General features: G+C 43.3%; 1 protein-coding gene across 2 annotated transcripts; it reads left to right on the top strand.

Annotated features, from left to right (window-relative positions):
- Positions 1–16,445: 16,445 nt before the first annotated feature.
- LOC144685957 (glucosamine-6-phosphate deaminase 1-like) lies at positions 16,446–36,192 on the top strand. 2 transcript variants are annotated; one of them, XM_078551021.1, is made up of 7 exons: positions 16,446–16,858; positions 21,090–21,239; positions 23,080–23,181; positions 26,959–27,141; positions 31,925–32,109; positions 32,924–33,098; positions 34,771–36,192. In XM_078551021.1, exons 2-7 carry the CDS (start codon positions 21,116–21,118, stop codon positions 34,863–34,865), a joined length of 864 nt encoding a protein of 287 aa, XP_078407147.1. In that variant the 5' UTR covers positions 16,446–16,858; positions 21,090–21,115; the 3' UTR covers positions 34,866–36,192. The 2 variants fall into 2 exon arrangements, with proteins under 2 accessions (XP_078407147.1, XP_078407148.1); XM_078551022.1 differs by lacking the exon at positions 16,446–16,858 and adding an exon at positions 19,669–19,756.
- The last annotated feature ends 35,897 nt before the right edge of the window (positions 36,193–72,089 follow it).

The following is a 72,089-nucleotide window of genomic DNA, read 5'->3' as shown; positions in this document are numbered from 1 at the left end:
TCTCCAAAGCCTGCCACTCCCACCCTCTTCCCTAAGCCGTCCAAACCCTCCTGCCCAATACACCAGACTCGCCTCATTCTGGGATCCATTGGGGCTTCTTCTTGGGACAGGTCACAGTCCCGGCAGTGCCCACTAATGAGATCTTGGCACTGCCAGGACAGCTAGAGCTGCCAATCAGATTGACCAGCAGCTCTCAAAGGTGGGACTTCCTCCCCATGAGGGGCAGAAGTCCCACTCTCCACCAATTTAGGACACCCGCAATGTGTTATGGCTGTCGGGTGGGGCATGGAGTGAGCCAGCTTCCAACCAACTTTCCTTCTGAGGGTGGTGAGCCATCCACACCCCACCCCGCTTAAATGCAGCTCCCGATCTCAATGCTCATAATCACACAGCATTTGCAGGTGTTTTTAAATCTGTTTTTATAAATTTATTGGTAAACAGGACAGAAAGAAGTGTGTCCAAGTGTTTTTTTTAAATCATTGTGTGTGCATTACTTCCTTAATTACTGATTATTGGTTATCTGGGTGAAAATGCTGGACTTCATCATCATTGGAAACACCAGCAGCATTACGTGGAGAAGGAATATGTCATCGGGGTGAGCTCAATCATATAGCGGGCCTCAATAATAATGGGGCAGCTCCAAAAGGGTACACCATGTCAACAGACAAACAGCATCCAACCACATTTAGATGGAGAGCAGGGCCAGGCCTGGTGATTTTCATTACCAAGAACGTTGTCTCACACAATCACTCTGATGAAGTCAAAGTACTGCTCGCACCAGCTGGACAAAAACCTAGAAGCCACACTAAGATGTGCTGCTGTGTCTGATAAATTCATGCTAGAATTCCAAACTTAGATGAAAGAGAAAGATAGCTAAGTTTGTCAATGAATGGTGGTAACTGACTGTTAAGTAAATATGCGCACAATGTACATTTAACTGTCATTTTCTACTAAAATTACTGCATGTGGCTAAGTCAGTTTCACTTTGACCACACCTGTTGTTCGTCAGTGATTTATATTAGTTAACATTGGTTCAAGACTTTCTTATAGTTTGGTGGATTCTTGCAATGGCAATTGTTTTTAGTTAGTTTTGTTTGGAAACTTGTACCACTCACAGGGTCAAGCGTAGATCAAACCAAAAGAGTATACGATCTGAAAATAAATTTTAAATTAATTTAAAATAAATTTGGTTCCTCTGGAGTTCACCCTGCAGATTTGTGAGGCAACTGCAACAACTCAGGGAGCTAAACTTAGGCTGAGAAATATTACAAATACACAGATTAAAGTGCATTAAAATGTACAAACTAAATCGACCTGGAGTTCAACATTGAAGCATAAATTTAAAGGTAATTAAAATAAGCGAATATTAGCAATGTCAGAACAAACCTCGCAGTTATTAAATGAGTGAAAAAACCCACAACAAATCAGCTTTTAATTAGTAATGACTTCTAACCTTGTCAGGCTTGGCACAGCTACTATTAATTGGTGGAAAGGGGCACAGAATTACCAGTGGCCAATCAGATCACTAAAAAAGGAAATCATACCACTGACTCATCAATTTCCTAAAAGAGTTTTAGTACAGAATTTTGGAGCTTTCGCTAAAAGCTTCCGTTATTACAGAAAACATTCCTTTATGACCAGAGTGGAATGAGCCACAAAAAGATAAAGATGAGAAGAAAGATAAATTTAAAAATTCAACTAGATGAGTTCTTTCTCGCTCGCTTTGCTGAAAGGAAAATCAAAGATATTTGTTTCAAAATCCACCTGGTAAAAGATAATCACATTTTCACAGTTTAACCTCGTGCTAAACACTGATCCCATTGACCTTTGCTTTTTCATCTGGACTTCCTGCCAATTACAGAAATAGAGTGCCAGGGATAAAAGACAAAGGCCAGAAGTCCAAATATGAAAAAACACACCTTCCTGTAGCCTCCTTTCCTGCGGAATCATTTTTTGTGTGCCTATCCTTAATGAAACAGCCAAAATTATGAACTTGTCCAGTGGAGAATTGCAGACTTGAAGTAGCTGCTGTTTTGAACTGTTCTGGTTTACGCATACTATCTAATTAAATGAATAACATGAGAATGGTTTGGCCTCACCTCCTATTGCAGCATTTCCACGAACCTTTGGAACTTGTTCAAGTTTTATCTTCAGAAAAGTCAAAACCCATCTTTTCAATCTGCTGGAGGTTGCAATATGCATTTTATAGCTCGAGATTGCACCAAATACCTTTTTTGGACAAAACTCTGTTTCTTCGTTCAGCTACTGCTGCATGTAAAAGGCAAAGATACCATGTATTATGATGGGATTTATGCTATAGAGAACTATCACTTGGATCTTTATAATGAGGTGTAATGCCGGTGGTGTAACTGGTATTGTTATCAAGAGAGTGCGTATAATTAATTCATTAATAGTTGAAAGAGGGAGAGATAATGTGAAATGCAGCTTTACTTGAAAACTTAATCGTATGGACAATACAGAACCATTGATTCTTTAGTTGCTTCATAAAATATTTAATCAAAGTAATTATGAGATGTTCTAGGAACATAGGAAATACGAGGAGGAGTAGGTCATTCGGCCCCTCGAGCATGCTCCGCCATTCAACTAGATCATGGCTGATCTCAATGCTATTTTTCCGCATTGTACCCATATCCCTTAATATTGAGAAATTTATCGATCTTTGTCTTGGACTAAATGACTGAGCCTCCACAGCCCTCTATGGTGGAGAATTCTAAAGATTCACTAACCTCTGAGTGAAGAAGTTCCGCCTCATCTCAGTCTTAAATGACCTGCCCCTTATTCTGAGACTGCGTTCCCTGGTTCTAGACCTTCCAGCCAGGGAATTCGTGCATCTACCCTGTCAAGCCCTGTAAGAATTTTGTACGCTTCAATGAGATCACTTCTCACTCTTCTAAATTCTAGAGAATATAGGCCCAGTGTCGTCTCCTCATAGAACAATCCTGCCATCCCAGGAATCCGTCTGGTGAACCTTGGTCCCTCTATGGCAAGTACATCCTTCATTTGGTAAGGAGACCAAAACTGTACATAATACTCCAGGTGCGGGCTCACCAAGGCTCTATACAATTGCAGCATGACATCTTTACTCCTATACGCAAATCCTCTTGCAATAAAGGCAAACATACCATTTGCCTTCCTAACTGCTTGCTGAACCTGCATGTTAGTTTTCAATTACTGATGAACAAGGACACCCAGGTCCCTTTGGACATCAACACTTCTCTTGTCATTTCTGTTTTTCCCTCCAAAGTGGATAGCTTCACATTTTTGTGTTCTGGGTATATGTGGATCATTTCTATCAAGGCTAGTTATAATGTAGAGTTAAATGATATTTTGCATATTTGGCATTTAGTCCTAAGAGGCGAAAAATCATCATAAGGTTGGTTGACTACAGTCATTTTTATTATTACTAATTACTCTCGTGTGGTGTTGCTTACAGTGAGTTGGAAGATGTATTGTTTTAAAATAACATGAGCATTGTCACCCTTTGTGCGTATAGGTGTTTCCTAATTTCACTCCTGAAAGGCCTGGCTATGCCCCTAAGCTAAGACTCCGCAACCAACATAAATATTTTATCTCTATCTAGCTTATCTGTTCCCCTTAATATCTTGAAAACTTTGATTAAATCACCCCTTAACCTACTCAATTCCAGAGAATACAACCTTTGTTTGTATAATTTGTCCTTGTGATTTAACCCTGAGAGCCCAGAAATCATTCTGGTAAATTTACATGGAACTTCCAAAGGTGAATTGCTAAAACTGCTCACAGTACTCCACATGGTCTAACCAGGGCTTTGTATAACTATAGCGTAACTTCTACCTCCTTGTATTCTGGTCCTCTAGAAATAAAAAACAGCTTTTTTTGATTATTTTCTGCACCTGTTCATGATGTTTAATCTATGTACATGGATCCCTAAATCTCTTTTGACCACCTCTCTTTCTAGCTCTTCCCCATTTTGAAAGTACTTTGATCTATCCTTTTTAGGTTCAAGTGAATGATCTTATATTTGCCAACACTGAAATCCACTTGCCACAGATTTGTCCATTCACTTAATCTATGAATCTCTCTTTGTAATGTTATGCTTCCATCTACACTTTATGATGTAGCCTATCCTTGTGTCATCGGCAAACTTGGATATGTGGCTTTTGATCCCATTATCTAAATTGTTAAAAAAAATGGTGAATAATTGAGGCCCCAACACAGAATCTTGCAGGACATCAGTAGTCATACCCGCCAATTAGATTACCCGCACATTATCCCTACTCTCTGTCTGCTGTCACTCAGCCAATTTTTTAACCAGGTCAATAATTTGCTTCCAATTCTATGAGCTTCAACTTTAGATAACAATGTCTTATAAGGGACTTTATCAAATGCTTTCTCAAAATCCCTATGAATAATATCCATAGGCATTCCACTGTTCATTAATTTAGTTACTTCTTCAAAAAGATGAAACAGATTTGTCAGGCATGATCTATCTTTTACTAATCCATGATGGTTCTCTCTGACAAACTGAAAATTTTCAAGATGTTCAGTCACTCTTTAATTATAGATTATAGTAATTTCCCAACAACAGATATCATATTAACTGGTCTATAATTCCTTGGTTTCCCTCCCTGCTTTTCTTAAATAGTGGAGTGACATGCACATTTTTTTCTCCTAAGGTAATTGTAAACATTTTTTGTATTGATTTTGATATGCCTTGCAAGTTGCTTTCTTTACTCCCTTTTTGTAACTCTTACTATCTGTTTAGTCACCTTTTGTTGCTCTTTGTATTTCTTCCAATTGCCAGGGTATGGCTAGATTTTGCATTTTTGTTTGCTTTTCATTTTATCTTGTCTGTTATCTCTTAAATCATCCATGGCAGTGATTTTTTGGCAAGGATTGCTCTCAGTCCTGACTGATAATGTAAGTTTAGTTATTTGATTGGTTTTGTCTCCTTATTAATGGTGGCAGTTTTTTCCATCTTTCCAGTGACAGACAAATTTTTGAGTAAATCAGTTTATACGACAACTAATGGGGGTTCTTTAACAACAACAACCTGCATTTTTACAGCACCTTTAATGTAATAAAAAGTTCCCAGGTCCTTTACAAGTGTTATCAAAAAAAAAATTGACACCAGCTTGCATAAGGAGATATTAAATGGGGAGGGACTATTGACTTACTAAAGTGTGATGGATGATTCATGATGCTGAACAGTGGAGGCAAGGGATCAAATTTGGGAAGATGTGGTAAACCAGAGTAGAGATAAGGCAAGAGAGATAGGCATTAATATGGGAAATGATAAACAGACTGTGTCAGGAAGGGTCAGAGAGTACAATTCTAAGAGTAAATCAGCAGATAAGGCTAGGCGCTACAAAAATAATAAAAGGACAAGACTAAAGGCTCTGTATCTAGATACACGTAGCATTCAAAACAAAACAGGTGAACTGATAGTGCAAATAGAAATAAATAAGTACAACCTGATAGCCATTACAGAGACATGACTATGTGATGACATAGACTGGGACCTGAATATTGAAGGGTACGTGGCACATAGGAAGAACAGTACGTTAGGCAAAGTGGAGGGGTGGCTCTGTTAATTAATGATGGTATTATCACATTAGAGAGGGATGACCTAAGTTCAGGAAACCAAGATGTAGAAACGGTTTGGGTTGAGATGAGAAATGATAAAGGCAAGAAGTCACTTGTGGGAGTGGTGTGCAGGCCTCCTAATTGTTACTACACAGGAGTACAGAGTGTAAAAGAAGAGATAATGGGAGCTTGCCAGAAAGGCACAGCAATGATCACGGGGGATTTTAATCTACATATAGACTGGAAAAATCAGATGGGCAAAGGTAGCGTAGTTGAGGAGTTCATAGAATGTTTTTGGGATAGTTTCTTAGAACAGCATGTTCTGGAGCCAACCAGGGAGCAGGCTATACTAGACCTGGTATTGAGCAACGAGATAAGGTTAATTGATAATCTCCTTGTGAAGGCACCCCTAGGTAGCAGCAATCATAATATGATTGAATTTTACATTCATTTTGAGGGAGAAACAAGTGCGCCCAAGACTACTATTTTAAACTTAAATAAGGGCAATTATGAGGGCATGAAAGCAGAGCTAGCTAAAGTAAACTGGCAAATGAGGTTAAAGGATGTGTCAATAGAAGTTCAGTGGTAGGCATTTAAAGGGATATTTCAGAATACACGGAACATATACATCCCAATAAGAAAGAAAAATTTCAAGGGGAGGGCCACCATCCGTGGTTAACTAAAAAAGTTAAAGACAGTATCAAACTTAAAGACAAAGCATATAATTCCGCAAAGATGTGTGGCATATAATTCCGCAAAGAAGATTGGAAAGAATATAAGGAACAGCAAAGAATGACAAAAAGATTAATGAGGGAAAAATTAGAGTATGAGAGAAAGCTAGCTAGTAACATAAGGAAGGATAGTAAGAGTTTCTATAGATATTTAAATAAAAAAAGAGTTAACAAAGTGAGCATTGGTCCTATAGAGAGTGGGTCTGGGGAATTGATAATGGAAAGTAGGGAGATGGCGGATGAATTGAACAGGTAGATAAAGTCAAAATACTGCAGATGCTGGAAATCTGAAACAAAAACAGAAAATGCTGGAAAAACTCAGCAGGTCTAGCAGCATCTGTGGAGAGAGAAACAGAGTTAGCGTTTTGAGTCCATATGATCCTTATTCAGAGCTCTGAAGAAGGGTCATACGAATTAAACAGGTATTTTGCTTTGGTCTTCACAATAGAGGACACAAGTAACATCCCAGAAATAGCTGTAAATCAGAAAACGGGAGGGAGGGAGGAACCCAAGAAAATTATACTCACAAGGGAAGTGGTACTGAGCAAATTGTTGCGGCTATGGGCTGACAAATCACCAGGTCTGGATGGACTTCACCCTAAGGTCTTGAAAGAAGTGGCTAGTAAGACGGTTGATGCACTGGTTTTAATTTTCCATTAGATTGGAAAGTAGCAAATATAACTCCTTTATTCAAAAAGGGAGGGAGACAGAAAGCAGGAAACTACAGGTCAGTTAGCCTAACATCTGTCGTAGGGAAAATGTTAGAAGCTATTATTAAAGTTGTTATAGCAGGACACTTAGAAAAATTCAAGGTAATCAGGCAGAGTCAACATGGTTTTATAAAAAGGGAATCATGTTTAACTAATTTATTGGAGTTCTTTGAAGGAGCCACATGTGTTGTGGATAAAGGGGAACCATTGGATGTACTATACCTAGATTTCCAGAAGGCTAACAGGAAGCAAAGAGTTGGCATAAGTGGGTCTTTTTCTGGTTGGCAGGATGTGACGAGTGGTGTGCCACAGGGACCAGTGCTGGGGCCTCAACTTTTTACAATTTATATAAATGACTTGGATGAAGAGACCGAAGGAATGGTGGCTAAATTTGCTGACGACACAAAGATAGGTAGGAAATTAAATTGTGAAGAGGATGTATGGAGGGTACAAAGTGACATAGATAGGTTAAGTGAGTGGGCAAAGATCTGGCAAATGGAGTATAGTGTGGGCAAATGTGAAATCATTCATTTTAGCAGGAAGAATAAAAACAAAACTCATTATCTAAATGGTGAGAGATTACAGAGCTCTGAGATTCAGAGGAACATTTGTGTCCTAGTGCATGAATCACAAGAGGTTAGTATGCAGGTACAGCAGGTAATTTGGAAAGCTAATAGAATGTTATCATTTATTGTGAGGGGAATTGATTTAAAAAATAGGGAGGTTATGCTTCAGTTGTGCAGGGCATCAGTGAGACCACATCTGGAGTATTGTATACAGTACTGGTCTCCTTATTTAAAGAAAGCTGTAAATGCGTTAGAAGCAGTTGAGAGAAGATTTACCAGACTAATACAAGGAATGGGTAGGTTGTCTTATGAGGAAAGGCTGGACAGGTTAGGCTTGTATCCACTGGAATTTAGAAGAATAAGTGGCAACTTAATTGAAACCTTTAAGATCCTGAGGGGTCTTGACAGGGTGGATGTGGAGAGGATGTTTCCTCTTGTGGGAGAATCTAGAACTAGGGGTCACTGTTTAAAAATAAGGGGTCGCTCATTTAAGACATAGATGAGGAGAGATTTTTTCTCTCAGTGAGTTGTGAGTCTTTGGAACTCTCTTCCTTAAAAGGCGGTGGAAGCAGAGTCTTTGAATATTTTTAAGGCAGAGCTAGATAGATTCCTGATTAGCAAGGGGGTGAAAGGTTATTGGGGGTAGGCAGGAATGTGGGGTTGAGGTTACATTCAGATCAGCCATGATCTTATTGAATGGTGATGCAGGCTTGAGCTCGAGGGGCCGAGTGGCCTACTCCTGCTCCTAATTCATATGTTTTTATGATATGGACACTTGTCATATACATTATGGTTTGATGCACATATTTAAGTGATGCAAGAATCTTAATTATAAAGTTACATTTTGCTCCCCATTCTTCAGGCTACCATAAATTATTACATAATAATGAAGCCAGACCTGCCCCTAGCCTCTTGTGAAGATTGCACTTGTACTGTCTTCTAGATGATGCAAGAGGTTTTCTTGCTTCTGTTTCCTCTCTCTGGTGCAACAGATGGTATTGACTGTTGACCATGCGAGGATATGCAGGATCAAGCTCAAATTCTCCAGTTCAATTATGGCATGTGCCAGTGCATCAATGCCTTGAACCATCAGGACACTTAGCTTAAGACAGTGTCAGCAATATATGCGTTTCACTATGCTTTTGAAAGGTAGATATAGCAAGAAAAATAATCACAATGGAATAGTAGAATGTCACTGGCAGAAATGATGGAGCTATTGGAGAGGTTTTGGGGGTATCTTGGTTCCCACCAATTGTTTTAAGGTGGCTTTGAAGGGTTGTCTCCATTTTCCTCTCGGGATCCTCTGTCACCTATCTTTGTCCTGCAACTTTGCAGTTCCTAGCTCGGCATTCGGATGACATAAAGTAGCATTCCCCCGTTCCTAGCTCAATCCTCTTCTTACCATGTCAGCCATTTCTTGAATTTGATCCTTCCACTTGGCCAAACTTAACCCCTACAGAATGCTCTTGTTTATCTACAATGAGTCAACAGATGTGTAGCAGTTAGTTTAACCTTCGTACCCTTTAGAGATAAAACTAACCTGATGGATACCTATTCTAAAATGGGACAGGGAACAAATATGCCAGCTCCTCATTAAACTATTTTTGTTCATAAGGAGAGAAAATTAGGCCACCATTTAGAATATCTTAGAAAAATTAATAGTAAGCAACTGAGCCATGCAGATTAGAAAACATACGAACATACAAATTAGGAGCAGGAGTAAGCCACTCGGCCCCTCAAGCATGCTCTGCCATTCAATAAGATCATGGCTGATCTGATCTTAACCTCATATTCCTGCCTACCCCGAAAACCTTTCACCTCTTGATTATCAAGAATCTATCTATATCTGCCTTAAAGATTTTCAAGGGCGCTGCCTCAACCACCTTTTGAGGAAGAGAATTCTAAAGTCTCACAACCCGCTGAGAGAAAATTTTTTTCCTCATCTGTGACCTAAATGAGCGACTCCTTATTTTGAAACAGTGACCCTGAGTTCTAGATTCTTCCACAAGAGGAAATATCCTTTCGATATTCACCCTGTCAAGTCCCCTGAGAATCTTATGTGTTTCAGTAAAGTTGCCACTTAAGTCCTGGGTTCAAGTTCCAGTCAGTGGAAGGACATTGTCTGCTCCCAGCGGCTGCTTTCCTGCAGCGTCTGAGCGCTGACATGGAGGAGTGAAGCGAGTGACGGTCAGCTGGTTCAGATGGACCAGATGATAGAGTCCACTATCCGCTGCTGAGCTACCTGACCTTGACAAGGGTGGTATAATGACACTACAGTTGATCTCAATGTCCTCAGATTAGGGAAGGACAAAATTGTCTAATATTTCAGTCTTCATCTAAGCTAGTCCCTCCGGATGGAGGGTGACTTGCTTCCACTCCAATTCGATGGACTCTGGGACGGCATAGGAACATAGAAAATAAGAGCAGGAGTGGGCCATTCGGCCCTTCAAGCCTGCTCCGCCATTCATCATGATCATGGCTGATCATCCAACTCAATAGCCTGCTCCTGCTTTCTCCCCATATCCTTTGATCCCTTTTGCCCCAAGAGTTATATCTAACTCCTTCTTGAAAAACATACAATGTTTTGGCCTCAACTACTTTCTGTGGTAGTGAATTCCACAGGCTCACCACTCTCTGGGTGAAGAAATTTCTCCTCATCTCAGACCTAAATGGTCTACCCCGTATCCTCAGACTGTGACCCCTGGTTCTGGACTCCCCCACCATCGGGAACATCCTTCCTGCATCTACCCTGTCTAGACCTGTTAGAATTTGATAGGTTTCTATGAGATCCCCCCTCATTCTCCTGAACTCCAGCGAATATAATTCTAACCGACTCAATCTCTCCTCATATGTCAGTCCCGCCGTCCCAGGTATCAGTCTGGTAAACCTTCGCTGCACTGCCTCTATAGCAAGAACATTCTTCCCCAGATAAGGAGACCAAAACTGCACACAATATTCCAGGTGTGGTCTCACCAAGGCCCTATATAATTGCAGCAAGACATCCCTGCTCCTGTACTTGAATCATCTTGCTATGAAGACCAACATACCATTTGCCTTCTTTCCTGCCTGCTGCACCTGCATGCTTACCTTCAGCGACTGGTGTACGAGGACACCCAGGTCTCGTTGTCCATTTCTCTCTCTCAATTTATAGTCATTCAGATAATAATATGCCTTCCTGTTTTTGCTACCAAAGTGGATAACCTCACATTTATCCACATTATACTGCATCTGCCATGCATTTGCCCACTCACTCAGCTTGTCCAAATCACACTGAAACATCTCTGCATCCTCCTCACAGCTCACCCTCCCAACCAGTTTTGTGTCATCTGCAAATTTGGAGATATTACATTTAGTTCCATCATCTAAATCATTAATATATATTGTGAATAGCTGGGGTCCCAGCACCGATCCCTGCGGTACTCCACTTGTGACTGCCTGCCATTCAGAAAAATACCTGTTTATTCCTACTCTGTTTCCTGTCTGCCAACCAGTTTTCTATCCATCTCAATACACTACCCCCAATCCCATGCGCTTTAATTTTACACGCTAATCTCTTATGTGGGACTTTGTCGAAAGCCTTCTGAAAGTCCAAATAAACCACATCCACTGGCTCCCCCTCATCAACTCTACGAGTTACATCCTCAAAAAATTCCAGTAGATTTGTCAAGCATGATTTCCCTTTCGTAAATCCATGCTGACTCTGTCCGATTCTGCCACTGTTTTCCAAGTGCTCAGCTATTAAATCTTTTATAATGGACTCTAGAATTTTCCCTACTACCGACGTCAGGTTGACTGGTCCATAATTCCCTGTTTTCTCTCTACCTCTATTTTTAAATAGTGGGGTTACATTAGCTACCCTCCAATCTGTAGGAACTGTTCCAGAGTCTGTAGAATCTCGGAAGATGATCACCAATGCATCCACTATTTCTAGGGCCATTTCCTTCAGTACTCTGGGATGTAGATTATCAGGCCCTGGGGATTTCTTGGCCTTCAATCCCATCAATTTCCCCAACACCATTTCCCTACTAATACAGATTTCTTTCAGTTCCTCCCTCTCACTAAACCCTGTGTTCCCCAACATTTCTGGTATGTTATTTGTGTCCTCCTTTGTGAAGACAGAACAAAAGTATGTATTTAGTCAGTCAGCCATTTTTTTGTTCCCCATTATAAAATCCCCTGTTTCTGACTGTAAGGGACCTACATTTGTCTTCACCAATCTTTTTCTCTTCACATACCTATAGAAACTTTTACGGTCAATTTTTATGTTCCCTGCAAGCTTACTCTCATACTCTATTTTCCCCTTCTTAATCAATCCCTTGGTTCTCCTTTGCTGAATTCTAAACTGCTCCCAATCCTCACGTCTGTTGTTTTTCTGGCCAATTTGTATGCCTCTTCCTTGGATCTGACACTGTCTCTAATTTCCCTTGTAAGCCATGGTTTGGCCACCTTTCCTGAGTTACTTTTGCGCCAGACAGGAATAAACAATTGTTGCAGTTCACCCATGCGCTCTTTGAATGTTTGCCATTGCCTATCCACCGTCATCCCTTTAAGTAACCTTTCCCAATCCATCATAGCCAACTCGTGCCTCATGCCATTGTAGTTTCCTTTATTAAGATTCAAGACCCTAGTCTCAGAATCAACTATGTCACTCTCCAACTTGATGAAGAATTCTACCATATTATGGTCGCTCATCCCCAAGGGGCCTCACATAACTAGATTGCCAATTATTCCTTTCTCATTACACAACACCCAGTCTAGGATGGCCTGTTCTCTAGTTGGTTCCTCAATGTATTGGTCCAGAAAACCATCCCGTATACACTCCAGGAATTCCTCCTCTACGGTATTGTTAATAATTTGATTTGCCCAATCTCTATGCAGATTAAAGTCACCCATAATTACAGATGTTCCTTTATTGCATGCGTCTCTAATTTCCTGTTTAATTCCATTCCTAACATCACCACTAGTTTGGGGATCTATATACAACCCCCACTAATGTTTTTTTGTCCCTTAGTGTTACTCAGCTCTACCCATACAGATTCCACATCATCGGAGCTAATATCTTTCCTCACTATTGTGTTAATTTCCTCTTTAACCAACAAAGCAACTCCACCGCCTTTTCCTTTTTGTCTGTCCTTCCTAAATACTGAATACCCCTGGATGTTCAGTTCCCATTCCTGGTCACCCTGCAGCCATGTCTCCATAATCCCGACTATATCATACCTGTTTACATCTATTTGTGCAGTTAATTCATCCACTTTCTTGTGAACGCTCCTCGCGTTAAGACACAAAGCCTTAAGGCTTGTCTTTTTAACATTACTTGTCCCATTCCCACTATTTTTCACTGAGGCCCTGTTTGATTCTTGCCCTTGATTTCTCTGCCTATTGTTTTTCTTATTCCCTTTCTGTCTTTTGTTTTTGTCCTTGATTCCCCCTCCTCTGACTCCTTGCATAGGTTCCCATCCCTCTGCCATTTTAGTTTAAACCCTCCCCAACCACTCTAGCAAATATTCCCCCTAGGACATCACTCCCGGTCCTGTTAAGTCCAATGTGCAATCTGCAGGCTCTGTCACATGCGGAGCAGGTGGTGTTTGGAGGGTCGGAGAGATGATTTGTTTGAAGGATTGTGCTCTTTTTCCGATGTCTCTGCTTATTCCCGACGAAGTCTCTTGCTGTGTTCCGTGCCTTTCTGAATGAACCATCTCCATTTTGGTTGGTGACAAACCAGGAACTTTCCTGAGTCGACAAGGATGTTTGGCCTCTTCAGGAATACTATGAAGGTATCCCTAAAATGTTTCTGCCATCGTCCTGGCAGCCTCCTGCTGCAACCAAGTTCTGAATAGAGAATTGCCTCGGCAGTCTGGTGTCAGGAATATGAATGGCATGTCCTGCCCCATGGAGCTGGTTTTGAGCGAAGAGTGCCTCAATGCTAGGCATCTTGAACAGACAGGAAACTGTTCAACCTATGCTTTCTTCAATCCAAAACCAAAATCACTCCAACTTGATATCTCGTGGATTCACTCCACGTGATATCAAGAAATGGCTGAAGGCACTGGGCTGTAAAGTCTATGGGCTCTGACAATATTCTGGCAACAGTACTGAAGACTTGTGCTCCAGAGCTTGCAACACCCCTAGCCAGGCTGTTCCAGGACAGCTACAACAGTGGCATCTACCTGGCAATGTGGAAAATTGCCTAGATATGACCTGTGCACAAAAAGCAGGACAAATCCAACCCGGCCAATTACCGCCCCTGTCAGTCAACTCTCGATCATCGGTAAAGTAATGGAAGAGGTCATCAACAGTGCTGTCAAGTGCTTAGCAATAACCTGCTCACTGACGCTCAGTTTTGGTCCTGCCAGGTTTACTCAGTTACTGACGTCATTACAGCCTTGGTTCAAACATGGACAAAAGAGCTGAATTCCTGAGGTGAGGTGAGAGTGACTGCCCTTGATATCAAGGCAGCATTTGAGTGAGTGTGGCTTCAAGGAGCCCCAGCAATACTGGAGTCAATGGGAATCAGGGGGAAAACTCTCTGCTGGTTGGAGTCATACCTAGCACAAAGGAAGATGTTTGTGGTTGTTGGAGGTCAATCATCTCAGTTCCAGGACATCACTGCAGGAGTTCCTCAGGATAGTGTCCTAGGCCCAACCATCTTCAACTGCTTCATCAATGACCTTCCTTCCAGCATAAAGTCAGAAGTGGGATGTTCACTGATGATTGCACAATGTTCAGCATCATTTGCGACTCCTCAGATATTGAAGCAGTCCATGTCCAAATGCAGCAAGACCTGGACAATTTCAAGGCTTGGGCTGACAAATGGCAAGTAACATTCATGCCACACAAGTGCCAGGCAATGAACATCTCCAACAAGAGATAATCTAACCATCGCCCTTGATATTCAATGGAATTACCATTGCTGAATCTCCCTATCAACATCCTGGGGTATACCATTGACGAGAAACTAAACTGGACTAGCCACATAAATACTGTGGCTATAAGAACAGGTCAGAGGCTAGGAATCATGCGACAAGTAACTCACCTCCTGACTCCCCAAAGCCTGTCCACTATCTACAAAGTACAAGTCAGCAGTCTGATGGAATACTCTCCACTTGCCTGGATGAGTGCAGCTCCAACAACACTCAAGAAGCTTGACACCATCCAGGACAAAGTAGCCTACTTAATTGGCACCTCATCCAAAAACATTCACTCCCTCCACCACCAACACACAGTGGCAACAGTGTGTATGATCTACAATGCACAGCAGAAACTCATCAAAGCTCCTTAGTCAGCACCTTCCAAACCCATGACTGCTACCATCTAGAAGGACAAAGGCAACAGACACATGGGAACACTACAACCTGGAAGTCCCCCTCCAAGCCACTCACCATTCTGACTTGGAAATATAGAGTTATAGAGATCTACAGCACAGAAAAAGGCCCTTCGGCCCATCGAGTCTGCACCGGTCAAACAAGTACCTAACCATTCTAATCCCATTTTCCAGCACTAGGCCCATAGCTTTGTATGCCATGGCATTGCAAGTGCACATCCAAATACATCTTAAATGTTATGAGGGTTTCTACCTCTACCACCCTTTCAGGTAGTGAGTTCCAGATTTCCACCACCCTCTGGGTGAAAAAATTCTTCCTCACATCCCCTCTAAACCTCCTGTCCCTTATCTTAAATCTATGCCCCCTAGTTATTGATCCCTCCACCAAGGGGAAAAGTTCCTTCCTGTCTACCCTATCTATGCCCCTCATAATTTTATACACATATATCGCCATTTCTTCACTGTTGCTGGGTCAAAATCCTGGAACTCCCTCCGTAACAGCACTGTGGGTGTACCTACAACACAGGACTGCAGCGGTTCAAGAAGGCAGCTCACCATCACCTCCTCAAGGGCAATTACGGATGGACAATAAATGCTAGCCCAGCCAGCAAAGTCCACATCCCATGAACAAATAAAGCAAAACTTCAGTCATTGAGCTCCACTATGCAGATAATGCTTGTGTATGCACTCACTCAGAAACGGCGCTCCAGGTCATTATTGACTCCTTCTCTGAAGTCCATGAGAAATTGGTCTTTTCACTAAGTACCCGGAAAACTTAGATTCTCTTCTAACCAGCTCTCAATGCAATACACTGATTAAGATCAATGGCGAGATCCTGGAAAACGTGGATCATTTTCAATTACTTGCGAGCCTCCTTTCAACAAAGGTAGACATAGATGACAAAATCCATTATCGCCTTGGATGTGGCATCTCAGCATTCAGCTGACTGAAGAAGAGTACTTGTTGTTTCAAACTCGAGATTACGGTAATGAGTAAGGTGCCCTTACTTTTATCCTTCTAACAGCAGTGATCACTGTGCTCCTGTGCGCTTCGTAGACTTGTACAACTTAGAGCTGGCTATTCAAATCACTGAAGTACCATGAGCGGTGCCTTTGCAAGACTCTAAATCCCAGTGGCAAGAAAGCTGGTCCAACAGTAGCGTTGTCTCCCAAGTGATTCAGTGACCATGTGATGTAAAGATTGGCCTTGGCTATTAATGATGACTCTTTAGGAGACTGCCCGGAGAACAGTCTGTTGAAGAATAGCCACTTAGGTAAGGTATAGAGGGCTCAACAACTGTGCAGCTCTGCCTTGTGAGTCACCATATCAAGGAATGGAACTGAAAAAAAAATACCACAAATATCTCCTATTTCTAAGTCCATATTTGGCTACATGTATCATTATTGCACTGTTTAAAATTCGTTGCTTAAGTACATTACCATAGAACTTTCTGTTACCCATGCTGCAGCATTTTGCATAATGATTAACCTGAATTTGAGGTTAAAAACTTTATTGTGAGAGTTGAGTTGAATGAGGAGTTCAGATCACAGGGTCAATATCAGGGATTCTTGGGAGTCCTTTTTGAACAATGAGACGGATTGCAAACCTATCTTTTTAAAATCCGACTTATTTGGCAACGAGATAAAAAAAAAACACAAAGCTCAATAACTACCGTACGTTTTCGTGGCCTTTGATAGCACTCTGTGGCAGATTTGGAATATTCTGCGTTTATTCATTGTGTGGAGCTTTGCGTCAAACTTCGGGCAGAGTCGGTGCTTTTTTTCCTACGGTCGTATCGAAGCTTTGATTTCCCTCTTTTTTTTTTATTCTCTTCCGATCATCTGACCGGCAGCAAAAATCATATGACTGATCTCTCCGCGCTAGGATAAGAATAAGAAGCCGGAAACCCAGAGGATAAGGGAGCACCGTTTAATGAAGAAGGTAAGCATTTGCTGGTGGTGCTCTTTTAACATAAAATCTACGGACACGCTGCAAATATAAATGTGAGTCTAGGGTGATTTCCCTGCCCTGGGTGAGTAACAGTTTACAAGGTGACTGGAAGTCTTGGGGAGTCAGGAAGACGGTGGGTACACGACCTGCATCCCTTTGAGCTGTTAGAGTGGCTCCTGTTCTCAGCAAACTGTCGAATCATCCTCAGGTTGATATTTTGGCCAGGACCCTTGCTTGGGATTTGACTGGATTAATTTGGCTCGCCTGGCGCTCATGGTGAGAGAGCCGGCTTAGCTGCACCAGGGTTTATTTTCGGGGGGGCTACAGAAGTTTAATGAATTGTTCAGTTTGTGTTGTAAAGCGAGGTTGCACCACCCCAACCCCAACCCCAACCCCAACCCCAACCCCAAGCAATGCGACAACATTATCGTCCTGCTTCACCTCCCTGTCCTGCAAGAGCGAGAAATCCAAACGTTCTGCCACTTATCATTTTTAACGATACATTTGGGAAAATGTATCTGTTGAGAGGGTCGTGGCGATGGTTTATGTGGAGCATTTACTGTTGCTTTTCGCTTCGTCTTGACTGCCCCTCAGTATTCAGAGGATACTTTGCCACTTTTTAGACTCGGGTTCTTCGTGAGTCCTGCAATTTCCAGCCTTGAACCAGTGGGATATTTATTGCATTCCACATGCAAAGTGTGTCAACTCAGACTGAAACTGCAAACCCCGTGAAATGTCTCGTGTTGCAACACACCCGACCCCGCCCCGCCCCGCAGCGATGATTTGGAGGTATAAAGGTAGCTCCGGGAGTTAAAGTGTACTCACAGCATCCTCATTGTAACCAGGCGATTTTAGCGGATCTGGGACAAGCGGAGGTGGAGGGCACCCCGGCCTGGGGGCGGGGGGGGGTAGTAACTTCCAGGATCAGTACGGCCCGTCCAGGGCATCAATGAAACGTGGTGTTTGCGCACACCCTGCTACATTGTGTCTTTACTGTACGAAAGGCGGGAAGCACAGAAGGTGCAGAGCTGTTGAGCTCCAGTATTGGGAGGTGAGCTCACAGGGGATGCGGGGACTGGTGAGATGCCTCCCCGCACAGGCAAGAGGATACATTTTCAAGAGTGAAGACTTTTATTTGCACAGGTACAGGCTCGCCGGTCCCTGGACATCGCAGAGGCACAAAAGGCACCCTTGTAGCGATGTGCCCCCTCCAAGGCTGGAGTCAGGAGCTCCTCTCTGTGGCTGGTGGGAAGTAGTGACTGTGTTCAAAGCCCGAGTTCCCCTCTTAAGTTTTTGGAGTGTGAATGTCACCTGTGCCCCATCTTGCTTTGCATCCAAGCCTACTGCAGCATAACTGCCTGGTGTGAAAGGCGAGTTTAAAGAATTTCGAGATGTTTACTAGACCGTCCACTGCAGTAGTGCACAGGCTTTTTACCTCCTGGGTCACGTAGGTTTGTACCATCCAGCCTTAGGGGAGACATATAAAGATTAATCATTGTTCTCATTCATTTGCATATACCTCAAGTTGCTCATGTTAAGGTCTTGTGCTTTTGGATTAACCAGCCGACAGCACTAAGAACAGCCGAAGCAATATAAATAGACTAACAACAAAGAAGTGGAATTGCAAATGAGATTGAGTATCCTGGGCCCTGTAGCCTGGGTTGCCAACGTTTAGATTCCACCTCTGGGTAATGGGCTAAAGTTTAGACACCACTGGTTTACATTTTTGAAATTAATAAAGAGCAAATTCTTTGCTGCCACTAAGAATTCACATGCACTTCTGTATGTTTTTTTGAAGTATGGATATGCAGTGCTCTTTTGTTTCCTGTTTTGAGAGTGTACTTCACTGCTGCTAGGTCACACTGCTTTCAGATGATACTTGCAGAAAAGAACTTCTGAAGGAACAATCTCCTTTGTTGGCTTTTGTTTCGTTTTTGCTGTCTTCTGCTCTCCACGCCCCCATCCCCACACACAACCAAACTTGGTCATGGCATACTGTATACAGATGCTCTCTTGAACATCCTCTTTAGATCTATTGTGCCATTGCCAACAGCAATTCTTTGCTTAATCCCACAGAGGGAGCAATTTGGTTTATTCATCAATGGTTGATTTTTGTTTGTTTAAAAGCAGTGCTAAACATTTTTAAACACCTTTATGTAGTTTTTTTTTCAGGTTCAGAGCCCTATTAATCCATGATTCCTGTTACTCTTATGGATATTAATTTCCCTTGCACTTGTTTATGTAAACTTTACTTTCCAATGTTCTCACAGGAAAGAATCTTTCTGCTAATTTTCATCAGATTTTCTTGTTTTGCGTGCAACTTCCTACTCATTTGTTTTTTTTTTGGCACCATTTTCAACGGTAGGTTTCATAGGGAACCAAATTTCGGAATTTAAAAGAAAGGCTGCTAAATTCTGGCTAGCACCCACTTTTAAAAATGTGTGCCTGTAATCTCCTCCAGCCCCACATCTCTCTGAGATATCTGTGCTCCTCCAATTCTGGCCTCTTATGCATTCCCATTGGTGGCCGTGCCTTCAGTTGCCTAGGCCCCAAGCTTTGTAATTCCCTCTTTACGCCCCTAAACCTTTCTGCCTCGCTTTCTTCCTTTAAGAACATCCTTAAAACCTACCTCTTTGACCAAGCTTTCATTCATCTGACTTAAAATCTCCTTGTAATACTTTATTTTATAATGCCCCTGTGAAGTGCCTTGGGACATTTCAATACATTAAAATACTATATTAATATATGTTATTGCTTTTGTTATCCATTTAATTGTTTCCTGTCAACAGACGCTGATGATCCCTGTCTCTTGTCTTCCTTTACATGACTCCTTCAGCTAAACCCAATTCTAGGGTTAGTGTGAAGGTACAGTGTGCCAGTCCATATGATGTAAGGTATTTTTGAGTGGCAGAATTTCAATACTCGCATCTTTTTTATTCAGATACATGTATGTTCAGCTTGGTACACAAACATTCTTCAGCCCAGTGGCAAACAGAATTGTATGTGGTTTGTGATTATTCCTGACACTTAGGCAGAAGATGTATCGATGTAGCTACGTGCTGTGATGGCACATAGCCAGGATAAAGTCATGGATCACAAAGCTTCAACCTAAATCTTTGGGTGAATGCCATTCAAAATTACTCTTGCTAGTGTGACCCATTGAATGGTACTTCATTTCATTCTCAGGTTATGAGCGTTGCTGGCAAGGCCAGCATTTATTGCCCATCCCTAATTTTATTGTCTGTACAGTTGTAGCCTTCACTATTATTTGAAATAATTGTGTCCTCTGCAGTCATCATTGTTGATCCATTGAGCCAAGGGATCAGAACTTGGTATAAGTGGGTTGAGGTTGAATGGAAGCAGCAGGGCTGTTTGATGCGGTGATTGTATCCCCACTCACTCAATGCTGCCCCTATCAGGAAAGGGGAGCAGTATATTTCATGTTAACCAGTAGGAATAACATCAACTAAGTAGAATAAAATTCACTCCTTTCCTGCTAACTCATTTATTTTCTCTGTAAGTTTTTGAACTGTCATCATCTAAGACAGCCTATTATTTACTAATTGATTAAATAATTAATTTACAGAAAAACCTCATAGCGGAAGGGGAGGAAACCAAAATTGGAAGTTGATTTTTACCAATATTGTACAAATCAGTGATTTACAATAGTTAGTTAACCGTCCCTGTTGGTTCAGGATGAATATGGATGGCTTTCTTCTCTTAGAGAAAACACTTGTATTGGTGCCCATCCAGATGGAACCATGTAGACTTTGAAGGCTGTATGTGATTTGAAGAAACAACAGAACTGGCTAATAACCCTAAACCCTTGCAGTTGTGAATAAAATGATGGACACCGCAGAAATAATAAACTGCCTTTAAATTATGTTGAGTAAACATTCCATTGCATCTTAACTTTTAGGTGCATTTTACTGTTATTTAACAAAAATAATATTCTCCATCCACACAATCTGGGAATGACTTTTAGTTTATGAATGTCCATTTTTAAAGGGGGGGAAATATTCTCAGACACTTTGTCCAGCTAATGAGCTTAAAAAAAATGTCTCTGTCGTTTACATATTTTAAGGAATATGTTATACTGTGGCCAACAGAGCACTGGAGCCTTTGGACTTCCTGCAGGATCTAGGCCTAACTCAGATACCTCATTAAGGCAGCATTGCACGTTTAAAGATTTAGTGCAAAGTGCTTTGTTTTTCTTTTATAGTTTCCTTGAGTATATGAGAAACAGCCATGAAGTTGATTATATTGGAGGACCACATAAAAGTCAGTGAATGGGCTGCAAAATACATCAGGAATCGGATCGTTAAGTTCAACCCTGGTCCAGGCAGGTACTTCACCCTGGGTTTGCCAACTGGTATGTAACAAGAACAATGGAAGACATTTGATATGAACTGAGTCTGTACTGTTGATTATTTAGCCCGGTTAAAATTTTCAGGGTCAAATTTAGTGCCCAGGTAAATGTTTAGCAATGCCCATTAACTCAAAAAATTATGCCTTTTCTCTGTGGTACTGCCAAATTAGTGCTCGATTATGGGTGGTTTTGTGTTGTATTATTGATAATGTTTTTAAAAAAAACACTCATCATCCAGGTGTCTTGTTATTTCATCAATCTTATTTGGCTTTGAAGGCTGATTTCTGAGTTCAAATGTTTGTATTCTGATGTCCAGTTGCAGCAAGACAGCACAGAATAATACAAACAGATGTGCAATATTTCTCTCTCTTTTCTTCCCCCTATTACAAAAAAACAACAACCACAAGTGGTACTTTTGGCCAGAAGACTGCAAATAGTCCAGCACATTGCATCTTCATGTTCCATCCTGTGATACTTACTTGGGAACTTGCTTTCTGACTTCAGTCCTATCTTCTGCTGGTTTCATGTGCAGTTTTTAAACCACCTTGTCTCACAAGTCACTAGAGCAGTCACACTCCCAGGATGGGAATTTTCAAAGGGCCACAGGGTCAGCACTCAATGCAGGTGCACTTTGAAAATTGTGGTGTTGCAGGTCGTCTCGGGATCCCAATACCTCCAGGTCAGTCTTAAATTTTGGAAGAGTGAGTGAGAGAGACAGAGCAGCTCACTGCCAGTTAAGAGTCCTTAAGCTCCTGTTTGCAAATGCAGTTTTCATATATTTTTATGGTGACCCATCAGTACACAACTGTTGGGTTTGCCAAAGGGCTCAAATGTATTTCTTTGTAATTGTCTTTGAGACAAACCCATGGGGCCAAGTACTGATCCTACCTTGTCGTGCAAAGCCACTGTCTTCCTCGTTTCACCTCCATGGCCTTCCCACCTTCCCAGGAGCTGCCTGCTCTGATTGGTGAGGCAGCGGCAGCCACCAACATGGGATGCCCCTGTCTTTCCCACAGGTGCCAGGCAAGCCTCCTGGTGGCCTCCTGCCCAAATAGGCCATTTACATTTAAAAATCACGTTGCAAGAGTGACGCAGCTCGGAATTTACCCAGGCGTTGGGTTCCTGACCCCCGCATTGAAAATCCATATCCCTGTTGTCTCTAACCAGAGGTTCTAGTCTGTGTACCGGTGTTACTTTTTAAGTTCTAAAGTTCTGTAAATAAAGCTTAACGATAAAGGATGGTGTATATTTTACAAAATGTACACAAGTCTGCATCCATATCCATTGCCATTTGGGGGAGATGGTGGCATAGTGGTAATATCACTGGCCTAGTAATCCAGAGGCCCAGTCTAATGCTCTGCAGACATGGCAGCTAGTGGAATTTAAATTCAAGTAATAAAATCTGGAATTGAAAGCTAGCTTCAATAATGGTGACAATGAAACTATCATCGATTGCTGTAAAAACCCATCTGGTTCACAGATGTCCTTTAGGGAAGGAAATCTGTCATCCTTACCTGGTCAGGCCTACATGTGACTCCAGATGCATTGTAATGTGGTTGACTTTTAACTGTCCTCTGAAATGGCCCAGCAAGCCACTCAAGGGCAATTAGGGATGGGCAACAAATGCTGACCTTGACAGCGATACCTACATCCAATGAAAGAACAGAAAAAACATGAGTGCTTCTTTCAAAACTCATCTCTTGATTAAATAACTGATCTGTGTGAGTGTTCCGTAATATTGGGCGAGGAGACAATAAATGTGGGTGGTTGAATTTAGTTTGTTTTGTTGCTGTATAACCCTGCAGAATTCATGTGCAGTAGTTTTTTTAATATATTCCCGCAGGAGGCACTCCGTTGGGATGCTATAAAAAGCTAATCGAGTATTATAAGAATGGAGATCTGTCTTTCAAATATGTGAAGACATTCAACATGGATGAATATGTGGGTGAGTGTGGTGCAGTACAACTTTTAATTTATGTATTTAAAAAAAATTCTGGACAAACTGACTTTGGTCCTGAAACCAAAAGTTATTCCTTAACTGTATTTATTTAATGTAATATGTTGATAAAGCACCAGGACCGGATGAAATGCATCCAAGGATCCGATGGAAGTGCGAGTGGAAATTGCGGAGGCTGGCTATAATTTTCCAGCCTTTCTTAGACTCGGGGGTGGTGCCAGAGGACTGGAGAATTGCAAATGTTACTCCCTTGTTCCAGAAGTGGTGTTAATATAAGCCCACCAACTACAGGCCAGTCAGTTCAACTTAAATGATGGGGAAGCTTCCAGAAACAATAATTCAGGAAAAAAATGAATAGTTACTTAGGAAAATGGGGGTTAATTAAAGAAAGCCAGCATGGATTTGTCAGAATTTTTTGAAGAATTAAAAGAGAGGGTTGATGAAGATAATGCTTTTGATGTGGTGTACATGGACTTTCAAAAGACGTTTGATACAGTGCCACACAATAGACTTGTGAGCAAAGTTATAGCTTGTGGAATAAAAGGGGCAGTAGCAACATGGATACAAAATTGGCTGAGTGAGAGGAAACACAGTGTAGTGGTTAATGGATGTTTTTTGGACTGGAGGAAGGTTTGTAGTGGAGTACCCCAGGGGTTGGTGCTGGGACCCTTGCTCTTTCTAATCTTAATATTTAGACCTTGGTGCACAGGGCATCGTTTCAAAATTTGCAGATGATACGAAACTCAGAAGCATTGTGAACTGTGAGGAGGATAGTGTAGAACTTCAAAAGAAAGTAGATGTGTTGGTGGAATGGGTAGACAAATGGCAGATGAAATTCAATGCAGAGAAGTGCGAAGTGATTCATTTTGGTAGGAAGAACATGGAGATACAATACAAAATGAAGTGTACAATTCTAAAGTGGGTGCAGGAGTAAAGAGACCTGGGTGTATATGTATATAAGTCATTGAAGGTGGCAGGACAGATTGAGATAGCAGTTAATAAAGAATACAGTATCCTAGGCTTCATTAATAGGGGCATAGAATACAAACTATAAAGCACTGGTTCAGCCTCAACTGGAGTGTTGCATCCAGTTCTGGGTGCCACACTTTAGGAAAAATGTCAAGGCATTAGAGAGAGTGCAGAAAAGATTCACGAGAATGATTTTGGCGATGAAGAACTTGGATAAATTGGAGAAGTTGAGACTGTTTTGCTTGGAGAAGAGTGGACATTTGTTAGAGGTGTTCAAAATCATGTGGGGGCTGGACAAAGTAGATAGTGAGAAACTGTTCCCACTGGTAGAAGGTTTGAGAATGTAAGGGTGCAGATTTACTGTCATTGGCAAAAGAAGCAATGGAGACATGAGGAGAAATGTTTTCACGTAGTGAATGGTTAAGATTTGGAATGCACTGCCTGGGAGTGTAATGGAGGAGGGTCCAATCAAGACATTTAAAAGGGAATTGGATTATTATCTGCCAGTGCCACCAGATCCTGCTAAAAATAAGTCTTCACAGCAATTTTACATTTGGCTTTCAGTCAGCTGCAGAAGGTCCAATGTTCAGGAACTCAAAAGGTCTTGTGTAATAAATACTGTATTAATAATGCAGTATGCTGTAAACTGGATACATATCAATGTCAATGATAAAATGTCTGGCACCCTTTTGCAGTTTTGTTCATGCTGAATTTAGGGAATGATTTCCATGAATGTGATATGGAAAATTTGTAAATTCCAATCTGAAGGGTAACAAATCTTGTGGCAAACTAAGGTTCGGAATTCGTCTGTAGAAGGTCAACTTTACCTTTATTGTGTAAATTTTTTTACATATAGCAGGAAATGCTGAAGCATGTACAAACCTAATAAAACTGGTCACAGTGATAGCATGGCAGAGTTGTCAACATGCAGTGCCACAGACACTGGGATAAAGCTTGGTCCCATCTGTGTTACTCGCTTTGCTTTAGTGTGACTTCCAACCATCCCGGGTACTTTGGAAATGGTCTTTGTGGCTAGACAGATCCAGGAAAAATGTCGGGAGCAAAATCAAGAATTGCTCCTTGCCTTCATCAACCTGACCAAGGCGTTTGATTCTTTAAATCGTGAAGCTCTATGGATTGTCCTCCGACGCTTTGGCTGCCCGTTGAAGATTGTCACCATCCTGAGACTCCTGCATGACAACATGGTCGCCACCGTCCTGAGTGGAGGATCTGAAACTGACACCTTTCACATCCGGACCGGGGTTAAACAATGTTGTGTGATCGCCCCGACCTTGTTCACCATTTATCTGACTGTCATCGTCCACCTCATCCGAGTTGAGCTTCCACCAGGTGTCAGCATTCTGTATCACCTGGACAGGAAGCTCTTCAAACTTGGTCGCTTCCAGGCAAAAACAAACCTCACCACCATGGACATCCATGACCTTCAGTTTGCGGATGGCTGCTGTGTGATGGCTCACTCTGTACAGGGCATGCAAAGGACGCTAGACCTTTTCAAAACCTTGTATAAGAGGCTTGGCCTGTTCTTAAACATCGCCAAGATGAAGATTCTTCACCAACCTTCCCCGGGCCAGTGAGCATCTCCCGTGCCATCCCTAAAGATGGGGTGGCTCTGGAGTATGTGCAGTACTTCCCTTTATATTGGCAGCCACCTCTCCTGAGGGACTACCATCGATGAGGAAGTCCAACACTGAGTCAACTGTGCCAGTGCTGCCTTCTTCAAGCGACGCCAATGTGTCTTTGACACAGGGACCATTGCAAGTCAACAAAGATTCTGGTTTATAAGGCCGTTGTGTTGACCACCCTCTTTTACTGCAGCGAAACATGGGCTGTCTACCGAAACTACAATAAGATCCTTGAGAGCTTCCATCAGCGGTGCTTGTATTGAATCCTGGGATCAAATGGGAGGACCGCTGGACTAACGCAAGCGTCCTCCATGAAGCTGTGTCTACCAGCATTGAAGCCCTGCTCCTGCGGAATCAGCTCCGATGGATGGGCCATTGCGTCCAGATGCCCAAAAAACTGCCTCCCTCAGCAGGTTCTCTTCTCACAGCTCTCTGTTGGCCAACGCTCAAAGGGCGGCCAAAGGAAAAGGTATAAGGATATGCTCAAGGTCACCCTAAAGCGTGGAGGCATTAACGCCACTGATTGAGAGGAGAATGCTGCTGATCACTGGTCCATCAAGGCGCAAGCCACTTTGAGGCTCAGCAACTTGACAGCGAGGCGGAACAGCGACGGCAGAGGAAGGAGAAGGAAGCCAACCTGGGGCTGCAATTTCCATTCCCCTGTGCAGCAACATACCCGCACTGCAGAAGAACATGGGGATCCAGAATTGGGCTCCCAGTCATCTGAAGTCTCACCAAGCTCGATGGACGTCATCCTTGATTCTGAGGGACCGCTGACGACGATGTCTCAGCAGAGGCCAGGCACTTCTGAAAGGGGAGGGACGGAGATTAAAAGTTGCCCCCATGTTGCATTGAAACTGCTCAGTAAGGCTGACTTAGGAATAGCATTGCTGTAACTAACAACTCTGCACACCTCTATTGCTGGACAGATGTGTTTTCTCGTGGCAGAATTTAATTGGTCTTGGTGTCGAAATCAGCTTTGAGATATTGCAAAATTCCAGGGCACTCCATAATGTTTACTTGTGTTCTTTTATAATGTGGCAGTAACAATCGAAGGATCATGCTCATGAATGTTAGAATTTTGGGCCAGTGCATTTGATCAGTGGTTATACTTAGTGACTATGCAATATGATATGTTGCACTTTGTTTGCAGGTCTTCCAATGGACCATCCTGCGAGCTATCACTCCTTCATGTGGAACAATTTCTTTAAACACGTTGACATCGTGGCTGAAAATACGCACATTCTAGATGGAAATGCTCCTGACCTGGAGGCAGAGTGCGACGCTTTTGAGGAGAAAATTAAATCAGCAGGAGGAATCGAGCTATTCGTTGGTGGTACTGTGCAGTAGAACCATAGAGCCATAGAAAAGTTACAGCGCAGAATGAGGCCATTCAGCCCTGTGTGTCTGTGCCAGCCACAAAAGAGAAAGAAAAGAAACTAACCACTCATTTTAATCCCACTTTCCAGCACCTGGTCTGTAGCCTTGCAGGTTACAGCATTTCAGGTGCAGATCCAGGTACCTTATGAATGAGTTGAATGTTTCAGCCTCAACCACCAATTCAGGCAATGGATTCCAGATGCCCACTACCCTCTGGGTGAAGACGTTTTTCCTCATGTCCCTGCTTATCCTTCTACCAACCACCTTAAATCTATGCCCCCTGGTAATTGACCCCTCAGCTCGGGGAAACAAGTCTTTCCTGTCTAGGCCCCTCATAATTTTGTACACTTCAATTAGGTCACCTCAACCTCCTCTGTTCTAAGGAAAACAACGTTAGCCTATCCAATCTCTCCTCATGGCTGCAGTTTTCAAGCCCTAGCAACGTTCTTGTAAATCTCCTTTGTACTCTCTCCAGATCAATTATGTCCGTCCTGTAGTGTGGTGACCAGAACTGTACAGAAAATTCCAGCTGTGGCTTAATGAGCATTTTACACAGTTCTATCATTACATCCCTGTTTTTGTATTCAATTCCTCGTCCAATAAAGGAAAGAATTCCATGTGCTTTCTTTACCATTTTATCCACCTGTCCTGCCACCTTCAAGGACCCCTGGATATGCTCTCCAAGTTGTCTCACTTCCTTAACCCCTTTCAATAACCTCCCATTTATTGAGTATTCCCTAGCTTTGTTTGCCCTTCCCAAATTCATTACCTCATACTTTCCTGGATTTAATTCCATTTGCCACTTTTCTGCCCACTCAACCAATCTATTGATTTAATTCCGGAGACAACAGCTATCCTCTTCACTCAATTACACATCCAATTTTTGTGTCATCTGCAAATTTACTGATCATGCCTCCCACACTTAAATCCAAATCTTAATATATACGACAAACAGCAACATTGAGCTCTGTGGAGCGCCATTGGAAACCGCTTTCCATTTGTAATGACATCCATCAACCATTACCCTTTGTTTCCTGTCACTGAGCCAATTTTGCATCCAACTTGCCACCTGTATCCCATGGCACCTCACTTTTCTGATCAGTCTGCTGTGTGAGACCTTGTCAAATGCCTTATTAAAATCAATGTAGACAACATCCACTGCACAACTCTCATCAATCTTCCTTGTTACTTCCTTAAAAAATTCCATTAAGTTAGTAAGACACGACCTTCCCCTAACAAAACCATGCTGACTATCCCTGATCAATCCCTACCTTTCCAAGTGACAGTTTATCCTGTCTCTCAGAGTTGATGCCAATAATTTGCCCACCACTGAATTTATACTGACCAGCCTATCATTTTTTGGCCTAGCCCTCGCACCTTTTTAAAATAATGGTACAACGTTCGCAGACCTCCAATCCTCTGGAACCTCGCCTGTATCTAGTGAGGATTGGAAAATGATCCTCAGAGCATCCACTAATTCCTCCTTGGCTTCCTTTAACAGCCCAGGGTATAATCCATCTGGCCCTGGTGATTTATCCAACTTCAAGGATGTCAGTCCCTCCAGTACTCCCTCTCTCACTATGCTTCTCCCACTCCTCTTTAACTAGAATGTCTGCATTATCCCCCTCCTTAATAAAGACAGAGACAAAGTACTCCTTCAGGACCCTGCCCGCATCTTCAGCATCAACCTATAAATTACCACGTAGATCTCTGATAGGCCCTACTCTTTCCTTAGTCATTCTCTTGCTTGTAATGTACAGTTAAAACATCATTGGGTTTTCTTTGAATTTACCTGCCAATGTTTTTTGTATCCTCTCTTTGCTTTCCTAATATCCTTTTTTACTTCACCCCTGTACTTCCTATACTCCCCTGGGCTTTCTACAGTACTAAGCTTTTGTGACTGTCATATGGTTTCTTTTTCTGCTTTATCTTGGCCTATACGCTTCCAGATAATCAGGGGCTCTAGATTTGGCAGAACCACCCTTTTTCTTTGTGGGGGCATGCCTACACTGTGCTTGTAGAATCTCGCCTTTGAATGCCTCCTACTGATTTGAATATTTTGCTTACTAGTAGCTGTATCCAGTCTACTTTCGCCAGCTTACCTCCCGGCTTTGTAAAATATGTCTTCCCTCAATGTAGATGTTTTACTCCTGTTCTGTCTTTGTCCTTGTCCATAATGATTTTATATATAACTGTATTTTGGTCACTATCTCTAAAATGGTCCCCCACTGCTACTTCATCCATTGCCCAGCTTCATTTCCTAAGACTAAATCTAGAATTGCATCCCTCTTGATGGGCTTGTTACGTGCTGGCTAAAAAAGCTCTCTTGAAAGCAGTTGAAGAGTTTTGTGCCCTTCACACTGTTCGTATCCCAATTGATATTAACGTAGTTGAAACCTCCATCTATTACTTCCCTGTTGTTCTTGCACTCAGCAATTTGCCTACATATTTGCTCTTCTAACTCCCTTCCACTATTTGGGGATCTATAGTACACTCCTAGCAATCTGGCTGCCCCTTTTTTATTTCTGAGCTCAACCCATATGGCCTCATTTGACAACTCATTTTGTATATCATCGCTCCTCACAGCTGGAATTGGTTCTTTAGCCAAGAATGCTACATCCCCACCTCTTTATCCCCCTCTCTATCCTACCTGAAAACTCTATATCCAGGGATATTGAGCTGCCATTTTTTCCTCTTTAAGCCAAGTTCCATTATAGCGATGATGTCATGCTGCCATGATATCAGTCAGTGTTCTCAGCTCATTGGCTTTATTTGCTATACTCCTTGAATTTACATATATACCTTTTAACACTGCCAAGTTTCTGTGCTGTACACTTTTTAACCTGTGCTTCTTCTGTCTTTCAGAGTCACGCACTAAATTTCCATCTCCCGTGCCCTGCTCTGTATTTGCCCTCAGGTTCCCATCCTCCCAATCTAGTTTAAACCACCCCCCAACAGCACTGGCAAATCTCCCTGCGAGGATATTCGTCCCAGTCCTGTTCAAGTGTAGGCTGTCTGGCTTGTACAGATCCCACCTTCCCCAGAACTGGTCTCAATGCCTCAGAAATCTGATGCCCTACCTCCTACACCAGCTTTGCAGGCCCGTGTTTAATCGCTCAATTCTCCTATTTCTAATCTCACTTGCACGTGTGACTGGGAGTAATCCTGAGATTCCTGCTTTTCAATCTTCTTAGATCCCTAAATTCTGCTTTCAGGACCTCATCCCCTTTCCTACCTAAGTCACTGGAGCCAACGTGGACCACGGCCTCTGGCTGATCACTCTCCCTCAGAAGAATATCCTGCAGCTGCTCCATGACATCCTTGACCCTGGCAGCACGGGTGCAACATACCACCCTGGAGTCACATCTACAGCCACAGAAACACCTGTCTGTTCCCCCAATTCATGAATCCCCTATCACTACTGCTCTTCCTTTCTTCTTCCTCCCCTCCTGTACAGCAGGGCCGCCTGTATTACCACAAACTTGGCTGTGACCGCACTCCTCTGAGGAAGCAACGCCCCTACCAGTATCCAAAACAGAAAACTAATTGATGAGCAGGACCCCAGGGGACTCCTGCACTATCTGCCTAGTTCTCTTGGACTGCCTGGCGCTCACCCATTCCCTTTCTGCCTCCAGGCTTCTAAGCCGTGGTGTGACCACCTCTCTGAACGTGCTATCCATGTAGCGCTCAGCCTCGTGGATGCGCCACAGTGACTCCTGCCGCTGCTCAAGCTCTGGCACCCAGAATTCAAGTTTCTGCACATGTGGTTGTCTAGGACACTGGTAGCATCCACAACTTCCCACACATTACACGATATACATTCTACACGACCGAGCTGTCCTGCCATGGCTTCAACTTACTTCCCTTATGTTAACTTTATTTTCAATTTGGTTTATTTATACTACTTTATTTTACCCGACCATAACTTAACTTTACTTCTCTATTTCTTGTGTTTCTTACTAAAACCTAAGTAGTTAATGCTTTTAAAAAGGACGCATTTTTCTAACCTTCAGCTACTTAAAGACCCTCCCTAACATCAGTTTCTCACGAACCAATGACTTAGTTTCTCCTGTAATGTCAGTCTTGGATTTTTTCAAACTCAGCTTTCTCGTCTAGCTTTTCAACTCCTGGTGTCCTGGAGGCTGAGAAAGCTAGAGAAAGAAAAAGAAAAGAGCAGCTCCCTGCTCTACTCACCTAACTCCCTTACCCACCAAACTCGCAGTAATGCCACTCTGTACCAATTGCACTCCGTGCCTGTGCACTTAACCTCTTCTTTATGCTACAGAGATTCAGATGATTCCTATATAGAATTAATATCCTGTTCCCGAAGCTGGTGTTACTTAGATAATACCTATAAATCTGTTTTTATATTTTAAAAATAGTTTGTGTTCTTGTGATTGTCAAAGGGAACATGTCTGTATTGGGGTGATTAAATATTTATCTGCTCTGAATATCCAGGGTAAACATTATTTGGATGCAGTGTAATTCTTCCTTTATTATGAGCGGTATTCGAGTCTTTCTACTGGAGCAATATGGCATTGCTATTTCTCTACACCAGCCATCTTTGTAACCTCACTTTGAAGCAAACTGAATTTGGTATTGGGAACAGTTTCGTGCTTGGTTTAAAATTGCCCCAAATCGCTGGTATACAGGATTGACCCTGGATGATGCTGCCATTAAACTCTGTTGAAATATTATTATTACATTTTGTTCATACTTTTTTCTTTGGCTTTGAATAGGCATTGGTCCAGATGGTCACATTGCTTTCAATGAACCAGGCTCCAGTCTGGTGTCTCGCACCAGAGTGAAGACATTGGCAATGGATACAATATTGGCCAATGCTAGATTCTTCGGTGGAGATTTGTCTAAAGTCCCTATCATGGCTTTGACCGTTGGGGTGGGGACTGTAATGGATGCTAGAGAGGTAAAGAAATGGCAGTTAACTTGCATGGTTCCTATTTTTTTTTTTTAGTTTTGAAAGCAACCCATTGGAACAATGTATTCAATGCACCAAGTTTGCCCCTCGGGTATGGTTATGTGTTTTGCACTGCTTGAGAGTTACCTGTTTATCACCCTCACTCCTTGCTTCCCCTCTGAATAAGATTGGTCAGTTGGTATTGCAGCTTTGAAGACCTGCTACAAATGCAGAACTGGATTATTTTTTCTCAAATCATAGAATATTTCTGTACAGAAGGAGGTTACTTGGCCTATTTGTACTCTGAAACAGATATCCAGTTTGTCCCAAACCCAAGCTCTTGAGCAATAATCCTGCATTGTTATTAATTTTCAAGTGTATATCTGTTTTCTTTTTGAAAGTTTTATTGGTCCTGCTTTGGATGCATAGCAACTTACTGCATTTATTACGTACAAAAATTCTCACCTTCCCTCTGAATCTTTTCTTGTCCACGTGGATTTTACATGAAAGAAATTTGTCTTTGGAGTTAATATTTGAATTTTTTTAACTCAGTAGGCATTGGTCCAGTCACACTGTGGCATGTGTGCAAGCGATAGAGAAAAGGATCCTACTAAACTGCATTGCATTTGAATTCCAATACAACATCATTGTCCTGCATTATTTCTATGGCTCTCCTCCAACCTTAGCCCTCCTTTTGTTTCCTCCTGTTCTTTCCTTACAAAAAGATCAATGTAATAATTTTTAAAGGCTCACTTCTAGCTTTCTGTAATAGTCACTGTTAACTTATGGAAGGTGCTCAATGAGTTTCCTTTTATTTTTGTAGGTGATGATTCTTATCACAGGAGCGCATAAAGCTTTGGCTCTGTGTAAAGCAATCGAAGATGGTGTAAACCACATGTGGACTGTCTCTGCTTTCCAGCAGCATCCAAAGACAATCTTTGTGTGCGATGAAGATGCCACCTTGGAACTCCGTGTGAAAACAGTCCAATATTTTAAAGGTAGTTGATTCTTACTAGAGTTTTCAGCCTTTGGTGAAGTTCAGTGAAGGTACTCAATCGTGATAACCTCAGAATCAGAGTTTTAATGGCATAGAAGGAGGCCATTCGGCCAATTGTGTGCGCACCGGCTCTTCAAAAGAGCATTATGATCTAGTGCCACTGCCCTGCCTTTTCCCCGTACCCCTGCACATTGGTTCAATTCAAATAATCATCTAGTGCCCTCTTGAATGCCTCGATTGAACCTGCCTCCACCACACTTCCAGGCAGTGCATTCCAGACCCGAACCATTCGTTGTGTGAAAAAGCTTTTTCCTCACGTCACACTTGCTTCTTTTGCAAATCACTTTAAATCTGTGGCCTCTTGTTCTTGATTGGGGGAGGTGGTGGCATAGTGGTGTTGTCACTAGACTAGTATTCCAGAGACCCAGGGTAATACTCTGCTGACACTGGTTCAAATCCCACCATGGCAGATGGTGAAATTTGAATGCAATACAAATCAGGAATTAAAAGTCTGATGATGACCATGAAACCATTGCTGATTGTTGTAAAAATCCATCTGGTTTACTAATGTCCTTTAGGGAAGGAAACATGCTGTCCTTACCTGGTCTGGCCTATATGTGACTCTAGACCCACAGCAATGTGGTTGACTCTTAAATGCCCTCTGAACAAGGGCAATAAATGCCAGCCAGCCAGTGATGCCCACATCCCATGAATGAATAAAAAAAATGTTCATATCCTTTAAGGCTGGGAAGTCAACATTTGAGGATTCAGTTCCTTCATTTATAATCAGTAATCTTGAAGAAATGGAAGCGAAAGTTTTTGTTGCTGTGTGAGATGTTTGTTCAACCTAACCATATGACTTTAGTTGTGAAATTATAGGTTAATTGCTTGTGAATTGCTTCTATGGGGAGAGGGATATAGCAGAAAAAGTCCTGGCTAAAATTAAAAGTGACACTTGGAATAACAGAGGTTTACAATTAAACTGTAGTAAATGGGTTATTTTCTCGGAGTTGTAGTTTAATCGTCATGATTAGTTTTTTTTGCATTTTCTGTACGGTTGTATCTATACATGTCTTTGTTACCTCTAGACTCGACTGTTCCAATGCTATTCTGGCTGGCCTCCCATCTTGACCCACTATAAACTTGAGGTCATCTAAAACTCTGCTGCCTGTACTTTAACTAGCACTAAAGTCCAGTTCGCTCATCATCCTTGTACTCTGTTTGGCCACGCCTCAATTTTAAAATTCTCACCCTTGTTTTCAAACCTTTTCATTGCCTTGCCTGTCCCTATCTCTGTATTTACTGCCAGCCCCACAATGCTCTGAGATCTCTGCTCCTGCAATTCTAGCCTCTTCTGCATCCCTGCTTTTCAACGCTCAACCATTGCCGGCTGCACCTTCAGCTGCCGAGGCCCAAAACTCAAAACCTCTCCACCTCTGCTTCTCTCTCCTTTTTAAAATGCTCATTAAAACCCACCTTTTTCATCAAACCGTTAATCACCTATCATAATATCTCCTTATGTGACTTGCTGACAAACCTTGTTTGCTAACGCTTCTATGAAATGCCTTGGGATGTTTTACTACATTAAAGGTGCTATATAAATGCAAATTGTTGTCTAAATTTTTCAGTCTTGCTCCTATATCCCTCTAGTTTTGCTTCTATTTCTTTTCCAGGTTTATTGCATATTCACAATAAGCTTGTAGATCCAGTGTACAGTATGAAACAAACTGGTGCAGTGAAGATGACGAATACTAGTTGTGCAGAATGAGGACCGTGAGCTGCAGGACTTTCCATGTGAATCGCTTCTACTGAATGAATGCCTGAAGGAAACTTAGCCCGACTGGTTATGAAATCTTTATGACACTTCCTCATACTTGAGTTCTCAAATGAAAATTTCTGTTTTTATGGAGTGGGCAGAAAGGGAGAGAATCTTAAGTCAGCTGATAAACTGAGAAATGAGCCCAGTCCATCTAAACTTTGCTGATCTAAGCATAAGGATTTCAAGAAAGGGGGTTGTGATGAGAAGAATATTCTTGACATGTATGAAAATGTATACTTTTGAAATGCTTCATTTTTGGATTGTGGACACTTGTAACCTGCAGTTCAGACCTGACTACTCCCTATTTAGTATGTTTTGAAATTTTTTTTTTTGGAATTAAAAAAAACCTTTCTTTTATGATCTAAATATGAGAAACCACTTAAATAGGATAAAGCCATGGCAATTTTGTTAAAAACTAAAACTTTGTGCAGAAGTCATCCTGTTGTACTGGGGACCTCCCTATGGTGGCCTGATTAGTGTTATTGTTTTTATTTAATATATGTTGACTCTATTTGTAAAATTACTCAGCACCTATTTCAAAAGGTTTTACCTTTGCATTCAAAGTCACTGTGCAAGCATGAGTTTATCCAGTCTTTTTAATAACTTCTGATGCACTGCGTATGGTATGTTTAATGTACAGGACTGAAAGGCACAACTGCAGTCCATCTGGCCAGTCTTGATGTTTTGAAAACCATTATACATGACCCTATTTCTCATGTTTCGGTTGCTATTTCTGCCACATACTCGTCCTCTAGCATTTACTCATACCACATAGCTTCACTGCTTCTCCTCCCTACATTGTTCCATATATTCACAAGTTTTCATGTAAAGTAATAACATTTAACCTGCCTGTTGAGACTTCTCTTTTCTGAGCTTGCTTTTGTGCTCATTTGCAGAATGTTTTCTGTGTCAGGAAGTTCCCAAGTTTAAACAGAAGAATACTTAGCCACAATAGAATATTCAATGGAATGGGGAGCCTTCCTCTCTCAGATGTTATTGGGCATTTAATTTTTGTTCCTAGAGTTTAATGTGTTAAAGGGATTATATTATACTGTTAAAGTATTTTGAACAGGATACAGTCTACTAATAGTCTGGCATTTTTGCTGCAGGGATAAGTTCGTCAGTTCTTTGTTGTAAACAAACTTGGAAAGTTAACCAATTTACAAACAAAAGTGGACAAACCAAGCTGATTTAATGTATCAATTAAAGCCAGATACTGAAGTCATATTTTCATTTTTTTGGAGAACAATAAAAATATTGCCTTTCAACTTGCAAATAGGTCTGTTACTTTCCACTGTTATTTACTTGTGTAATCACTTTGTGCTGAACCATTCACCAGTGAAGTCTCTTTATCCCGTACTTACAATGCAGAACCTCTCGAGCGTTATTGTTCCTTGAATTAATAGATGGTCTTTTTAAAAAAAAAAATACAACTTGGACATCAGTGTATTATACACTATTTTAAAAGGCAGCTCTAACTTAGCATTTTACCTAATAATATATATTTTAAACCAATTAATGGGCAATGAGACCAAAGCTTTCCAGATGCAAGTAGTAAGGAAACCAGGATCCAGAATTACAGGACACTTTAGAAAATGATGTTTCTGAAAAAAAATGACCACGTTGCAATAATTTGCATTTACGTAGCACCTCCAATGTAGTAAAATGTTTCATGATGTTTCACAGGCATGTTAGCAAACAAAACTAATAATATCTCTATATGTCCCCTAATACTTTAGTCTTCAAATAGCTTCTAAAGTTCAATTGCCACAGCTGTCTCTGAGCTTGAACAGTTTATTGATATTCCATACTATCTCCACCCCACCTGTGCAAACTCAATCCCACTTTGAGGCCTCTGATTTTAACCCTAGACTCTCTTTTCCCTGTCTGTTACTAGAATATAGGAATTCTAGTAGCTGTTCCCCAAGTCCATTGGTGTGCATGTATTGGCTGCCACTCCAGACCCGAGCCCAATAATTATATCCCTTTTATTTCCTCTTTACTCTTTCTAGGCTGCTCCTATCATCATACCTCATTTCATTCCTTCCCTCAACTGATTAGCACTCTTCGACCTTACCATTCTGCTGCCTCCACCCCAGGCTTGTCTCCCTTTAAATAAGTCTGTGGCTTCTCTCTCTGCCTCTCTTGGCATCCTCCGAAGGACACATTGAGGCATGTTGCACCTCTATGTCTCTTCTTTAAGACACTCCTTAAACCCTACCTCTTTGACCATGCTTTTGGCCAAGTGCCCTAATACCGGCTTCTGTAACTAGATGTCAAATTTTACTTTGTATCAGCCCTGTGAAATGCCCTGCATTATGTTTATTCTGTTACTTTTATTAGGTTAAAGGTGCCATTTAAAAATAAGTTATTTTCTCAAAAGGCGCTGGCATTCATGTGACCTGAAGGTCACCAGTGAGGATTCAGAGTTACCTGAACAGAAAGGGATTCCATTCCCTTCATGTTCAGATAATGTGCGATGCCCGTCTGAAAATCTTACACGTGGATACCATGCACATTGGGTCAATATATGATGCTTTTATTAAATGAAACTTAGATGTAGCTCACATATTTGAGGAAGGGGATCAATCTAATGGTTAATTGGAGGTGAGTCGTCTCTTACGGAGACAGAGGTGAAATTTCATGAGGCCCGTGTCTCCACCAAGCAGATAATAGGAGCCATTGGATCCTTTAGCACCTCTTCAGGTTCTTGGGTAGAATTGGGCTAGTCCCAAAGAGGCGGAATAATCGGCCACATGGACCCTATGAGCCACCTCACTAGTCTGGAGTTCACTGACATGCTCACCAATTACAGTGATGGGTGGGGTGTTGGCAGCTGCAATGAGGGACTATGACAATCTCCAGCTGGCCTCCTAAGACCTAAACCGCAGAAGCCTGAAGCTCCATTGAGTTGGAGGCCTTGACTTTTTCCCTCTTGCAGGAAACCTGCTGAGTAACCCATGGCCTTAGCCAATTGGTGAAACTGCGAGATGAGCTCCTGGACTCTAGCCACTGCTTGTCCAATGTTATCACACATCTCTGTAGCAGACTCTGAGGCTAGGTCAGTCATGTGTTCTTGATGGAGAACAGGGAAATCATACCCCACTGGTGTTCTATCACCAGATATCTTCTCATCTCAGCAGACATCATGTCAGGCTCTGCTGACTCACTGCACTATGTCAGACTTCTGGCTGGTCTCAGCAGAGAGGCAGATACATTTACACCTCCAAGTTTTGCACCATCACCATGTTGCTGGAGTCAGGTGCCAGGGAGCTTTAGTAGCATGCAAGTACTCTCTGAGCTTGCTTAAGCATTGCATGTCTTGGTGTCAGACTGTTGAGAGTTGCTTGAATTTGCCTCTGCTTAGGGGTGGCCTGAGGGTGGGGTTGAGGGTTTACTCCCAAGGAGAAGCCTGGCTTTCAGTCAGTCCCTCACCATAGGGCATAATCTGAAAATCATCATCGGCTGTTCCTCGATTCGAGGACGATGTCCACTGAGGGCCGTGAGTTTCTGCCATGGGTTTTCATGTGACCAAACAGCCTTTTTCTTGACCTGTAGATCTTTGGACACATGGATAGGATGTCCCACAAGTTAGTGGGATTTGGACTGCAGGATTTGTTTTGTTTGCTTCTCTGCCTCTGCTCTGCCTCATCATTGAGATGTTGTGACTCAAAGCATCATGCAGCTTGATGGACAAGTTGTCACCATATTGAACGATTGGTAGCAAGCTCCTCCCAGTCATCAATGTCAATGCTGCTGTGCTTCAAGGAGAGATTCAGAGTATCTTTGAAGTGTTTTCTTTGTCCTCTCCTGGAAGGCTGACCATTTGAGAGTTGAGAAGACAAGACCTGGTGGGAGAGATGCTTTTCAGACACCCAGACACAGTGTCCAGTCCATCGTAGTTAATATTGCAGGAGTTTTGGCTGAACGCTTGTGGAGTTGACTTAAAGAAGGACACTAGGTTTTATTCGACGGTCCTCCTATTGAATCCGGAGGATGTGGCGGAGGCATTGCTGATGGAATTTCCCTAGTGTTCCTATGTACCACTGATACACAGTCCAGGTCTCACTGCAGTTCAGGAATTAGTGACAACTGCTTTGTATACTAGAACTTTAGCTGACTTGCAGACGTCTTTGTTGTAGTTTGTAGAGGAATGAGCTGGCTTAGCTAATCCAGTCTTGGATCTCCTCATCAATGGTGACCTTTTAAGGGAGGTGGCTGCTGAGGTATGGGAAGTGCTCAACATATTCCAGAATCTATCCTTCAACATATATGGGAGGTGGAATATTTGACTGACCAGGTGTGGGTTGATATATGAGCTTGGTTTTGGTAACTTCCAAGGACAGGCTGAGTTTCTTGTATGATGAATTGAAGAGATCAAGAGTGGCTTGCAAATCTGGTACAAAATGGGCAATGACACTGCAGTCAACCACACACTGTAGATCAGCTATGTCATTGGTGGTCAGTTTAGTTTTGGCACAAAGGCAACCAATGTTAAATAACTTTTCATCTAGGCTTTATTTAACACTCACACCAGAGGGCAGTTGATTAAACTGACTAAAGCCTTTGACTCAGTAAATCACGAGGCTTTGTGGATTGTGCTCCAGAGATTTGGATGTCCAAGAAACATCATCACAATCCTGCAACTACTTCATGATGATGTGACTGAAACTGTCTTGAGTGGGAGATCTGAAACATACGGCTTCAAAATCCAGACCGGGGGTCTAGCAAGGCTGTGTAATAGCCCCCATACTATTTACAATTTACCTGACAGTCGCTATTCATCTTATCAATCTAAAACTGTTTGGTGAGCAATTCCAGCGAGCTGCTGCTGAATACAGATTGGTAGAGGAGGGTTCAGTTCTCTACTACAGATTGCTGGGCTCTGCTTCACCTGAGCCTGACAGATTCCCCACTTTCCCTGATCTTGTCAGCTTCCGATAATGGTCCATCATTCTGGTGATCAATTTGGACCCATTCAGCACCTCTGCCGCCTCCCTCCAGGTGCTGGGCTGCAATCCAGACATGCACTCAGGCTCCCTCATTCTGCCTCAGCCTCATCGAGACAGCCTGGAGATTCCATACATAGGTCTGAAATGCCACTTGTGGCCATTCATCAAAATCTTTGAATCAGTCAGCTACAGGCAGGGAGAACTTGCTCAGATTGAACACCGTCATCACTGCTCTTAAAACTTGTGCATGATTTAAATTAAAATGTATTTAAATCAATCAATTGGACGAATGCAGTGTTTAAAATCAATGTGCACAGACTCAAAACACTCATCACTGCTTTTAAAACATGATTTAAATTAAAATTAAAACTGAATTTCAATCAATCAATTAATCAGATCAAAGCAGTTTCCCAAATCAATTGATACAATACTCAGATTTAAATCACTCAGTCCTGCTGTGCATTAAATAAATCAATTCATCAGATAATTTAAGCCACATTGACATTTTTCTCCAGAAAGAGAGGCCAGTCCTCTTATCTTTTAATCTTGAACACCACACTGAAGGTAAAATTTTCAAACTGACTTTTTGTACGATCCTTCCCCAGATATTTGAGTTGCGAATGTCTCTGTTCTCAGTGTCACTTGTTGACCACACCTGGTCACACTGCTCTGTGGTGCTGATTCACACAAAATCTTGCGGTTGGCGGTATGCAAGTGAGTTTGGTTGAAAACTTGAATCATAACTTCAATTCAGATAAACAGTGCCCATTTTCCCGATTGTGCTCAAAGTGGATACACTCCCCATCGAGTTGATCCTGATCTTCGCTCTGGTCAGCAGAGCTCATGGTTCACTGGCCGCTATGCATAGCTCTCATGCCTTGCATCATTAACACTAGAAATAGGGGTAGACCATACAGCCTGTCGAGCCTGCTCCTCCATTCAATACGATCATGGCTGATCTTAGGACCATAGAACCACAGAAAGGTTATGGTGCAGAAAGAGGGAATTCAGCCCATCGTGTCTGTGCCGGCCAAAAAGAGAAAAGGGAAGCTAGCTGCTCATTTTAATTCCACTTTCCAGCACCTGGTCTGTAGCCTTACAGGTTACAGCACTTCAGATGCAGATCCAGGTACCTTTAAATGATTTGAGCGTTTCAGCCTCAACCACCAACTTAGGCAGTGAATTTCAAGTGCCCACCACCCTCTGGGTGAAAAAGTTTTTCCTCATGCCCCCTCTGATCCTTCTATCTTATATCTGTGCCCCCTGGTAATTGACTCCTCAGCTAGAGGAAACAAGTCTTTCCTTTTTACCCTATCTAGGCCCCTCATAATTTTGTACATCTCAATTAGATCACCCCTTAGCCTATAACTCTCCGCATAGCTGCAATTTTCAAGCCCTGGCAACATTCTTGTAAATCTCCTCTGCACTCTATCCAAAGCAATCATATCCTTCCTGTAATGTGGTGATCAGAACTGAGCACACAATTCCAGCTGTGGCCTAACCAGGGTTTTATACAGTTCCAGCATTACATCCCTACTTTTGTATTCAATACCTCGCCCAATAAAGGAAAGCATTCCATAAGCTTTCTTGACCACCTTGTCCACCTGTCCTGCCACCTTCAAGGATCTATGGACATGTCCTTCAATGTCTCTCACTTCCTTAGCCCCTCTCAATAACTTCCCGTTTATTGAGTATTCTCTTGCTTTGTTTGCCCTCCCTAAATGCATTGCCTCACACTTTTCCAGATTGAATTCCATTTGCCACTTCTCCGCCCATTCAACCTAACCATTGATATAATTCTAGAGACAACAGCTATCCTCTTCACTATCAACTACACGGCCAATTTTTGTGTCATCTGCAAATTTCCCAATCGTGTCTCCCACATTTAAGTCTAAATCATTAATATATGCTACTTCATCCACTTGCCCAACTTCATTTCCTATGTCTAAATCTAGAATTGTGCTCCCTCTTGATGGGCTTGTTATGTGCTGGCTAAGAAAGTTCTCTTGAATGCTGTTCAAGAATTTTGCGCCCTCTGTATTATTGATATTAGGGTGGTTGAAGTCCCCAACTAATACTGCCTTATTGTTTTTGAACTCAGAAGTCTGTTTACATATTTGCTCTTCAAACTCCCTTCCACTATTTGGGGGTTTATACTACACTCCTAGCAGTGTGGCTGCCCCTTTTTTATTTCTGAGCTCAACCCATATGGCCTCATTTGATGCTTCATTTAGTATATCATCCATCCTCACAGGTGTAATTGTCTCTTTAACCAATAATGCTATACCCCCACCTTCTTTATCCCCCTCTCTATCCTGCCTGGAAACTCTATATCCAGGCATGTTTAGCTGTAATTTTTGCCCCTCTGTAAGCCAAGTTTCCATTATAGCGATGATATCATGCTGCCAAGTGTCTATCTGTGCCCGCAGCTCATCGGCTTTATTTACTACGCTTCTTGGATTTACATATATACCTTTTAACACTGCCAAATTCCTGTGCTGTAAATTTTTTAACCTGTGCTGCTTCAGTCTTTCAGAGTCACTCACTAACTCTCCATCTCCCGTTCCCTGCTCTGTATTTGCCCTCAGGTTCCCATTCCCCCTGCCAATCTAGTTTAAATTCCTCTAACAGCACTGGCAAATCTCCCTGCGAGGATATTCGCTCTAGACCTGTTCAGGTGTAGACTGTCCGACTTGTACAGATCACACCATCCCCAGAACCAGTCCCAATGCCTCAGAAATCTGATGCCCTCCCTCCTACACTAGCTTTCTAACCACTTGTTTGGTCACTCAATTCTCCTATTTCCAAACTTGCTTGCACGTGGGACCGGGAGTAATCCTGCGATTAGTCCTTTAGGCGTCCTGCTTTTCAATCCCCTTCCTAGCTTCCTAAAGTCTGCTTTCAGGACTTCATCCCCTTTCCTACCTAAGTCTTTGTACCAATGTGGACCACGACCTCCGGCTGATCACCATCCCCCAGAAGAATGTCCTCCAGCCACTCCTTGACCCTGGAACCATGGGTGCAACATACCATCCTGGAGTCACGTCTACAGCTGCAGAAACGCCTGTCTGTTCCCCTAACTAATTAATCCCTTATTACTGCTGCTCTTCCCCTCTTCTTTTGCCCCTCCTGTACAGCAGAGCTGCCTGTGGTGCCACAAACTTGGCCCTGACTACACTTCTCCGAGGAACCAACGCTCTCACCAGTATCCAAAGCAGAAAACTGATTGGCGAGCAGGACTCCAAAGGACTCCTGCACTACCTGCCTAATTTTCCTGGACTGCCTGGTGGTCACTCATTCCCTCTCTGCCTCCAGGCTCCTAAGCTGCGGTGTGACCACCTCTCTGAACGTGCTATCCACATAGCTCTCAGCCTCGCGGATGCGCCACAGTGACTCCAGCCGCTGCTCGAGTTCTGAAACCCAGAGCTCAAGGTTCCGCAGCTGGTGACACTTCCTGCACATGTGGTCGACTAGGACACAGATAACGTCCACAACTTCCCATATATTACAAGACACCCATTCCACATGACCGAGCTGTCCTGCCATGGCTTCAATTTACTTCCCTTGCGTTAACTTTATTTTACTTAGGTTTACTTTTGCAACTTTATTTTACCTGGCCTCGACAACTTTATTTCCCCATTGCTTGTGTTTCTTACTTACATGTAAGTAGCCCCTTTTAAAAAGAATGTGTTTTTCTAATTCTCAGCTATTTGATGACACTGCCTAACAGCAGTTTCTCACCAACCAATGAACTTATGTTTCCCTGCGATATTAGGTGCTAGGTACTGCTGGCTGCCTGGCTCGGGGTTCTCCTCTCGCACTCTCCTCTAGGTGTTGCTGACTGCCTGTCCCAGGGTCCTCCTCTCTTGGGCTTCAACTCCTTAGTACGATTTTGGTGATCAACCGTTGTTACAGTTACCGATTGATAACAAGCTAGCTTTGTTTTGTTGTCTTCATTTCAAACAATTAGACTAATGAATAAAAACACCTCTGTCATCAATCCACCATTCTTATCTGTGGTTTTAACAAGTGCTTATTACCTCGACAAACTAAGCACACCAATTTTGCCAGGGTAATGAGCAGCTAGTGAAACAAATTCATTCACAGATCAGTCTTGTGTTTCCTAGGGCTTTTTCCAAATGTATACTTAATTCATAAAATAAATAGAAGTACATTACAAAACATTTTGACTTGAACATTACTGAACATGCAATACTTGTCTCCATACAGCATGTTTCACTCTGACAGATTGATGACAGAGGTGCCTCAATAAAATTTCAATACTCTTGATATTTACCATATACATTCCTTGTCAGGTATGCAGCTGAAGGGTTCTACACAGTTTCCAGCTCCTCGGTGTACTGTGGCTGAAAGGCCTTAGACAGCAACTTTTTCTCATTCTGCCTCTGCCCCAACCTTTAGTGTCGCCTTCAGCACATCGTCCTGGACCTTGGAATGTGCCAAACTGCAACACTCATGCGAGAACAACTCTTTGCACTGGAAGACCAGCAAGTCTCTTGCAGACCAAAGAGCGTCTTTCACCGAGTTGATGGTCCTCCAGCCGCAGTTGATGTTTATTTTGGAGGCTGACCCTGGGAACAGCCTTTAAAGCAGAATCCAGCGTCACAGAGCTGCTCGGGATGAACCTCAACAAAAACCACTGCATCTCTCTTCAGACCCTCTTCACAAAGGCACATCCCAGAAGGAGGTGGGCAACAGCCTCTTCCCCACCACAGCCACCTTGAGGGCAACATGTGGAGGGGATGAGACTCCAGTCGGAAGGATCTGATGGGGAATGTCTTTCTCACCACCAGCCATGCTACATCTTGGTACTCCTTTGGAAGCTCTGGCGATGAGGCATTCTGCCAAATAACTTAGACAGAATGCTCAGGGAACCATCTGACAGGAACTACCACCTCCTTTTCCCATAGGGCCTCTAGGACATTCCATGCAGACCACTACCTGATGGACTTGTGGTCAAAGGTGTTTTTCTTCATGAGCTTTTCCATGAGGGATAGGTGGTACGGCACTGACCAACTGCTTGGAGCATTTTTCGGCAATGTGGCTATCCTTGGCAACACCGGGAACAGGTAGAACCTCAGCACGTAGTGACACTTGATGTTTGCGTACCGAGGGTCCATGCACAGCTTGATGCAGCCACACACAAAGGTGGCCATCAGGATGACGGTGATGTTGGGTAAATTTTTTCCCCCTTTATCCAGAAGTTTGTACATCCTGTCCCTGTGAACACGATCCATTTTTGACCTCCAGATAAGGTGGAAGATGACTTGGGTGATTGCCATGGCGCAAGAGTGAGGAAAGGCCAAATCTGCACCACGTACAGCAACATCAGGAGTGCTTCAACCTGATGACCAAATTCTTACTCGCAATGGAGAGGGAGTGTTGCTCCCACATCCCCAGTTTTTGTTTTACCATAGATACACGCTCCTTCCAGTTTTAACACATGCCCGGCCCCTCCAAACCATATCCCCAATACCTTCAGGTAGTCTGACATGATGGTGAAGGGGACAAAGGATTGGTCGGCTCAGTTCCCAAACAACATGGCCTCGCTCTTGTCACAATTTACGTTGGATCCCGAGGCCAGTTCAAACTGGTCGCAGATGCTTATCAGTCTGCGCACCGACAGCGGATCTGAGCAGAAGATGGTGATGTCATCCACGTACAGTGAGATTTTGACCTGAGTGCCTCCACTGCCTGGGATCGTCACTTCTCTATGCCCACATCCTTCCTAATGGTCTCGGCAAAAGGTTCAATACAACACACAAACAGGACAGGGGAGAGTCAGGCTCTGCCTCACTCCACATTTGATTGGAAAGTTTTTCAATTCCCAACCATTGATTGTGTACATTGTTTGTGTAGACCAGTTGGATCCAATTGTAGATTCCTTCCCCAAACCCCAGTTTGGAGAGCACATCCATCATGTAGGTGTGCGATATTCTGTCAAAGGCCTTCTCCTGGTCCAAGCTGATGAGGCAAGTGTCTACCCGCCTGTTCTGCACATAGGCAATCATGTCCCTGAGTAGCACAAGGCTCTCAGGGATCTTCCTGCCAGGTACAGCGTCGATCTGGTCAGGGTGGATCACCAACTCCAGAGCAGACTTGACCTGGCAGTGAGCTTGGGCAGAATTTTGTAGTCCATATTCAGCAGTGAGATGGGCTTACAATTTCTAACTTCCTCCCCTTCCCTCTTCTGCTTGTGATGATGCCTTTCCTCATGGATTCTGACATGTTTCCAGCCAGAGGCATACTCATGTACACTTCCAGAAGCTCTGAGCTGATCCAGTCCCACAAAGGCTAATACAACTCAGCTGGTAGGCTATTGGTTTTGGGTGTTTTACTCTTCTCAAAGGACTCGAAGGCCTTAGCCTGCTCATCTAGAGTTAGTGGTTTGTCTAGACTTGCCCGTATACTGTTATCTAAGACTGTCATGATAGAGTACAGGAATGACTGAGAGGCTGTGCTGTCTGTCAGCTTCATGCCATACAAACAGGCATAAAAGGATTTGCTGATCCTCAAAATGTCAAACTGTGATGACATTACTAAGCCATCTTCTTCCTTCAGGCTGTTGATCACAGAGCTCTTTCTCTTGGGTACCTTTGGAAGAAGAAACAGAAGCATGTCTCATCCTGCTCCACAGAATGGACTCTGGACCAGAAGGTGATCTTAGAGGCCTCCGAGGCGAAGAGCGGGACTTGTTGACTTTTCACATCTTAGAGATCCTCCTTGACATCGGGCCCCCCATTCACTGCACCCAGACTATCTGGGAATACCGCCACCTGAAAGTTCCCCTCCAAGCTACCCACCAACCTGACTTGGAAATATATCAAAGTTTCTTCACTGTCGCTGGGTCAAAATCCAGGAGCTCCCTCCCTAACAGCACTGTGGGTGCACCTAAAGCACAGGGACTGCAGTGGTTCAATAAGGCAGCTCACCACCACCTTTTCAAGGGCAATTAAGGATGGGAAATAAATGCTGGCCTAGCCAGTGATGCCCACATCTCATAAATGAACAAAGAAAAAGATTCTGAAAGTTTCCTGGGGTCAGGACATTTCCCTCTGCCCCTCTCTAGCCTCTGAACACCTCTGAGAATGAAGAACCTCTTGATGTCCGCATTGATTACTACCCACCAGCACACCGGGGACTCATGGTTCGCCAACCTTTTTAATCCCTTTTGAGTTTCTCGGTGTTTTCTGGGGTGAACAAACTAACGTTCAGCTTCCATGTCTCCCGCCAACCCTCGGGTCTTCCTGTCAGTGACAGTAGGCTAGTAGAAGGCAGTGGTCAGAGAAGAACACTGGCTTGATGTCAGTGGTCCTGACCGTGGAAGTGCGGGACATAAACAGGGGCCTGGATCTTTGCGTCGGAGAGTGGGGGCGGGGCCCGCTTGCCAACGCGTAAAATGACACAGAATGACGTTGGGTGGATCTCCCGATGACATCACGCGTCATTTGCGTTTTCAGGTCAGCGGGGGTGCAGCCGAGTCAGCTGTGCACCTGCCGCCCTGTCAACGGCCTATTGAGGCCTTTGAGAAAATAATTAAGCCAATTAGCGGACCTGCCCATCCAACCTTAAGGTTGGCGGGCAGGTCGCGAACGCTGGCAGCCACCTGAAAAAGGATGAAACCTCGTCCACGGGCGGGATGAGGTTTCTTGACTGAATTAAAAAATTAACATTCACTTTTACTTAAAGTTACGCCCATGTCCCAACTCATGTGACATTGTCACATGATGGGAGATGGGTGGTAAATGAAATTTTCGACAGAATAATTTTTTCACTTTGGGAACTGATCTCCCTGAGGCAGCACTTAGTCTCAGGGAGATCGGAGCGCTCCTTCATGCACAGGTGTGAAAGAGTGCACTTCCGCATTTGCCATTCCCCCCCCCCACCCCCGGCACAGGGAGCGCATAACACTTCCGTGTGGACGTCACACTGGGCGGGCCTAAAATGGTGGCGCACCCCCGATTGGGGGCGCCGATCGGAGGGCTGCCCGTCCACGCCCGCTCCCATACATCCCCCCCCCACCCACAACGAGGGGAGAATGTTGCCCAGGAAGTCTATCCTGGAACGGACTGACCCACCTGGCTGGAACCAGGTGTATCTACGCTGCACTCCGTCTGCAGAGTTGCTGAAGACACTGCGCAGCTTGACATCTTTTACCGTTTACACCAGGAGTCTGGACGTGGTGTCCAGTTTGCTTTCGACCCTGCCGGATCGTCCAACCAGTCACTGGCCAGGACAAACTGACATGGACGTCACCAGCAGCAGTGGGAGCTGCTGAAGGATAACATGCCGCTCGCTGTTTTGAGCCTGGGCATACACGTTAATTAACCAGAGCGGACCATTCTTATACGTTACACCTGCTATGAGGAGGTGTCCGCCCACTACCGCCTTAACTTTGGAGATGGTAAATTTGCCTCCCGGCAGCAGACTATTCAAGCTGATGGAACGTGAATCATTTCTTCTCAACAAGATCGATGGCCCTTGGGACCACCATCGCAACCATTGCCTGTAGGAGTCAAGGTGCAATATCACATACTCCTGTAAAAACAGCAGGTCAGCTGTAACCTTGGCAAGGGAATCCGAGGTTGATGCATATGCCAGTAGATTTAACACTATGCATGTCAATGGAAGCGATCTTTATTAACATTTTAAAGTGTTTTGTCTTTACCAGACCTGTTGCCTTCAACAGTCCTTGGGTCTGCTCCTATACACCCGCAGTGTACACTGATTGTCTCACTTGTGATGGGCTGAGAAAACTGACCTGGCCCACCCCATTAGGATTGTTCCATCCCTGTGACATTGGAAGGTTTATGCAAAGAATGAAGTTTGGACTGTTCCCTGTTGAATAAATCTTTCCCATCTCTTCCCCTTGAGGGTATTGTCAGCTTGCTGGAGATGCTGCACTGAATGCTTCACTGCTCCCGGCTTCCCGGAGCTGGGATGCACTGAGCTCTTCACTGCTCCTGGCTTCCCGGAGCTGGGATGCAGTGAGCTCTTCACTGCTCCCGGCTTCCCGGAGCTGGGATGCACTGAGCTCTTCACTGCTCCCGGCTTCCCGGAGCTGGGATGCAGTGAGCTCTTCACTGCTCCCGGCTTCCCGGAGCTGGGATGCACTGTGTTCTTCACTGCTCTCGGCTTCCTGGAGCTGGGATGCACTGTGTTCTTCACTGCTCCCAGTTTCCTGGAGCTGGGATGCAGTGAGCTCTTCACTGCTCCCGGCTTCCCGGAGCTGGGATGCACTACGTTGTTCACTGCTCCCAGCTTCCCGGAGCTGGGATGCACTACGTTGTTCACTGCTCCCGGCTTCCCGGAGCTGGGATGCACTGAGCTCTTCACTGCTCCCGGCTTCCCGGAGCTGGGATGCATTACGTTGTTCACTGCTCCCGGCTTCCTGGAGCTGGGATGCACTGAGCTCTTCACTGCTCCCAGCTTCCCGGAGCTGGGATGCACTGAGCTCTTCACTGCTCCCGGCTTCCCGGAGCTGGGATGCACTGAGCTCTTCACTGCTCCCGGCTTCCCGGAGCTGGGATGCACTGAGCTCTTCACTGCTCCCGGCTTCCTGGAGCTGGGATGCACTACGTTGTTCACTGCTCCCAGCTTCCCGGAGCTGGGATGCACTGAACTCTTCACTGCTCCCGGCTTCCTGGAGCTGGGATGCACTGAGCTCTTCACTGCTCCCGGCTTCCCGGAGCTGGGATGCACTGAGCTCTTCACTGCTCCCGGCTTCCTGGAGCTGGGATGCACTGAACTCTTCACTGCTCCCGGCTTCCCGGAGCTGGGATGCACTGAGCTCTTCACTGCTCCCGGCTTCCCGGAGCTGGGATGCACTGAACTCTTCACTGCTCCCGGCTTCCTGGAGCTGGGATGCACTGTGTTCTTCACTGCTCCTGGCTTCCTGGAGCTGGGATGCACTGTATTCTTCACTGCTCCCAGCTTCCTGGAGCTGGGATGCAGTGAGCTCTTCACTGCTCCCGGCTTCCCGGAGCTGGGATGCACTGAGCTCTTCACTGCTCCCGGCTTCCCGGAGCTGGGATGCACTACGTTGTTCACTGCTCCCAGCTTCCCGGAGCTGGGATGCACTACGTTGTTCACTGCTCCCAGCTTCCCGGAGCTGGGATGCACTGAACTCTTCACTGCTCCCGGCTTCCTGGAGCTGGGATGCCCTGAGCTCTTCACTGCTCCCAGCTTCCCGGAGCTGGGATGCACTGAGCTCTTCACTGCTCCCGGCTTCCTGGAGCTGGGATGCACTGAGCTCTTCACTGCTCCCAGCTTCCCGGAGCTGGGATGCACTGAGCTCTTCACTGCTCCCGGCTTCCCGGAGCTGGGATGCATTGTGTTCTTCACTGCTCCCGGCTTCCCGGAGCTGGGATGCACTGAGCTCTTCACTGCTCCCAGCTTCCCGGAGCTGGGATGCACTACGTTGTTTACTGCTCCCAACTTCCTGGAGCTGGGATGCACTACGTTGTTCACTGCTCCCGGCTTCCCGGAGCTGGGATGCACTACGTTGTTCACTGCTCCCGGCTTCCCGGAGCTTGGATGCACTGCGTTGTTCACTGCTCCCGGCTTCCCGGAGCTGGGATGCACTGCGTTGTTCACTGCTCCCGGCTTCCCGGAGCTGGGATGAACTGCGTTGTTCACTGCTCCCGGCTTCCCGGAGCTGGAGTGCACTGCGTTGTTCACTGCTCCCGGCTTCCCGGAGCTGGGATGCACTGAGCTCTTCACTGCTCCCAGCTTCCCGGAGCTGGGATGCACTGAGCTCTTCACTGCTCCCGGCTTCCTGGAGCTGGGATGCACTGAGCTCTTCACTGCTCCCAGCTTCCTGGAGCTGGGATGCACTGAGCTCTTCACTGTTCCCGGCTTCCCGGAGCTGGGATGCACTGAGCTCTTCACTGCTCCCAGCTTCCCGGAGCTGGGATGCACTACGTTGTTTACTGCTCCCAACTTCCTGGAGCTGGGATGCACTACGTTGTTCACTGCTCCCGGCTTCCCGGAGCTGGGATGCACTGCGTTGTTCACTGCTCCCGGCTTCCCGGAGCTGGGATGCACTACGTTGTTCACTGCTCCTGGCTTCCCGGAGCTGGGATGCACTGAGCTCTTCACTGCTCCCGGCTTCCCGGAGCTGGAGTGCACTGAGCTCTTCACTGCTCCCGGCTTCCCGGAGCTGGAGTGCACTCTGCTCTTCATTCGAGGTTGGGGTGAGCTGGCCTCTTCGCCATCCCCAATGTTTTGGAGCTTGGGTATCTTCTCTTCTAGCTCTCTAGAGCTTTTGCCGTTTCTTCTGTAGGTGCCACCCTCGTTCTTCTTTGTCTGAAGAGCAGCAGCCCTTGTCGCCTGTGTCGGATGGGAGTTGCCTCGTGCCACTGGTCTGGGAAGTGGGTTGGTTCCTTCTTGGCCCCTTCATTTTGGTCTTCCCCACCAGCTGCCACTCCCCTGGTTGCCTCACTGCTGGTTGCTCCTCCACTGATTCTGTCTGCTGAGCAATGGGAGGTTTGGTGGACAGTGCTGGTGTTTGGCAGTCTGCTGCTTCATTTGTTTCCTCCCTTTTGTCCCTCTCGGAGTAATTCTTTGTCCCATTCTGCTCATTGTAGGACTTGGTGGCTGGAGGGTTGCAGGACTCCTTGATGGTAGTCCCATTCCTCATTCCGTCAGCATGCCTCTCCTTGATTCTCGCTCTCTGTGCACAACTGAGGCAGCGTTTGAGCAGGCCGTGTAGAGGTTGCCTGCCCCTCTACATGGGTTGCAGCACTTAGCCTGCTTGCTGCCCTTTGTCGGATGACCTTCCTGCTTGTAGCTCTTGCAGATAATATTAGAAACCCAAATAGAAATAATTCCAGCCCATCTGGATCAAGAAATTCTATTTATTTGCTGAAATGTATGGCCTGACCACTAGATGGCAGTCTTAATCTGAAAATCTCAGTCCATCCTCCATAGAATAATGCTGTGAGAAAAGGACATTACAATGAGTCACAATATGAGGCTCACAAAATTAAAACTACACAATACTTTGCACATTTAATTAAGCATTTAAGTGCCTTAAAGCTTGACAGAATAAAAAAAAATCTGCCAGGATTTGTTTGAATCAATTCAGACTGATGGGATGAAAGCCTCTTCTTCCAATTAGTTATAATGGGCATCAATTGAATCAAATTGGAACTTATCTCAGGTTTAAGTGGGTGCAGTCTCCAAAATGAACCATAGTTCAGCAAAAATTGGTGCAACATTCTTCTTGTATAGAAAAATTGGCAAAATGTGTTTTTTTTGTTGTTGTTGCTAACAAATTGGTAACAAAATTAGAGCAAAGTGCAGTTCTGAAACCTATGCTCCCTGTGAATGTGATTACCTTAGTAACAATGAACTTGCAGCCAATTGCAACACAGCTGCAGTAGCAACCTTTTAATACAGTAAACAAACCACTTATCCATTTCTAAACATTGGAAAGTTTAACTCACTTGTGGCGAACACATTTTTGTGATGCAAGTGCTGGCAACCTCCATCCTTGGGGGCGCAAGCAGATTTTTGGTTGGGAAGGAAGGCTGCAAATATGCAAAAGAAGCGCCAAGTGTTACATAAGTTGTTGGAAATGAAAATGTAAGTGTGGTCTTGGCCACTCGGCATACCTGGTTGGAGCTTCTGAAGAAGTTGCAAGGACTTATAGAAAAGTGCAAATGTAAGGCAAAGATATCACAGTAAAATAACATGGCATAAAAACGTACATTAAAAGGAAGGCAGAAGCAGTTAAAGAAGGTGAAAAATCCTGCATTCACACATAAATATTTTTAAAGAAGTAGCAAGTATAATGGGTGAAAATAACAAGTTATGCAAATTGCATCCAACCCTGGAAAGGAATTTATATTGACCAAATCACCACCTGTTCCTTCCTGTGGCAATAACCAGCACTTTTACCTTAAATCCTCGTCCTTCAGGTACCATGCCCAGGCATTGGCAACCATGGACTTCCATTGGATTGGCCCACGATTAACCTTGGCAAAGTACTGCCGTGGTTTGCCGTTGTCTTCTGCAGTATGTCTGACCAGGAAACTCTCCCGCACTTTACCGCCTGCCATCAGGCATGTTAGAAGGATTTACAGGCTGATAATCAACCAGTTTGGACACATTATGCATAGACCTTCCATGGCCATCAAGCCCTGAAGTTGGGACTTGAACCCAGAGCTTCAGACACTATCACTGTGCCATTAGACCTCCCTTAGCTTAAACACAAAACTCAAAAACAATAGGAGGATACAGGATTACACCCAGAGTAATGGGTGGCATGCTCCCTGACACAAAACAATGCATCTGGTGAGGAACTTTCAATTGCTTTATTCAGCAAAGAGGGTTTGGAAAGCATTGGGATGGTAGAGATTGAAATAAAGAAAAATCTGCATTTATGTAGCACTTTTCACGACCATATCAAAGTTAATTAAGTATCCTTGAAGTGCAGTCACTGTTGTAATGTAGGAAGTGCAGTGGCCAAATTGTCCACAGGAAACTCCCACAAACAGCAATGTGCTTATGACCAGTTAATCTGTTTTTGTGATGCCAATTGAGGGATAACTTCACTGGTCTTCTTTGAAATAGTGTCTTGGGACTTTTTATGTCTGCTTGAGAGAGCAGACAGGGCCTCAATTAAATGTCTCATCCAAAACAAAGCACCTCCAACACTCCCTCAGTACTGCATTAGAGTTTCGGCCTTGATTTTTGTGCTCAAGTTGTGGAGTGTGGATTGAACCCACAACCTTCTGATGTAGAGATGAGTTTCCTGCCAACTGAGCCATGGCTGGCAGATTGGAGTGACGTAAAGTGCAATGTATTCCTACGTAATGAGGATGTCCAGTGTGTGATTACATTATTAGAATATGTGTTCTGGCCGTCTTGGCGTCTGTCTCTCTTTACAAGTTCCTCCCAATATATAACAGATTTTGGCAACAAAATAGTCTACCAGTGCAAAACATTTTGCAGCAAATGACAGGAGAGACCATGAGAAACAAAATATATTAGCTCCCAGTGACCTACTAGCTAGGATGGTGAAAGTCTTCAACGAGATTGTGTTGAGCTTCATTGGGCCATAACTTCTGAGCTCCAGGGTGTCGTATTGGGAGGGGAGGGGGGTGGGGTTACCCCGAAGGTGCACTGGGGAACCACTCCCTGGAAGTTCCCAAGTAAAGTTTGCATGGTAATTGCCTGGAAATGCAATCTTCCCCTGGGCAATTGCTCTGCACTGGGAACCATCCAAAAATGCAACTTAAATCGCAAACTTCGGATAGTTCCAATTTATTACATCAATAGTTACCCAGAAAAAGTTAGAAGAATTAAAACCTCTTTTAACTCCTGGGTAACTGTTGCACAGACCCACACCAACCCACCATGGGATTCCCCACGCCTGCCTGACCCCCGCTGGAGACTTCCCCCAGCACACACCCTCACCAACTACTTCCCCCACTGGACTCCCCCTGACCACTACCCCCCTCCCCCATCCCCCAACAATGGGATTCCCCACTACCACCACGGGGACTCTTCCCCACATCACAACCAGGTTCGACTGACTCTCAATTGCCCTTCCCACACAAAGGCCAACCTGAGCCAACTCTCCCCACCACCCTCGCCCCCCCCCTCCAAGGCCTGGCCTGCCATCCCAAAGCCCGGCCCAACCCACCATCCCCACCCCGGTGGACGGACCTGACCCTCTGCCCACCAAAATCATTCCCCTGCCAAATCCTACCCACTTACCTTATACACGTACCTTCTCCCTGGCCTGTCATGGACCTTTGGGCTTGGCTGGACCTTTAACTGACCTAGTTTATGGCAGCCTGTGCCGTGAGAAGGGGGCGTGGCCTCCTTGCGTCCAGCAGAGCTGCAATGCCCAGATCCCGCCCGGCCTGAGTCAGAAGGTCAGGCGAGAGGGGATCGAAAAACATTTTGGGTAAGGAAATAGGAACGGAATGACAATCCGACTCTGACTGCCACTCCTAAGAAGCTCAGGCCCATTGTTTCTGAAAACATGTGGCTGCAGCGTCCCAGTGTCCATCTGATTCAACTACTGACTGCACTGGCTTTTGTGAGTTTATTCAGATTAAGCTGACTTAGCTTCCGTATCACTGTTATGCAGAGCCACAGTGAAGTGTTTACTGGCTCACAGGAAAACAGGGCAAAAATGGCTGCACCCATGGGATACACTGGAAGGTTAGGAATGTATGATAGAGTTTGAGAATCTTTCCATTCCATACATTGTAAGAGCGGACATGTTCTTCAGTACTAGTAATATATTATAACTCAAATGTGAAAGTGAAGAAGCCTAGCCTGAGAATACGGCAATTCTTGTGTGGAAGAAAGCAATTTTGCGAGCAGAGATTGGCCTGCAAATGTATGGCACACCAACAAATCTTGCTCTCAACAAGGCAAAAGTTGTGCCATTCAAAATAATTATCACCAAGCTGGAGGGAAATTTTACTCCTAAACCACTAGAGATAGCAGAAAGCTACAAATTTGGAACAAGAAACTGGAAAAGTAGTGACATGTTTGGCGAGCACATCGTGGAACTGAAGGATTTATGCAACTTTGGTACATTCTTGGGACACAGATTACGAGACAGATTTGTGTGTTGAATGATAGATGAAAGAATGCAGCTGAAGTTACTAAACACAGAAAATCTTGTATTTGAGCTAGCATGTAAGATTGCTTTTACCATGGAGATGATATCGAAGAATTCTTGGGAATTTTATCTGAAAGGGTTAAACGACTTTAGTTAGAAGTGTCTTTTAGTAAAAATAAAATATAAGCAAAAAAGAGCAGAATTGAAGATTAGTAGGTGTACTCTAGACAGAATAAGGAATGAGACAAACAAGCTGCTAGGACAAAGGGCAAGGCCAGGGAGTGGGTGTTGAGTCTGGGATGTGGCCCTAGACTCCACAATCAGCAAGATATTGGAAGTCTTGCATGGATGAGAACAATGCCTAGTATGTGTACACACAGGAAATGGACATCTGTTTAGCAAGTGATTGTATGTGTATGTGACTAACTGTGTATAAAAGGGTGATTTTGCTGTAATCTGTAGAGTTCAGTCTTGGACTGCCTGAGGCTGACTCTTCCTGCATATGCTTGAATAAATGATTGAAGCCTGTTCCTAAGTCTCCTGGTGTTGATTGGGTAGCACCACAACGTGTCTAAAGCAAGTGACTAATACAACTTCTGTCCGCTGTCAGAAGGCTTCTGCCAAGTCTAAAGCCAGGAGATCTGATCAGAGGAATGCTGTTGAGAGAGGTTTAGTGGCTTGCTATCGCTGTCATGGCAACCATATGGCACAAGCATGTCCATACAGAAATGACAAATGCTTTAATTGTCAGAAGACAGAGCATATTACAACTGCTTGCTGAGGGAAAGCCAAAGCAGGAAAGAGAACTCATTCGAATGGTATTGAAAAACAGCAACATTATAAGCCTGGAGTTCACAATCCTGAAGTGAATTCAGAGTGCTAAAGGGACAAGGAGTAGGGATGTATGGTATTTCTGTCACTCATAATCACTCAAATGACAGAGATCCATGTACATAGCTGTTGGTAAATCAACAATACATCAACGTGCACAACAATCCGGCTGCAGATTGCTCAAACCTGAGTAGAGACATGTACAAGAGTAAATTCAGTGACGGACCTATAACTGAGAGCACAGCTCAATTGAAAACCCACTCTGGTGTAGTGTTAGAAACATGTGGACAAATGGGTTGCAATGTCCAATATAAGGGGAAGCCCTTCAAATTGGCCATTGTTTTAGTGAGAAATGTCAACAAACCAATGTTAACATGCAAAGACTTGCTTCATGAGCTGAAGTCTGTCTGGATACATATTTTTCAAGTTAAGTTGACCAATAAACTTAATCAGCTATTGAATAGCTGTAGCTATATTTCCAAAGACGTTTATGAAGGTATAATTGGAATTGCACATCCAAATTAGGCTTTATACAAAGTCAATATATTGCAAGGCTAGGCCAGTTCCTTAAACTCTCAGAACCCACATTGAGGAAGAATTAAAGAAGTGGATAGAGATGGTGTGTTTGTGAAAACAGACCACAGTGATTAGGCAACCCCAAATGTTGTAATGTTCAGGTCAAACAAAACCGTATTCTATGCAGGGACTATAAAGTCACAATCAATGCGGCAGTGGATAATGAGCAGTATCCATTACCTGACCTCTTAAGATTTGTTCGGAGAGTTAACAGGACAAAGATATTCACAAAGCTGAATTTGCTCCATGCTTACTGTAGATTGGGAGAGTCAACAGGATGTTTGATAAAGACACACATGAAGTTATACTTGTACATAAAACTGCCATATAGTGTGACGTCTCCTTCAAAAATCTTCAGAACTACAAAGCATTAAATTTTGCAAGGACTGTTGTATTGCTTGTGGAATCAGGATGATATATTGATTGCAACAAAGAAGATAGCCTTCAAGTGTTGAATGAACTGCTAAAAAGGCTCAGTGATCACATTGTCATATTCACAGAATCATATCTTACAGGTAATGTCCCAGACACCATCATCACCATCCCTGGGTATGCCCTGACCCACCAGCAGGACAGAGCCAGCAGAGGTGGCGGCATAGTGGTGTACAGTTGGGAGGGAGTTGCCCTTGGAGTCCTCAACATCGACCCTGGTTCCCATGAGGTATCATGGCATCAGGTCAAACATGGGCGAGGAAGCGTCCTGCTGATTACTGTGTACCGCTCTCCCTCAGCTGATGAATCAATGCACCTCCATGTTGAACACCACTTGGAGGAAGCACTGAAGGTGGTAAGTGCACAGAATGTAGTCTGGGTGGGGACTTCATTGTCCATCACCAAGAGTGGCTCGGTAGCACCACCATAGACTGAGCTGGCTCAGTCCTAAAGGATATAGCTGCTAGACTGAGTCTGTGGCAGGTGGTGAAGGAACCAACAAGATGGAAAAACATATTTGACCTTATCCTCACCAACCTGCCTGCCGCAGATGCATCTGTCCATGACAGTATCGGTAGGAGTGACCACCGAACAGTCCTTGTGGAGACGATGTTCCGCCTTCACATTGAGGATACCCTCCATTGCATTGTGTGGCAGTACCCCCATGCTAAATGGGATAGATTTCAAACAGATCTAGCAACTCAAAACTGAGCAACCATGAGGCGCTGTAGGCCATCAGCAGCAGAATTGTACTCAATCACAATCTGTCATTTCATGGCCTGGCAAATCCCCCACTCTACCATTACCATCAAGCCAGGGAATCAAAGCTGGTTCAATGAAGAGTGCAGGAGGGCATGCCAGGTGCAGCACCAGGCATACCTAAAAATGAGGTTTCAACCTGGTGAAGCTATAACACAGGACTACTTGCGTGGCAAACAGCATAAGCAGCAAGTGATAGACAGAGTTAAGCGAATCCACAACCAACAGATCAGATTTAAGCTCTGCAGTTCTGTCACATCCATTCATGAATGGTGGTGGACATTTAAGCAACTCACTGGAGGAGGAGGCTCCACAAATATTCCCACCCTCAATGATGGAGGAGCCCAGCACAGCAGTGCAAAAGATAAGGCTGACGCACTTGCAACAATCTTCAGCCAGCAGTGCTGAGTGGATGATCCATCTCGGCCTCCTCCGGAGGTCCCCAGCATCACAGGTGCCAGTCTTCAGCCAATTCGATTCACTCCACATGATATCAAGAAATGACTGAAGGCACTGGATACTGCAAAGGCCATGGGCCCTGACAATAATCCGGCAATAGTATTGAAGACTTGTGCTCCAGAACTTGCCACGCCTCTAGCCTAGTTGTTCCAGTACAGCTAGAACACTGGCATCTATCTGGCAGTGTGAAAAATTGTCCAGGTATGTCCTGTACACAAAAAGCAGGACAAATCCAATCCAGCCAATTAACGCCCCATCAGTCTACTCTTGATCATCACGAAAGTGATGGAAGGAATCATCAACAGTGCTATCAAGCAGCATTCGCTTAGCAATAACCTGCTCACTGACACTCAGTTTGGGTTCCGCCAAGGTCACCCAGTTTCTGACCTCATTACAGCCTTAGTTCAAACATGGACAAATGAGCTGAACACCAGAGGTGAGATGAGAGTACTGCCCTTGACATCAAGGCCGCATTTTACTGAGTGTGGCATCAAGGAGCCCTAGCAAAACTGTAATCAATGGGAATTGCTGGTTGGAGTCATACCTAGCTCAAAGGAAGATGGTTGTGGTTGTTGGAGGTCAATCATCTCAGTTCCAGGACATCACTGCAGGAATTCCTCAGGGTAGTGTCTTCGGCTCAACCATCTTCAGCTGCTTCATCAATGACTTTCCTTCCATCATAAGGTTAAAAGTGGGGATGTTTGCTGATGATAGCACAATGTTCAGCACCATTTGCGACTCCTCAAATACTGAAGCAGTCCATGTCCAAATGCAGCAAGACCTGGAAAATACCCAGGCTTAGGCTGACAAGTGGCAAGTAACATTCACATCACACAAGTGCCAGGCAATGACCATCTTCAACAAGAGGGAATCCAACCATCACCCCTTGATATTCAATGGCATTACCATCACTGAATCCCCCAATATCACATCCTGGGGGTTACCATTGACTGGAAACTGAACTGGACTAAATATTGTGGCTATAAGAGCAGGTCAGAGGCTAGAAGTTCTGTGGTGAGTAACTCACCTCCTGTCTCCCCAAAGCCTGTCCACCCTCTACAGGACACAAGCCAGGAGTGTGGTGGAATACTCTCTACTTGCCTGGATGAGTGCAGCTCCAACAACACTCAAGAAGTTCAACACCATCCAGGACAAAGCAGCCCACTTGATTGGCACTCGTTCCACAAACATTCACTCCCTCCACCACCGACGAACAGTGGCAGCAGTGTGTACCATCTGCAAGATGCACTGCAGAAACTCACCAAGGCTCCTCAGGCAGCACCTTCCAAACCTACGACTGCTACCATCTAAAAAGACAAGGGCAACAGACACGTGGGAATACCACAACCTGAAAGTTCCTCTCCAAGCCACTCATCATTCTGACTTGGAACTAAATCACCGTCCCTTCACGGTCGCTGGGTCAAAATCCTGGAATTCCCTCCCTAACAGTATTGTGGGTGCTCCTACACCACAGGGACTGTAGCGGTTCAAGAAGGCAGCTCACCACCACCTTCTCAAGTGCTTTTAGGGACAGGTAATAAATGCTGGCCCAGCCAGCGATGCCCACGTCCTGTAAATTAATAAGAAAAATAAGCAAGTGTGCTTTTGTGTAAGCTGAGGTTGTGTTCCTTGTCCTGAAAAACAATGAAAAGGGACTACAGTCAAGGAAAGAGAAGGTTGAGTCAAGGCTGTGAAACCAAAAGATTAGCTTAGATCTTTTCGATGCATGGTCCAATACTATTCGTGATTTCTGCCTGAGCTTGCAACAGTGTTATCTCCAATACATGAATTGTTGAAGAAAGATGTGAAATGAAATGGTCTAAAGCACAGCAAGTTGCTTTTGATGCAACATAAAATGCACAGGTAGTTGAAAATTGTCACCAACAAATCTTCAGTGCTGTAGTCTGGATGTTTTTGAGGCCTATAGCCTTTGGAGTATCCAGTGCACTCAGCCATTTCTTGGTGTCACATGGCGTGAAGTGAATTAGCTGAAGACTTGCTTTTGTGATGGCAGAGGCCTCAGCTGATGGCCGAGATGGATCATTCACTCGGCACTTCTTGCTGAAGATGGTGGCAAAGGCTTCTGCTTTGCCTTTTGCACGTGTGCGCTGGGCGCTGCCGTCATTGAGGCTCATTAGTCTGAAAAGTGCTCCAGCACTTGTGAAACTCCTTACAATATACATAGAGCTTTTTTAAAAATGCACTCAGTATGCGGACACTCACTCCTCAATGCTCTGAAAATATTTAACTTTTGATGGTGAGCTGTGAAATATTAGTGTATAAATTCTCCCCTGGTTTGGAGAATTCATATCAGAACCAGGCATTCTCAAGGAGAATCTGAATTTTCTGTGTATTGAAAGGCTGGACCTATCATACAGGCCCAGGACTGTAGAGCTACAGTTAAATGCATCCTTTAAGTTCTTTAACTATTTTTAAAATTGACATTTAATGCATTTCTTTTCATTTTAATTTCTTGCTACAGGATTCCTATTGGCATGTTTTATTTTTATTGCCCATCAAAGAAGCTTAGATTTTCAACAACCGTGTTACTAAAGGACTGGAAAGTGTCTAAACATTTTATTGATAAAATGTAAATTTGAAAGGCAACAAACTGAAACACCTACATATGCAAATCAAGATTTAACAAGCATTGATCATGAATTTTCTGTTTTTGACTCTTTCGCAATTGTAATAGCCAATTAAAGGAGAAATGCATTCCACTCAATTGCTGTATAATTTGAAATAACTGAAAAGGAGATACTCTTCCATTTCAATGGTAAAGTTCTGGTCCGGTAATACCTTCATAGGTCGGAGGTTGAAAGTGTGCTGCACTCTCCCTTTCATGGTCGAATTGGAATGGAACTTAATTAATGTCACAGCAGAATAGAAGCTCTACAACAAAATTTCTGTCCCGGCATTCCTTTATCCAGAAATGTTTTTAGGAATTTGGGGGGGGAGGGATAGTGGTGGGGGAGGAAGGGGGATTGGGGGGGAAGGGGATGGTGGGTGGCACATTGGGGAGAGAGGAAGAAATGTTGATGCTAATACTTCAAGTTTACAGATGTAGTCCCTTCTTAACATTTATACTTAGGTAACAGCTCTATAAGTTACAGTTCCTCTTTAAGCAATGTAGTTTTGAGCCAGCTTCAAGTTCCAAATTACTGCTTGTACTGTAAGTAGATTATGATATCACCCAGGCATTCTCATGCGTTTACACCTTATCTTTTTCGACTATGGCAGTGATTTGCACCATTTCCAAAAATATGACAAAGCTGGAGTTTTCATTATAACTGGTGTTAATCAGGAGTTTTAAAGTGCCAGGAGATGCTACAGTTCCTGTTTGGAAAGCTGAACAGTTACATGTTGACAGATGCTAACTAATCTTCAAGTAGTTTCAGTGAGTCTGTCTCAGGAATAGATAGCTACACATTGGTGGAAGTTTGCCCAGGCTATAGAGCTGTCTATTGGTGGATGGTAGCTGTCTTATGTAAGCTCTCAGTGAAAGGCTACCTCAGGCATGAAGTTCTGCACAATGTTGAGGCTAAGTGGGAATCTTTCAAAGATCCATGATGTGGTACATTAGAAAAATACATTTGAAAACAAAGAAAGGTTTAAAGTGTCATGACTCTTGCTGTAGGCAAATGTGGCCACTATTTTACATAAAGCAAGATCACACAAACAGTAATGAAATGGTCGCCTGACCAGTGAATCTGTTGTTAGTAGTGCGGGAGAAATTTTGGCCACAATGCCTGGAGCACTTTTTGTCATTCTCAAAGCAGAGCAACCAGAATTGCGAGGGCCTCTGGCTAATATCTCAGGCTAAGAATGGAACTTTCAGCAGCACTGCTGTCCTTCAGTGATGCAATGGAGGATCTGCCTAGATCATCACCTGGAGTGTGCCTTCAAACTATAGCCTTCTGACTTAGAGGTGAGAGTGCTGACAACCGAACCAAGGTAGAACCGAACCAAAATTCATTCGTTAACCAGCAATGGGTTTGTTAAATCAAAAAAAATGATCCATTCTCACAATGGAACACTACTTCTCGGGCAAACATTCTTAAAGCTTGGAGTTATACAAATAAATTAAAATGTAAAACAGAAACATTAAAAGATAAACAGGAATAGAAAAAATCCTAAGAATATTGAGGCAACTTTGAAATTGTTTTTCCTGTTGGGTTTGAATAGGAAACTCCTTAAATCAATCTTGAAAAAGCAGCATCATGACAATGCCGAAGGGAATGATTGCACTAATTTTCTTTATTGATTCTTGGGATGTGGGTGTCGGTGGCAAAGCTGACATTTATTGCCCATCCCTAGTTGTCCTAAGAAGGTGGGAGTAGACCGCTTCTTTAAACTTCTGAGCAATTTGATATAATTGATTGGCTTGCTAAGCCACTTCAGAGAGCAGCTAAGAGTCAACCAAATTGGTTTGGGACTGGAGTGCATATAGGCCAGATTGACTAAGGACAGCAAGATTCCTTCCCTAAAGGACACTAGTGAACCAGTTAGGTTTTTAGAATAATCCGGCAGTTACATGCTCACAATTTATTGGTAGCAGTTTTTTACTTCCAGACTTTTAAAGATTCTAAAACTGACTGAGTAGGATTTGAAGTTATTTTTGCTAGATTATTAGTCCACTAACTTATCCACTATACTACGGTCCACTCCATATCCCTTAACACTTGAGCGTGATTCATAAGACATCATCACAATACATGCATAAGAGATAATATTATAACATTGTGTACATTAGAATGATGACACCATCACAGCACATGTACAAAAGACAACATTATAATACTGCAAACATGAGAATAAATGTGGGGAGGGGTTTGGTTCACTTTATTGCTTGGTAAGCACACAACCCAATGATACAACTTAGTGTAAAATGCATTATTAAGTCATTGAGATATTAATGTCACATCCTTGCTAAATGAGGAAAAGGTTTTGCAAACACTTTTTTCATGGAGGCAGCTTCACCTTAACATCCATAAATTGCTAACTCTGTCAGTATGACCTACTGAACCAATATTTTGTGGAAGTAGTTTTAAAAGGGTGTGATCACACAGAGAAAAAGTGCTGACAGCGCACATTGATGTTTTTCCGATCACATTGCTTGCAGGGTGGTGGATCAGATTATCCATCAGAATGGTATTTACTCATTGTTTCCATTTTTTTTTAGGTTTTTCTCTGAGTAGAGTCCTAATGATTCCCAACTTCTGACAGGGGTGCCTGCTTTTTATTAATAATTACTTTGCAGTATATTCCTCTATTTCGCCCTTGCCCATTCCAGTCAGCCCACATATATCTACCTCTCTGTCAAGTGTCAATCGAAGATATGAGGTTGTGTTGGGGAACCTGCATTTATTTCTCAACATCAATAACGACTTATATTTATATAGCAAGTCCCAAGGCACTTCACAGGAGCATTATAAATCAAAGTACAACACCAACACATATCGGAGATATTAGGACAGATGATCAAAAGCTTGATCAAAGTGGTAGGTTTTACAGAGCGTCCCTAAGGAAGAAAGTTAGGTAGAGATGCCGAGAGGTGTAAGGAGGGTAATCCAGAGCTTAAGACCTAGGTCTCCTGCAGCGCTCTCTCAAATGATCAGAAGTAAATGCTGAAGACGCTGTTGAGATTGACTTCCGCATCAGTCCTTTATCTCCACTTGTTGCCTCCAGAAAGCAATACAGTTGAGTCTGTAAGCTCATTGCAATGAAGGAACTGAAAATTCCCTACAAGATTATGTACCATTAAAATAATAGCATTATCTTCAGTGGTAAGAAGACCATTAATGCTATCACTAGCATAAGCAACCAGGCACGACTGCATTTGAATGGGGTTTTGAATGTGTCCCTCTGAAAGAAAATTGGTGATGGACGTAAATCTAACTCGTTCCCCATGGCAGTATTTACATCAGGCCTGTTGTTTCTCCTCTGATGTTTTAGGGCACTTCCTGTCTTACTGACTTTGGGGGAGGTCCTAGGAAGAATTTGTATGAGATGGCCACTCATGTACAAGATTTGCAAATGTGCATTTGCTGTAAGGTCACCCTGGTGATTTCTAAGTAAATGAACTTATTTAAATCCTATGCAAATAGCTGTCCCACGGTTACCAAATCTGCCCTGCAATGTAAACATTCTGTAACAGTAGAACTAATTCAATTACCAAAACTAATTCAATTACCAAAACTAATTCAATTACCAAAACACTCCCTGTGGAAGCATTTTCATTTTCCAGTTTTTATTGGCAAAATAACACAATCAGTTGTGCAGCGCCTTCCATTCTTCAAGCTCAGGTGTTCATGAACAGGGTTGGAGTTAACACCTTGAAGTTTGTAAACACATTGGTCATCTCTTTCTCTATTCTTTTGCCCTTCTGCTTAACGTTCCTGGGATTTGAGCACTGACTGTACGTAGGGGCCAAGGGCCTTTTTTTCAGTATGTAAGCTGCTTAGAATAATTAATTGAAAAATGTGTTTAATTTGATAGCTTAGTTTATCATCAGCAGTAAATTAACATAAGCAAAAGTGGAAAATGACATTCTAATGGTTGTGTGGTAACTGTAATTATTGTAGATTTAACACTTAAATAGTCTTAATGACTACAAATAAGATGATAAGCAATGTAAATATTTTTGAATCTTTCAATTCAGTCTTGGATACATATCAAACTTTTATTAGGATTTTTCTTTTCCTATTTCAAAGCACATTTTTCTATTATAGGAATCCAATGAATGTCTGCATTTGTCACAGATCGTTATGTATTAGCAGTATCTTGAGTATATCTCCGACTGCTCTGATTAAAAAGCAGTACTAATTATTTCATGCTGTTTTTGTTATATTTCTACAATCTGTGACCCCAATTCGCCTAAAGCATTGAACCTCCATCAGAATGCAAAATGTTTTTGCCATTTTTGTTAAGAAAATGTTTTAATGAGCGAGGACTAAGGGCCACATGGGAACACAACATCTCCCTTTCTCCTCTGGGATCAAACCATACTAGACTGATAGGATAAACACTTCTGCTGGCTGCTTCATTGGATCATAAGCAAAATGATTCTGCAGAAGTCTCTAGTCAGCTCAGTATTTGCTCAACATGGGCCAGAGAGATATAGTAATAGGGGCTATTTTCAGGTAGGCCTCTTCAGAACATTTAAAACTGCCCCCCCAGGACACTGAAGTCCACTTGGGATCTTCTATTGGCATACTGAGTTTTGGATACCTGACTTTCGACACACAAATACATGGTCAAGAGATATGATTGTCCTCATTTTTTGTCCATTCCACAGACCTTAGGTCCTACCAGAGGTTAAGCCTGCAGAGGTTAAGCTCATACAAATAGCTCAGGATAGGAAATTGGGACAAGTCTGGGACTGCTGAGCATCAGAGTACTTTGGGTGTTGGGGATAGGAAACTATCACCTTAAGACACAATCTCAATTCTGACATGCAGCTCAGTTCCTGTCTCTTCTACAAACATATGAAACAAAGGCAAGACTAAGAGACTAATCAAACTCACTCCATTCAATGATGTTGCAATCTCGCACACCATCCTAATTCTAGTCCCTTACCTGGCGAAATTCATCATGGCCCCTAATGTGCCAGCTCACCTTCGGCCAACTGAGGAAAAGAATATTTGAGGACTAGCATGTCAAACCTGAGGCTAAGATCATGGTTCACTGGGCAGCAGTGATTCCTGCATTCCTAAATGCTTTGGAGACTTGGACAACCTACAACAGGCACATCAAAGCACTTGAGAAGTACCTCCAGCTTTGCCTTCACAATATCATCCAAATCCAGTGCAAGAAAGGTGGTCCAACAGCAGTGCACTCTCCCAAGCCAACTTGCCCAGCATCAAGGCGCTAATCACTCAAAACCAGCTCCACTTCATTGGACATGTTGTTCGTACGCTTGACACCAGAACTCCGAAACAATTGCTCTACTCGGAACTTGGTCATGGCAGGAGACTCCCAGGAGGACAACAAAAACACTTTAGGGATCTAATCAAAGCATTTCTGAAGAGGTGAAACATGCCCACTGACTCATGGGAGACCCTGGCTGGCGACTGACAAAAAAGGAGAAGTCTTATTCAGGATGGCAATGAATACATCGAGAAACGTTGTCGGGAATTGGGCAGAGGTGAAATCAAAGTGTCGGAGGTAGCATACAAACCCCCAAACAACTCATCTACCTAATTCTTCTAAGACAAACTGCCCTGCATGCGGCAGAATGTGCAGATCGCTCATTGGACTTATCAGCCATTTCAGAGCCCATTGAATCAGAGTGGAAGCAAGTCATCCTTGATCCTGAGGGACTGCCAAAGAAGAAGAGTACCTTATGTGGTCATTATTTCCTTAAATGCATGTTGCTAAGTAATCTGTATTTCCACATTCCCATCTGCTTATGTTCTAAGCCTTGTTTCTGGGGCACCAGTTGAAACAGAATTCAGGAATTCTTGCGTGTTGGCATAGCTGATCCAGTGACAGGAATGAGGGAGGTGATTAGCATAAATATATAGGGCTGCATCTTGCCCATGTTGGGCGGGCTGGGCAGGAGCGGGCGGGAGAGGCCGCGGAGCCGATCGCCGCCTGCGATCAGCTGAGCACCACAATTTTACGTGGGTGGGCAAATTAAGGCCCACCCAGTGTATTACGTGGCCGGTAGCGCTCAGCGCTACCTGTGCGGGCAGGGGGAGGAGGGAGAGTTGGGGCCTGTGCTTTTTCGCGCATGCACGAGAAAGAGCGCAGCAATCTCCCTGAGGCACGGAGCTGCCTCAGGGAGATTGAGTTGGTAATGAAAATTTTGAATAAATGATCTAAAAAATTATTTAAACATGTCCCCTCATGAGACAGTGTCACATGAGCTGCGACATGTTTGTGCATTCCGCAAAATTTATTTATTGATTTTATTAAACCTTCAGGAAACCTCACCCCGCCCGTGGATGAGGTTTCCTGAAAAACGCGACGGCCGCTTAGGCTTGTCGCCTGCCCTTAAGGTTGGACGGGCAGCGCTGTTAATGAGTTAAATTACTTTCCTAATGGCCTTAATAGGCCTTTGACAGTTCGGCGGGCGCGCAGCCGCCTCCGGCGCATGCTCGCCGAATGCAATCTCAAAATGACACGTGATGACCTTGGGACGCACGCCCGACGTCATCTCGCATCATTTTACACGTCAGCGTGTTTGGCCTGCTCCCGCACGCCGACGGCAGTATTCTGGCCACAGTTTGAGAGGTAATATTCCTGCTTTCTCTTCTCCTCTCCCATCCTTCCCCAGACCGAGCCCTCTGAGTCATATCGAGAGGGCAGGTAATCAAACAGGTGTGATGCTCTAGCCACCCACCAAGGGATGTTTCACTATGAGGAAGTGGAAGAAAATGTTAACTCAGCGAGTGGATGAATGAACAAACCTAACAACACCATAATATTGTACAGTCAGGTTCTCCAAAAACCACGTACAAAAATAATTTTAATTGTATATGAGCAAGAAAGTGCCTTTCATGGTCTTGAGAGATCCAAAGTGCACTGCATCCAATGAGATACTTTTGAAGAATGGTCACCATTGTAATGCAGGAGAGCATTAATAATGTTACAGTAAAAGAAAATGTGAAAGATATAACGTATTTCTCTTTTAAGAAGAGCCCATCTAATTTATGTTACAATACTGTAACTAATGCACTCAGAAACATCCTGTTTGCAACAACAAGAGCAGTTTAGGACTCTTTGAAGATATTATATTACATAAACCAGCTGGGCTTAGTAGGTAGATGAATCACTAATGGATTTGCATTTACAGTGGTGAGAGTTATACATTTACTGCAAATCAATCTTCTTACACTTGTGCATATGTGCTTTGAGAAAGGTCAAAATTCAGAAGGGAAATGAAATAATCATCATGAATATTTGATAAAAAATATAAATTTAGATGCACTTGTGGAATTCTCTGGAAAAATTAATAGATATTGCACAAAGGTAATTGGTGATTGTTGATATTGGCTGTGTTTTTGCTACGAGTCTTGTTCTGCCTGTGTTAAGGGTTGTGGTCAAGAATGTGCTGTTTGAATCCAACTATAGATGAATATTGCCCATGCCAAAGCAAGTTTGACACTGGTTCAAGTTAGAAAAGTAAAGGTTATATTAGGAGCACCAAGAACATGAAATTAAGGGAAATTATTACATGAAAATATTCCTTTCTAGTATTCTGTTGAATTCATCAGGCAGTGGCATTAAATTGCTTATCAATATTTAATTAAATTACAAAGAGACTTTGTGAATCAACAGTTAATTGGCAATCCTTTGAATTAATAGATGTTGGTTAGCTTAAATTATTGATCAGTTTAATCTTGTTATATTCAATAATGGATAGCCAGAAATGAAGTACTGGCTGAAAGCTTTGTAAGGGTTTTCATTTCTACAGCATCCTATCTGTAAAAGAACAATTTATTTTAAATGCAGCCTCTGCCATTATGTAGACAAAAGTGAGTTACAGGCTGAAATTTGATGGAAGGATTCAGATAGATTTCCCTGAGGAATGACGATGTGCAGGGTTGGAAATTAAAAGTGAAAGTTAAATGGCCATCGTAAAGAACAGAAAATGCTGCAAAAACTCAGCAGGAAAAACAGTTAACATTTTGAGTCCATATGACCCTTCTTTCGAGTCATGCGGACTCAAAACGTTAACTTTGTTTTTCTCTCCACAGATGCTGCCAGACCTGCTGAGTTTTTCCAGCTTTTTTTTTGTTTCAGATTTCTGGCATTCACAGTATTTTGCTTTTATTATGGCCATTGTAAAACTCTGGATCAAAAATACTCAGGACTACAATGTGAACCACTGTTGCAACATGAACCCTTATTTTGGCATGATGCACCAGTGCACCACACATGCTCTACCAAACAAGTATGATAACCTCAAATGAACAATACACTACATCACTCCCATCTTGGTAAATGAGAAAGAGCAATTTGTTTCACATCGTGTTTCAATGGTTCATTTTCAAAAGTGTAAACAATAAACTTAAACATAACTTAAACATTCACCTTCACCAGTAACACTGATCTTATCATGCCAATAATCTTTTCCACCTCTTTCTTTCTTTCAGCTAATTTGAAGCCAGAATTATGCCAAACTTTCACTATTAAGTATGCAAACATTACTTCTTGTATGCATTTTTACTTTCATTGTTCTGCTTAAACATGGAACTTACACGTGCAAATACATCAAAAGACAATATTATGAAAGTAAAATACTGCAGATGCTGGAAACCCGAAATAAAAACAGAAAATGGAAAAACTCAGCAGGCCTGGCAGCATTTGTGGAGAGAGAAACAGAGCTAATGTTTCGAGCCCCATATGACTCTCCTTCAGAGCAAAAGAAAACATTAGTTGTGTTAAGTTTTTCACATGAGCAATTTTCAATTTATCAGCGTCCGTGAGTCTTTTGAGCTCAGTTCTACGTGTCTTGTTCAGCTATATGATTAGTTGAGTGTTTAATGTTGACAGCCAATCTGAGGTTGATAAGAATTTGCTTGTAAGCTTATAGTCTTGCAGTCTTACAGTCTTTTTGTATGAATTTAACAATGTGGTGTAGACTTTGTACTCAGTTGTGTATAATGAGATGAAAGATTTGTTCACCAGCTGAAAGTAGCTTTCCTTGTCAAATAATCGCTTAAGTATGGTGGATGTTGCTGTTCACGAGTAGGATATCAATGTGTGACTTCAGGTGTTGTCTCATTTTACTTAAGTTAAATCATGTTCTTCATCTGAGATGTTGATGCCTGAATTGGAATCAACACTTGTGAAGGGTGTTTTGTCGCTTCTCACTGTTTGAGGGACTCCAAACAAAGCGAAAATCTGGTCAAGCTTTGAGATGACTGCTTTAGCTGAGGTAGTGGTAGAGGTAGATCTCTATGACTGGGGATCTGCTGTAGTTGTTAGTGGCAACAAACTGGTGTTTGCCAGTGAGCAAATCTGCAAAATCAACTTTAACTTCAATCCACGGGCCTGCAGGTAGCTGCCATGTTGAGTGGATTCTGAAGATTTGACATTGTGGTTGCCTGATGTGGAAAACACTGATTGATTTTGTACTCCACTATGTGGTCAGTTCCTGGAACCATACCTTTTTTTTGAAGGAGTTGCTTGGTTTTGACAATTCCCTGCTGTCCGTCATTTGTTATTTCTGCAACATGTTCTCTCAATGAGTGTGGAATCACATACAATTGCTGTGTAACACAAGACCAGACATGGTTACAACTGTGAGTTCATTTTGAACATTATAAAGACCTTGTAGTGTACAAGCGATTTTGTTTGTAGACGCTCTCTCAATCGCATCTTTCCAGTTTTGTGATTCTATTGCTGCACCACTTCACCTTGTTTTGTTGCAGCTTTGATGCCAGTTAATTTTAGTGACTTTGGCACTGCATTTATGCTGATATAGTTGAGGTGTTGCTCGGCAACCTTTGCTTTGTGACGAGTAGGATTGATTGTCGGCAAAGGATCGTGCAAAAGATAGCCTGCTGGGCTGAGCTTGCCTTGCTGATTCTCAACAAAGAATGCATGCTTTAGTATTTTGAATATCCAAATCTCCATTTGAGCAGGTGGCTTGCTATGGGATTGTTGAACAGGCTTACTAGTGACTTATGATCAGCTATCACTTCAAACTTGCTTCCATATAAGTAGAGATGAAAGTGTAAAGTACTGTATGTGATTGAGAGTGCTTCTCTCTTTGTTTGTGAATAACATTGTTCAACAGGCATAAGTGATCTACTTGCCATCGTGACCATCGATAGGTGGCCTGTCTTGTCTTTCTGTATGAGAACTGCACTTAAGCCAACTGGGCTTGCATTGTCGATGAACTGGATGTATTTCTTGGGTCGAAGTAGGCAATTGTGCAACTTTTTGACTGTTTGATCAAATGTACAGCTTGTTTATGTGATTTAGTCCACTCCCACTTCGTGGTCTTTCTTGTCAGGTTGCATAGGGGGGAACAGACAGTGTAGTGAGGTCAGGAATGAAGTGACTACAGTATGTGAGGAGCCTGACCAGACTCTGGACTTCCTGCATGTTCACAGGATCTACAGCATTTGCAATGACTTCAAATTTCTGTGGATCAGATGATACACCTTCACTGTTGAACACTTGACTGATGAATTTGTTTCTGTTTTCATTGAACAGGTGAAGTTACATTCTGTAAGACATTGTAGGCTTGAATGTAAATGTATCTAAAGTTCAATTTTAATGTGACTCTGGATGAGAATGTCGTCAATGATGTTCAGCATGCCTTCAAGTCCTTTAAGTGCATATTGAATCAGCTGAAATACCTCAGTTGCTGAGTTAACTCCAAAGGTCAGCCTCTTGTATCAAAAGAGTCCAGTGTGAGTGGAGAATACTGCAAGATACCTCAATTCTTCTGTAAGCTCGATTTGATGATAGCCTGCATTGAGGTCAAGTTTAGTGATGCGTCTTGTACCATTTACTTCCTCTATGATATCGTCTATAGTTGGTGTCAAGTGTCTTTCTCGTTGTATGGCTTGGTTTGACTATTGCATGTCAACT

Source organism: Cetorhinus maximus, chromosome 10 (assembly GCF_964194155.1).
Source record: "Cetorhinus maximus chromosome 10, sCetMax3.hap1.1, whole genome shotgun sequence".
Classification (NCBI taxonomy): Eukaryota; Metazoa; Chordata; class Chondrichthyes; order Lamniformes; family Cetorhinidae; genus Cetorhinus; species Cetorhinus maximus.
This window is presented reverse-complemented; position numbering and strand designations above follow the sequence as displayed.

What these genes read in the sequence shown, in the direction of transcription:
- LOC144685957 (XM_078551021.1), top strand. Translation starts at nt 21,116, where the DNA reads ATGAAGTTGATTATATTGGAGGACCACATAAAAGTCAGTGAATGGGCT. An exon ending in CAACATGGATGAATATGTGG is followed by an intron (nt 23,182 to 26,958) that starts GTGAGTGTGGTG and finishes CTTTGTTTGCAG; the next exon opens with GTCTTCCAATGGACCATCCT. An exon ending in AACAGTCCAATATTTTAAAG is followed by an intron (nt 33,099 to 34,770) that starts GTAGTTGATTCT and finishes TTTCTTTTCCAG; the next exon opens with GTTTATTGCATATTCACAAT.